Source organism: Dermochelys coriacea, chromosome 11, assembly GCF_009764565.3.
Source record: "Dermochelys coriacea isolate rDerCor1 chromosome 11, rDerCor1.pri.v4, whole genome shotgun sequence".
Taxonomy (NCBI): Eukaryota; Metazoa; Chordata; order Testudines; family Dermochelyidae; genus Dermochelys; species Dermochelys coriacea.
In genome coordinates, this window is record NC_050078.2 from 73761661 (window position 1) to 73818810 (window position 57150).

The 57150-nt window shown below is 48.9% G+C and overlaps 1 protein-coding gene and 1 long non-coding RNA gene across 2 annotated transcripts; both read right to left on the bottom strand.

Annotated features, from left to right (window-relative positions):
• Positions 1-12548: 12548 nt before the first annotated feature.
• Positions 12549-29439, bottom strand: LOC119863645. Its single transcript, XR_005295689.2, has 3 exons — positions 29314-29439; positions 15021-15081; positions 12549-13414 (listed from the first exon to the last, which is right to left on the bottom strand). It is a non-coding gene; the product is annotated as an uncharacterized LOC119863645 (long non-coding RNA).
• Positions 29440-45117: 15678 nt separating this feature from the next.
• LOC119863647 (phospholipase A2 inhibitor beta-like) lies at positions 45118-46279 on the bottom strand. The gene has a single exon (XM_038422363.2). It carries the CDS (start codon positions 46277-46279, stop codon positions 45215-45217), a length of 1065 nt encoding a protein of 354 aa, XP_038278291.1. The 3' UTR covers positions 45118-45214.
• Between the last annotated feature and the right edge of the window lie 10871 nt (positions 46280-57150).

Below are 57150 nucleotides of genomic sequence, written 5' to 3' on the forward strand. Positions count from 1 at the left end.
TTTTCTGGGTTTTCTGAATGACCAGCTCACGGTCATTCGGATGGATCTTGAACATCAGGCATGGCCCTCTGCCCTTACAGCCACAGCGGGAGTACTACTGGATCTGTGGCCAGGAAGACATACTTAAAGATTCTTTGGGTGAAAATGCAGACGTTCGCAGTGTTCCTTCCAAGCATATGTTCCGGTTGGAGAGATGTGGGCTTCCACATACCGAATCCTGCTGGGTCCGTGGAAAGGATGCATGTAAAATTGGGAAATTCACCAAGACGTTTGGAAAATTAAACCACCTGGTATGCCTAACAGATTTATAGTCAGTGCTTCTGAAATGACACCTGATATCTGAATAAAAATAGGAAATCAATGGACACTCTGGCCACTAGACCACCAGTCAATAACAGGAAAAGCTTGTTTTGCTATATTCCAAATAAGGCAATTAAGACAAAAGTATGTGTAATTTGTCTGTGGTTTTAAGCTTTAAAAAGCTGTGTGTGTGCTTTGCATCGGGGGCAGTTACTTAGAGCTGTAATCCCCCTGCGCTTGTAATAAATAAAGGAGCCTTAGGCTTGGTTCTGATCCAAACACAATGCGTGGTTAATTTTTCCACCACGGTCTGTATCAGCAAAAAGAACGAGGAGTACTTGTGGCATCTTAGAGACTAACAAATTTATTTGAGCATGAGCTTTCGTGGGCTAAAGCCCATTTCATCAGAAGCATGCAGTGGAAAATACAGTAGGAAGATATATAGATATATCACACACACATGCAAGGATAGGTTCCTGGGTTAGTGTTTTTGTTGTGTGGTTGCTGGTGAGTATTTGCTTCAGGTTGGGGGGCTGTCTGTAAGCAAGGACTGGCCTATCTCCCAAGATAGAGTGTGAGGGATCTTCCTTCAGGATAGGCGTGTATCCATAGCAATGTCACTGACTTGAAGGTATACATTGTCCCCAAATGTGAAATAGTTGTGGGTGAGGACAAAGTTTAGCCATCAGGTTTGCCATGACATTATTGGAAATATTGTTCCTGACAGCTTGTAGTCCATCTTTGTGTGGAATGTTGGTATAGAGGGCTTCTACATCCATAGTGGCCAGGATGGTGTTTTCTGGAAGATCACCAATGGAAACTACAATCGTTCACCTGCACATCTACCAATGCGATATATGCCATCGTGTGCCAGCAATGCCCCCCGCCATGTACATTGGCCAAATCTGACACTCTCTACGAAGAAGAGTAAATGGACACATATCAGACATCAAGAATTATAACAGTCAAAAACCAGTCAGAGAACACTTCAACCTCCCTGGACACTCAATTACAATTAACTCAATTACAGACCTAAGAGTTGCAATTATTCAATAGGTTTCAGAGTAGCAGCCGTGTTAGTCTGTATTCGCAAAAAGAAAAGGAGTACTTGTGGCACATTAGAGACTAACAAATTTATTAGAGCATAAGCTTTCATGAGCAACAGCTCACTTCGTCGGATGCATTTCCGACGAATGCATCCGATGAAGTGAGCTGTAGCTCACGAAAGCTTATGCTCTAATAAATTTGTTAGTCTCTAAGGTGCCACAAGTACTCCTTTTCTTTTTGCGAATTATTCAATAAAAACACTTCAAAAAGAGACTCCAACTGCAGAACTGGAATTAATTTGCAACGTGGACACCATTAAATTAGGCTTGAATAAAAGACTGGGAGTGGATGAGTCATTACACAAACTAAAAACTATTTCCCCATGCTAATTTCCCCCCTACAAAAAGAAAAGGAGTACTTGTGGCACCTTAGAGACTAAAATTTATTTGAGCATAAGCTTTCATGAGCTACAGTTCACTTCATCGGATGCATTTGGTGAAAAATACAGAGGGGAGATCACACACACACACACACACACACACACACACACAATGAAACAATGGATTTTATGATACACACTATAAGGAGACCTTCTTGTCAATGGTTTCATCCTGATTATCACTACATAAGTTTTTTTTCTCCTGTTGATAATAGCCCACCTTAATAGATTACTCTCATTAGAGTTGGTATGGAAACCCCCCATTTTTTCATGTTCTCTGTGTCCACTGCTAAAGGACTCCCCGCCCCCCAGCCTAAGAGGGGCTCCACAGGACCTGGAAAGCCAAATAATTACAGAGGACAACTAATGAACAGGGACAGGAGTGCGGTCAAAAGTCAAACGAAGGGAACAGGACAGGGTCATGGAGCAGAGAACCCCGGACAGCCCCCACTGCTCCTTGAAGGCGTCAAGGGAGTCAGCGGACACTGCCCAGAGGAACTCTGCCTGGAGACGTGAACGGACAGAGGATCAGAAATAGGCCCCACAGTCACAGGAGACTCCATCAGCCAACTTCCTCACCCTGGTTTTATAGATGGCCACTTTAGCCAGGGCCAGGAGGAGGTTGACCAGGAGGTCCCGTGACTTGGTGGGGCCACAGACAGGGAGTGCATAGATAAGAAGGTGAGGGGAAAAGTGCAACCAAAATCTTAAAATATTTGTGAGGAGCCGGAATACGGGCTGCAGACCGGTGCACTCTTGCGGCGTGAAGGGAAACCCTGGCGCACGTCTACCTAAAGGGGCAGTACGCCCTGGGGGCTGAGGGAGGGACACCCACAGAGCTGGTGGAGGGAGCAGTGGGTAAGGATGCTGCAGCCGGTGGTGGGGCTGCAGCAGTGGGGGCAGCCCCTGCCATGGAGGGCCTGGTCTTTCTGGCAGGGCCCTTCCCCTTCTTCCCCGGCCCTTCCCGCCAGCTGGGGGGGCTCCCCCAGAATCTGAGGGGGCGAGGGACATGGCAGCAGCAGAGGTCACCCCGGTGCCCACTGCTGCCGGCGCCCCAGCGGGGGCAGGTGGTTTGGCAGTGGAGGTTGAAGTAGAGGCTTGGGGGGGGTGACGGAGGAGCAGGCGAGGGTGGGGTATCTGGGGCTGCTGGAGGGACCCCACCTGTCACATCCCCCACCATAATAAGCGGGGAGGGAGGGGAAAACACCAAAGAGAGGAGGGGAAAGGGGAGGGAGGTTGACCACTCCTCCCCGCTAGGCTGCAGGCAGGGGAGGAGGGCGCCAAAAGAGGTGGGCTGGACAGGGGGGGTGTATCAAGGGCTCGTAGGGGCAGTCACCGACTCAGGATAGGAATCCGGCTCCTCTAGCTGCACTAGGGGAGGGAGGTCACAACAACATTAGGGGGGTGCAGTGAGATGGGGGGCAAACTCAAACAGGAGAAGGGCACAAGCGCGGGGGCAGGGGCATGGGCGCACTGAGTAAGGGGCCAATCAGGGAGGGGGGGTACCCCGTGGGGTGGGGGGAGAAACAGGCTGGAGGCAGGACAGGGAACCGAGGAGCTAGCTTCAGAGGCCGGGGCTGGGCAAACAAACAAAAGCTGCAGAGGGAAAAGGGCAGGGCAGGCAAACAAACTGAAGCCAGCGAGGTCAAGGGAAGGGGTAAAGGGGAGGGCAAAAAGGCTGCAAGGGGCAAATGGGACAGGTAGCAAGGGACAAAGCTGGGGGCTTGCTAAAGGGGGGTCCAGTCCAGGGGATGGGGGGGGCACATGCGCTTGCAAAGAGTCAGTGCGGGCTGGCTGCTGCATCAGGCCCAAAAGGTGGTGAAAGGGCGCAGCCAGCCCAGCAAACAGCAGAGTCCCAGAGGCAGGAGCTGGAGGCAGATGGGAAGCGTCCACTGGGGGTGGTGGAGGGGGCAGCGACGACGGTGGTGGTTGCGGGGGGGGGGAACACAGATGGACTGGGGGGCAGGCCCTACACCACACCCCTGGTGTCCCCACAAACAGTCAAGACCCCCACCACAAGAGCACAGTTGAAAAGTTACTCAGCCTTAGGCCCCCTCCACAGCAGTCTGCAGAGTCCCCATGCGCTTCCCCCAGCAGCAGACGGCCTCGTCCCCTCCTCCATCGGGGTCCAGCAGCTCCCAGGCAGCAAAGGCAGCAGCAGCTCGGTGGCCAGGCCGACAGAAAGGACCCTCACAGGTAGTGGTGTCCACAGCAGCAGTAGCGACAGCTGGGGTAGGGGTCTCTCACTCTCCCCCTTCCCAGGGCCTGCAGCTAGAGCAGCAGCACCCAAGGGGGTGGGTGGAGAGTCCAGCAGCTAGTCAGCAACCAGGTAGCAGAGAAGGGGGGTGGGTGGTGTCTGGCCCAGCCCAGCCAGGGAAGTAGCTGGAGCGATGGTAGCACCAAGAGCCCAAGGCCCAGCAGCAGCAGTCTCCCTCCTTCCTCTGGGCCAGTTGGGTTCAGCAGAGAAGTCGGAGGCAGCTCTACTGGCCACTGGATGAACAGGTTTCTGTTCCCTGAGTGACCAGGGCAGGGGCTGCCCTAGAGCACTCAGGAACCTGCCAGAACCAATTAAGACAGGCAAGCTAATTGAGACACCTGGAGCCAATTAAGTGCTTACTTGAATCAATTATGGCAGGCAAGCTAATCAGGACACCTGGTTTAAAAAGGACCTTCCATCAGTTGGAGAGGGCATGCAAGGAGCAGGGAGTTAGAAGGCATGTTGCTGGAGGATTGATGAGTACAACTATGATCAGGCTTCAGGAGGAAGATCCTGCGGTGAGGACAAAGAAGGTGCTGGGGAGAAGGCCATGGGGAAGTAGCCCAGGGAGTTGTAGCTGTCACGCAGCTGATATAGGGGACATTGTAGACAGCTGCTATCCACAGGGCCCTGGGCTGGAACCCAGTGTAGAGGGTTCCTCCATCCCCCCAACTCCTGATTGGGCACAGGAGGAGTTGACCTGGTCTGTGAGCAACACCAGAAGGGAAGGTCTAATTTGGAAAGGGCTCTGGCCTGTCCCCAACGCACTAGGTGGGACACAGAGACTGCGGGGATCGTTCTCCATTTCCCCCATGCTGGCCAGTGATGAGGTTAGCTGAGTGAACGGCAGGTTTGAGCCTCTAGCAGAAGTGGCCAAACTGAGGGCTGCCATGAACCTCTGAGGTGAGCAAATCCGCCAAAAGACGCAGGACCCACCAAGGCAGAGGAGGAACTTTGTTACAATATCTTCCTACTGTATTTTCCACTGCATGCATCTGATGAAGTGGGCTTTAGCCCACGGAAGCTTATGCTCAATAAATTTGTTAGTCTAAGGTGCCACAAGTACTCCCCGTTCTAAAGACTGTATGGTAGAACATAGAATTATTCTTTATTCCTCATGACAGCAGCAAAACAAAATGTTTGCTGACAAATCAACACAAAGATAGTGCTACTCCAAAACTTTGAATTGCTGAGCTACAGCAGGACCTGGGGACAGATCCTGCAACCTTCATGAGTTCAATAGGATTAAGTGTCTGAGTAAGGACTCCTTGCTGTGTAAAGGTTTCAGGATCAAACCTTTGGCTCCTGCTGATAGGTTTCTGCATGCTCCCAAGAATAAAGTAAAGGAAGGCAAGAACTCAGGCAGATGGAGTGGGAGTTAGACCCATATTAAACTAGTGCAGAGAAGCTGAGAGATGGTAGGCACTGTTGACCATGATTTCAGGCATCTAATCTGAAATGTACGTGCAATTATTTGTAAAATACACAACAATAATCATGAATAACCCCCTGCTGCACCTCTTCTCCACAACTCCTCCTGCTGTTACCCCAAAATTCAGCCATACAGCACTCCTGCACAGGGGTCTTCCTGTCCTAATAACCTAATTGTACAGTTTTGTTCGTTTTGTTATGTAACAGGAGGTGGCCTGCCCTAGATGAATTGCCTGACTTTAACCAGGAAGTTTGTCTCTGACCTGCAGAGGACTCCCCATAACAGACTAGCTCTGTTAACCCTTGGGAGAACACTGATACAGCCTTCCATTCAAAGGATTAACACACAGGCAGTAATTTCTTTGAAAACAAAATAGGGAATATTTTGTGTTAAATAAAATAAGTCTAATGCATATACTAACCATAAACCTTTTTTAATGTAACAAGCATATGTTAGAATACAAACAAATTCTAATAGCCTATATGCATATCCAAATACCCAATATTATGCTACTATACAAGTAAACACAGTTTTAAGTTATTACACTCTGCATACAATGGCCAGTCAGATGCAGAATGCTGACAGCAATGCTTTAAAACATAATAAACAACGAATGCACACAGACATCCAGCTTTATGAACTCTCATACAAATACATGTTTCAATTGCAGTCTGCTGCTAAAATCGTCATGCTTACTTTCTCTGATGTCTTCTTTCCCTTTGCTCTGTCTAGGTCTTTCTGTTTGGCCTCCTGCAGCTGGTATCAGCTTTGCTTCTTCAAGTGTTCTAGCTCATTTAGATATTATTCTTCTTAATCTTCTCTTCCAACGACTCCTCTGCTGTTCTTCTCACTCAGTACAGAACCCTCCCCTTGTGTGACACAGAGGGTCTGAAGCCTGTCAGCTCTCTGCCTTATATATAGTTAACCCACTAATCAGCTTCAAGCCTTTTAGAAGCTGGACCTGATTGAAAATCTGCATCTTTAGAGCTGGATCTATTTGAAGACCTGTGTTCCGCCTGACTGACCCCTCCCTTCAGGTGTTGAAGTGACCTTTATTTCACCCCAATCTACCCGATTGCCATTGGTCAAACCATTCTAAGGCCTCTATTTTGGTTTTCACAGCTCTGATTCCTTGCAGCCATCATTTTGTTTTCCCTAATTCTGACTGCATAAAACTATATTAATGATTAACATCTTTCTAATTGTTTTAGACATATTACAAACATATTACATATTTATAAGCACCTTATCATGCTATTTCACTGTCACCACTCCAATTTCACTAGTTTACATAAGCCCAAATCTCGATCTCTCCCTGTATCAGCTCATGGTGACAGATCAGTGACACTGATACTGGACAGCACCTAGTGCTGAATAGCATTTTAAGCACAGAGGAGCTGAAAAATGCTCTGAATCACTGCGCCCCTTCTCCCAAACCCTTTCTAGTGCCCCTTCTCCACCAATCCCTTCTGCACCCTATTCTGTGCCCATGTGGGGAAACTGAACTGGCACCCTGAGCACCCGGCGTTGCTGCTCAGCTCCCCTCGAACATTCCTCCATGCCCCTCGAGGGGGCTGGGAGGGGAGGAGCAAGCTGCAATTCCGGGCACTCCTGTACATACAAGTCAGTTTCTCCAGGTGGGCTGCATAAGGGGAGAGCAGGAGGGCAGCACAGCCCAAGTGGGGAAAGTGACTGGATGCCCAGAGCACTTGGTTCTCTGTGTTTTTAACCCTCACCTCCCCCGTCACTGAACATTCCTTCACAGGCAGGCAGCAGGGAGAAATCTGGGTGTCCCCCCATGTATTGCCTCTGTGACTTTAGGGGGGCAATGACCCCATGTCCCCCAACTCTGTCTATATGCAGTACTCACTGCTGTCACTCATTGTGCTAGCCTCTCCCCTGCCTGCCGGCAGCACACACCTCTGCGCTGCACATGGCACCTCCCCCCGCCCCACCACGACCAGGTTCCCTGGGCAGTTGCCCACATTGCCCACCCCTAAGGCCAACCCTGCCTATGGGACAGTAATGGCACCCTTCTCAGACATTCACATGTCAGTCATGGAGACTGCACAAGGACCCAAGTCCCTAGAGATACAATCCTGCATTAACTCACCCTCCCAGGGATTCTTTTTACGCCTAGCAGCAGTGAACCCATGCACCACATAAACCTCAGCCATTAGTGAGACTCCAATCCGGGCCCCTCAGTACCTCCCTCCAGAGCTAAAGGAGGAACTACACAAGCTGGGAATAAGTAGCAGATTCTTGTCCTGGATCTAGGATGCAGTTGCTGCAGGGAGCTCCTGTGCTGAGCTCATGCAATTCCCTGGCTAAGTGCCCTCAATTGCCCCACCTTGACCATGTTCATGTAGGCAGAACCAGCTCTGCTGGGGCCTGTCCTGGCTCCACAGCTCTCTGGCCTCTTAGATGCTCAACCCTGGGGAATAGAGAGACATGGGTCCAATTTGTCATTCCAGTTTTGGTGCCCGTTTCCTTCTATTCCCATTGGTGGCAGTACAGTGATCGAGTCCTTTGCTGCATCCATGGCCCAATGGAAGAGCAGGGCTCCTTCCAGGGGTGGAGTGTCCAGGGGGTCCATCACAGGAATCATGTGACCCCTACAGTCTTTAGGCTCTGGGATTGGCTCCCTATAATGATGGGGCCAAATGCTGAACCCTCCCGCTCCCACTGAGATCAGGCTCTGGCCCTCGCTACCAACTGGCACCACCTCCAGCCTAGTGTCCCTACTCTGTGGCCCATGCTACTGCCTCCTCCCTTCACTTTGGCTCCTTTCCCTGCATGTCTCCCAGCAGCTCCTCTCCTGCGCCCTGCCCAGTTGGCAGACCCAAGCGGGGGCATTTCCCCAGGGTGGGGGGACAGAGCTGGGCTCTGGGGTAAGAGACCTGGTTTCATTAGCACATTTCCTCACATTCGCTCCTAATGGCAGAGGGAAGAGATGAACTCATCATCTAGCTGGGGTCAGTCTCAGATCAGGGGGCTCATGTCTATAGGGTCCCAATGCACCGCTGGGATTGCTTGCTGCTCCAGGGCAGCAGCAGCTGGTACAGCCAGTAGATCTCATCCCTGGCCTGCTGGCTGATATCCTTTGCTGGGTCCGTGATGTAGAGTCCCAGCTGTGCCATGAGGCGCCACATCTGAGGGAACTCGGACAGTTCTAGTGGAAGGAAGAGGAGAGGGGAATCCATGAGCATTTCACCTTCAGCTCCCAGTCTCTTCTAGGCCAGGAGTCTCCCTCCTCCCGTGCCCTGTGCAGGGGCACATGGGAGAGGAGCTAGAGCCCTAATTCCCTCTGCCTTCAAAGGGAACCTGGAGCAGAGACACTAGGGCAGGGCTCTGCATGAGGACTCATTCCCCCAGCTGCTCCAGGATGACAAGAAGAGCCCAAGGCCAGGCACAAGCAGGCTGGAGCAGCTGTGGAACACAGTCCTCTACAGACCCAGGGGAAGAGGAGCTTGCCTCAAGTGTATCTGATTCCCAGCTCTGACTGCATCCCCACAGGGCCCAGCCCAGCCTACAGCCCCTGCAGTTGCAGATCCCATAGCCTGTTGGAGCCAGCACTACCTATGCCTGGGGTCAGGAGCCCTGGGGGTCAAAGGTCATACTTATAGCTCAAATTGTGATAATATATGTTAAAGTCTAATTCTATTAAAATCATTTAAATTAGTTACAAAAAGTTGCACAGTAATGTGGTACTTTGTTGCACAATTTCAAAGAAAGTCAAACCACTGAACTGGTGGAAATCATTGGCTAAACACCTGGACCAGAGTTTTTTAAGTGCCAAAACAGTTTTTTGTCAGCAGTTCTCTCTTCCACAAGCACAGAGAGAATATTTTATTTTGGTTTATTCAGCTAGTTCAGTTTAATACCTGGGTCATTCAAATAAAAATCTAACAGGGTGATGAAAAAGCAGGAAAATTTGTTTTTCTCTTGTTTGTCTTAGCGATTGGCTGAACAAGAAGTATGACTGACTGGACTTGTAGGCTGTAAAGCCTGTTTTGTTTTTGAGTGCAGTTATGTGAAAAAAATTATTCTACATTGTGACAAAACTCCTCCTCTGCGCTTATTGGCGGATTTGCTCGCCTCAGAGATTCACGGCAGCCCTCAGTTTGGCCACTTTTGTGGCTCAAATCTGCTGTACTCAGATAACCTCATCACTGGCCAGCATGGGGAAAAAGAGAAGAACAACCCCTGCAGTCTGTGCTGATCCACCATGTAGATCGGGGAACAGCCCAGAGACCTCCCCTCTGGTGGAACCCACAGTCCAGGACAACTCCTCCTGTGTCTGATCAGGAGTTGGGAGGTTTGGGGGGAACCTGGGTCCGCCCTCTACTCTGGGTTCCAGCCCAGGGCCCTGTGGTCTGTAGCTGTCTAGAGTGCCTCCTGGAACAGCTGCACGACAGCTACAATTCCCTGGGCTACTTCCCCTTGGCCTCCTCCCAACCCCTTCTTTGTCCTCACCACAGACCTTCCTCCTGATGTCTGTTAACACTTGTACTCCTCAGTCCTCCAGCAACACGTCCTCTCACTCCCAGCTCTTTACACACCTGTCTTAATTGGTTCTAGTAGGTTCCTGATTGCTCTAGGGCAGCCCCTGCTCTGGTCACTCAGGGAACAGAAAACTATTCATCCAGTGGCCAGTATATTTGCTTTCTACCAGACTCCTGTACCCCACTGGTCTGGGTCTGTCACAACATTTGTAAGTTGCACTTTCACAATAAAGAGATTGCACTACAGTAGTTGTATTAGGTGAACTAAAAAATGCTGTTTCTTTTGTTTATCTTTTTACAGTGCAAATATTCCACCGATAGATGGAGCAGACCAAACAGGAGAGGTCTGTTTTTGAGGATACTCTCGCCTGCCAAACAGGAGAGGTCTGTTTTCTATCATAGACAATAGCCGGAAGGGAGAAAGCTCCAAAGAGGTTCTTTCCTTGTGCCAGATAAGAATCCTCAAATACTCCAACAAGAAACCTGAGAAGGAGATTTGCTGCAGCTAGGCCATAAGCATCTCCCAGATTCCCCCTGTCCGTCACAGAAGATATCAGGATTCTGGGGATCAAGCAGGCTACACAATAAACAAACAGATGCTGCTCCCCATGCCAGACTAAGTTTTACAGATTCATGGCTTTTAAGGCCAGAAGGGGCCATTAGATCATAGAATCATAGAATATCAGGGTTGAAAGGGTTCTAGACCTCAGGAGATCATCTAGTCCAACCCCCTGCTCAAAACAGGACCAATCCCCAATTTTTGCCCCAGATCCCTAAATGGCCCCCTCAGGAACTGAACTCACAAACCTGGGTTTAGCAGGTCAATGCTCAAACCATTGAGCTATCCCTCCCCCCTAGTCTGAGCGCCTATATCACACAGGCCATTAAATATCACCCCTCTACTGCGCCTAGTAGCATGTGTTTGACTAAAGCATACTTTTTCAACATGCATCCAGAATTGATTTGGAGACATCAAGACATGGAGAATTCACCAACCACCACTTGGGAGTGTCTGACCGTGTGCCTGATTTCTAATTTGAATTTGTTTGACTTTGCTTTCCAGGCATTTGTTCATGTTCTGCTTCTCTCCACTAGATTAGAGAGCCCATTAGTACCTACTATTTTCTCTCCATGAAGGTATTTACACATTGTAATCAAGTCACCTCTCAATCTTCTTTCTTATAAGATAAACAGTTTGAACTCTTTAATTCTCTCACCATAAGGAATTTTCTTGAGCCCTCAAATCATGTTTGTAGCCATTTTCTGTACCCTCCCAAATTTTTCAAACACCCTTTTAAAAATGTGGACCCCATAACTGTGTGGCAGTATTCTAGTGTCGTCTCACAAATTCCATATACGCAGGTAAGATCACCCTACTCACTGCTCCCTTCTACCCTCACCAATTTTTTGGTTTGACGTGTGAGCAAGAAAAAGTGAAAAAAATGTAGTTTGGGGTAAATCTAAAATGACAGAGTTTGGGTTTTTTTTGGATTTTTCTGTTTGACCCCTGTTCTATATTTAGGATGAGGAACTCCTTTACAGTGCATTAGTAACTAAGAAAGATAGCATATAGGACCTAGTAGGGATAAATTTGTCTAAATCAGCAGGCCTGGATAACTTGCATATCAGAGTCCTAAAAGCCCTGTCTGGCGGTTTCTGCCTCTCCTCCCACGTTAACTGTTAATACATCTTGGAATACCGTTAAATGCCAGAAGAATGCTAATGTGGCAATATTCAAAAAGGGCAAGCAGGATGACCCAGTTAACTATCAGCCAGTTAACCAGTTAATCAGTCCTGAGCAAAATAATGGAAAAGCTGATAGAAGATTCAGTTGATAAAGAATGGAAGGATGTGAATAAAAGTAATGCCAGTCAAGAAGGTTTTATGGAAAACAAACCTTCTCTTCACATTTTTGGCCACCTTGGAGTTTGAACTGCACCCTCCCGCTGCACTGTTAGTTAAATGCTCCCCAGGTCTTGGAAGCTCCAGCTAAAGTCCAGCGTACAATTCCCCTACTTCCCAGACACAGACCCCCCCCTTCCCCTAGAATGGATCACTACAGCACTAGGCTGCCATGGCAACCAGGAGCCAGTCAGCGTCCCACCCCTCCCTAGCCTGTGGTGGAGGAACCCAATCCTTGGGAGTTCCCTTGTGTGGGGTAAGATGGATCACCACATGCAGAATCCACCCTGAAAGGAATTCTAATAGAGTAACACTATTGAATGATATTTGTTCATGAGCACAAGCCACTACTGCTAATAGCAGAGTTCTCTCCCTGCAGAATTAGAGCATTGTGCAAGACACTACAGCACTGCACTGTGCAGAGATCTGCTACTGTATGTAGCCCCTCCCGCAAGCAGTGGCTCAAGCCTTCTCCCTGTTGCCTGCAGTTTTGAGTGGCTTCTCCCCTCAGGGGTCTCGGCCCTTACTCTTGGTGTCTGGTTGCTCCAGCAAGTAGAAAACTAGGAGTGTAGTCACAGACCCTCAGGACAAAATAACTATCACAGTCCCCAAAGTAGCAATACAACAGGGGGAGCTTTATTAGGTACAGGGAACAACAGACAGGGACTAGGGAACAACAGGAGTCACTCGAATAACAAACCATCAACAATACTTTAAACCTTCCGCCCTAGAGCATTTACAGGGGGCCAAACCCCACCCTCAAACTCCTTCCCAGCCCCTGCCTAGGAAGAATGGGAGTTGGGTATCAGGTCTCATTGGGGTGCTGCTGCACTGTAATCGTTGGCTGGCTTAAAACTCATAAGCAGAAACAAACATGTCTTGTCTTACAAGGTCTTCACCCTAAGAGGGTAGGGTGGTGCTAAGACTCCTTGTCTGGAATCCGATGAACAATTCGACTGGCTCTCAGTAGCCTGACCAGAAATTGCTCTTCAGTCTCCCGGGTTGCTGATCTCTGCTGCACTGACACATGTCAATGGCCTAGTAGTCACCGACACAGTTCAAAGTCTCCCATTATGTCTCAGTAAGAAGTTCAATGGGCACCTCCCAAGCTGTGAAGCTTCTCGCTCTGCTTCACTCCACCAACAACTGAATGTAAACCAAACCCTTTGTCTCCAAGTCCTGGCTTCTGATTGGTTCTAGTGGTAGCTCCCCTGCATATTCTGTCCTGGCATTCTAGGCCTTCTGGGAAGCAGGATCCTGAGCTCTGCAGCCATCCCTGCTGTAGCCCAGGTGCAAGTGCCCCCCAGGCTTAGTCAGGAACCACCAGCTCCAGAGGGGTTACTTGTTGCATGAGTTATTTGTTACCCAGTGAGAAACTCCAATCCAAGGTGTAGATTCTTGCCCCCATTGGAAGGTGTAGGGGAAGAAAGGCAATGTCTCTGAAGCTGTAGCTACATGTGATGGCTTTGCAGCCTACTCTCCAGAACCTTCGAGCCTCCCATCTCAGTTCTGCATCATTCAAAGGGCAGAATCTGGATTAGAACAGAAGAACACCTGTAGATCACCAAATCCTCCCCTCAGCTCCTGAGGATTTCCTGAGAGAAATCCATGTGCGAATTAATGTTGCTCCAAACAGAGCTGTCAAGTGATGTGCAGCTTCTTGCCCCACTAGACAAAATGATCAGCCTGCAAATATGCATAGAACCATAAACCAATTAGGCTGTGGGGGTCCCCTGAACTGTTGTGGGGAGGTGGGACCTCACTCCTTCCCTCACCCACTCCTGAGTAGTGAGAGAGCTAGAAGAGAGCCAGAGGCAGCTTTGTAGATGGGGAACTTGTGTCAACCCCAGGAACCTAAGGGGTGTGGCTTATGGCAGGGAAACACCAGGTGGTTGTTGGAGTGAATCTAGGGGGAATATTATGGGATGGATGGCTGTTCCCCTCATAACTGCCTCACCCCAAGATGGGTGTAGGAAAAGTACATCCTTGTCCATCACCCCACTGCTGCTCTGTGGGTTGAAATCCATCCTGGGGCCTTGTAGTTGATGCTTAACAGAACCATGAAGAAGACTGGGTTGGAGTCGCAGCTCCCTTGGCCATGGTGGCCCAATGGGAGCCCTGCTAGAAAGACAGTCAGGAAATGTGGATCTTTCAAGCAGAATTCCCCTTGTCTCCCACATCACACTCAACTACAAGATGTGCCAGAGCAGCTCTACGTTGGGGATCAATGCCAGCAGGCTCCCCAGCATTATATCCAGGTTCTCAACAAAGTCAATAGGCAGAGCCTGCGTGGGGAGGGAGAGCCATGGCTCAGTGACATGGAATTTTCCACAGGATGGATAGGCAGGGCCGGTACAACCACTAGGCGAACTAGGCGGTCGCCTAGGGCGCCACGTCGTTGGGGGCACCAAAAAGCGGTGCCCGGCTCGGCAGGGAGGAGCCGCCTTCCGGAGGCACTGGAGAGCCAGAGCGGCGGCTTGCGGCGGCAGTGAGCCCCAGCCATGGAGGCGCCGGCACAGCACAGGGGGGCAGCAGCCCTGCAAAGGCAGCGGTGCCACTAGCAGGGCGCAGCCGCACCCCTGCCTCTCCTGCCCAGGCTGCGGCCTGGCACTCCTCCCCCGGGGGCTCCTTGCAGGCGGTGGCCCCCATGGGCCACCTGGCTCCCCCCCTCACCGCACTCAGGCTCTGCAGCTCCCGGGCATGTGAGCCGGGCTCTGCAGTTCCCAGGGCCCTGAGCCTGCTCCGGGAGAGGCAGCGGGGCTCACACACCCTGGAGCTGCAGAGTCCAAGCACGGCAAGGAGGGAGTTGGGGGGGTGCACGGCACCGGGGAGTTCTAGAGGAAGCCCAGACACAGCTGGGCCCTCATCCTCTCAATTCACTTCCTCCTTCAAACTTGGCCCCCATTAAGTCCCTCGTGGCCACCCCACACCTCTTTACCTCCAGCTTCCTTCCAGGCCCATGATTTCCACCTGTCCTCTACTGATGACACCCTGAATTTTCCCTTGCTGCGGTCCAGTCCTCAGTCCCAGGAGTTCCTGCTCTCTGCTGCTCCCTCCAGCCCCACTGATCCATCCTCTGGCCCGGGGAGGCCCCTCTCCTGCCCTCCTCTAAGGTGCCCAGAGCCATGTCTCACTCACCATAATCCTCTCTACCAGGACCACTTTGGAGCAGCATACTCAAGGACTATTAAGATCAGGCCTGGTAAACAACAGGGTGAGACAAAAAAAAATATCAATGAACCAAAATTAATAAGTCAGATATTAGGCCTAATTTGTGGACAAAATAATGAGGAGATGGGCTATTCCACTCCTTTTGGGGATCCTCAAAGCAAGACTTTGCAGGGGGAAATTGGCTACTGGAGGAAGGTTCCCCATCATTGCTGCTATCCTCACCATCTCGTGGGATACCAGGCCTTCATCATCCTGATCCTGAGATATCGCCCGACCAGACCTGGAGGAATCTAGATGGCACTGCCCACTCCAATGTCTCCAGCTAAATCCAAAACATCACCTGGGTGCGGGGACTGCCACAACCCACTGTCCGCTCTTTGTGTGTCCTTTTCCTTCCCCACCTTATTTCTTCTCTTTCCTATCCCTCTCCTGTTTCCTTCTGTCTAGTAAGAGTCTTGTCTTGCCAAGCAAGATGGTGCATTTTGCAGAACTGCTGTAAGCCTGTGGCCAGACAGAGGGAGCTAAAAGCAATGCCCAACAGTCCGATGATTGGATCAGTTTATGAGGTCTTGGTGTGGCTGATAAAAGTGTGTGCTGTGCCTGTGTATCTCCGCAGGCAAGTGGAGGTTGCAAGAGAATGTCAGCACCAGAGACAGAAGTTGCATTTTCTATTGTTGCTATTCTTTCTCTCCCCCTTTTGTGTTTGTGTTTTGTCTTCTAAGAAACATGATTCAACTTTAACAATAGCTGTAGCCTAAGATACCACCTAAAAGACTAACAAAAAAGGAGACTTTCTTCTATAAATATTTTTCAGTGCAAGGGAAAGGGAATAAGGGATGCTGTTACAATGAAATCCTCACTAAACACTTTACATTTCAAATGCTTTAACTTTTTTCCTGTATCTTTTTTTCTGTATCTTTAATAAAAGGATTTTTAATGGTGCATTTGCCATGGCATTAAGCAGTCTGAGGTCTCTATAAACCAAATCCCGAGCCTTGTTTAACACTGTTTAATGTTGGATAGTGACTAAGTCATGTTAACGTCTTCAGTCCATATCCTCTATATACATTAATACAACAGACCCCCAACTCAGCATTTGTACCCTTATAGAAATGAGCCACCGCATTGAGATTGACTCCAGCTAGCCAATGGGCCCTTACAAGAAACATACGATAGGTTATTGTTCTAGCTAGTATATTATCGTTCAGGTGAAAAGTTGCTTGAAGAAACTACCATTTCTGAAGTTCAGTGAACTCCCTTGGAGAATCCCACAAGGAATATCTGGGAAATCCTTTTTTGTTGCAAATTCTTTTAATCTCCCTGTGATAAATGAAAGGGAGGTAGCTCCCTTTTATGGACCCCAGCCAGCCAGTTAGCTGTAAAATCCCTCTTGGTAGCTGTTCTCTACTTGCTTTACCTATAAAGGGTTAAAAATCCTCCCTGCATAGGTACAAAAAAAAAAAAGGGGGAGTGGGCACCTGACCAAAAGAGCCAGTGGGAGAGCTAGAACTTTTTAAAATTGGGAGAAAACTTCCCTTTGTTGTCTTTTGTTCTCTCTGGGTTGCAGGGAAACAGAACAACAATGCTAGAAGCAGGAATGCTGTGTAAGGTTTGAACCAGGTATGAAAAATTATCTTCCATACCTAGAAGGAATCACTGGGACAGGGAATGTTTAGATAGATACAATCAGGTTTATTTCTTTATTTTGGCTTATGGATCTCCTCTGTGCTAATCCCAGATGCTTTTGTTTGCTTGTAAGAAAGCTATTTTGGGTGCTTAATTTTTGGAATTGCTCCTTTAAAATCTAGCAAAAGCCTTAGTTCCAGATGTATTTTCTTCCTTTTTGTTTTTAATAAAATTTACTTTTTTTAAGAACAGGATTGGATTTTTGGTGTCCTAAGAAGTTTGTACATATGTTGTTTAATTAGCTGGTGGCAACAGCTAATTTCCTTTGTTTTCTTTCTCAGCTTTTCCCCAGAGAGGGGTGAAAGGGTACCCCACAGGAAGGAATTCCCAAGTGCGTCTTCCTGGGTTCCAAAAGGGGTTTGCATTTGGGTGGTGGCAGCGTTTACCAAGCCAAGGTCAGAGAAAAGCTGTAACCTTGGAGTGGCCAGTATTAATTTTTAGAATCCTTGCAGGCCCCCACCTTCTGCATTTGAAGTGCCAGAATTGGGATTCAGCCTTGACACGCCCCTTTGGGTAGTAATCTGATTGATGAATCCTGAGGATGGAGGCTTTGCACTGACCTCCAGTGGAAGAATGGTGGATTTTTCACTTCCTCTTTGTAACGCTGCAGTACCTGTTAAGATGGTTGATCCTGTTATGCAAAAGTAATTTGCTTAGAATGTTTTTGTTTCTTTTACCACAATTTTTTGAGGAGGGTTAAAGCCCTTTTAAGCATAACTGTTGGATCTGGAGTATCTATATTAACAATGATCTTAATAATAATAATTGCATTCATGTAACAATTTTTGCAATAATTCCAAAGTGCTTTACATACGTTAATTAATGAAACCTCACAACACTCGGTTAAAATAAATAGGAACATACATGTTTTATAGCCAAGGAAACCGAGTCACAGAGATTCTGCTCCTGCAGTGAATCGGTGGCAGAACTGGGAATGGGCCCAACTCTCCTAAGTGTCCACTACCCACCACTCACACTAGATATATATAGGAAGCAAAGTGCAGAAGAACTATATTACAACAGGAATATTACCACCTGGACAAGGGGCACTCTCATGCCCCTCCATGCCAGACACTCTTCACAGTGAGGTGTTTCCCATCTCTATGACAACTGGAGGAAGGCCAGCCCTTTGCTCTGAGACTGGGCTTAATGCCATCCCTCAGGAAGGACCCCCCCCAGACTCATCTGCCTCCAGGCAGTGAGCACAGTAGACTCCAGGGTTTCATGGGATTTTCCTTTGGGGTTGAAGGACAGTGTCTTTCTTCCCCTCCCCACTCAGAAATGGCAGACAGCGGCAACAATCCTCCCACACACTCACCAAGCAGGCTGCAGGGGCAAAGGCAAAGCAACCCGCTGGGGCGTGGGTGAGGACCATGCTGAGATGGTTGAACAGGCTTGCAGCAAAGCTGCATTCTCAGCTAGCATGCGAGCATCCTTTTGGTATGAAGCAAGCAGCAGAACATTCTAAGAAGGCAAGCAATTGTCATCAGTGACTCCATATTAAGGAGAATGGACAGCAAATTCAGCGAATGACAAAAGGGCAACAGAACTGTGTACAGTCTCCCTGGAGCAAAAATGAGACAATTGGATGGAATTATGATTTGCCGAACATTAGCTTACTTCTCCTAGGATAAAATCTCTGACTCAGCTCTTGGGCTAGTGGGTCTCATGTGTGGATACAAAGCAAGAACTGTGCTGGCTATGGGATATATGAGACCGCTATGCTTTGAATGATTTCTTCTGGCCCTCAAAAATTAGAAAGCTGTCCACCTCTCTCTCACCCAAAATAGGATCCACCCATGAAAACAAGAAAATGGTTCACCTCAGGTGAGACACTTTGTCTAAGGACAAAGACCAGGTGTTCCTCTTCCCAAGAATAGAAACTAAAATGGAAAAAATGAAAGTGTTGTTAATCACCGTGGCAAGAATCTCTCATATTTTCCTTCCTATCCTATTTAAAAAGAACTTCAAGTTACCAAGCCAGGGTCAGACCCTGCTTTCCTATGCAAATTGCACATTGAGTGGATAGAAATATGTGGGGAAGCTGAAAGTCAATCAAACTAGAAATGTGGATGTAAGATTGAAGGTCAAATTGGGCTAACTGCCAGTTTGCCCAGGAAACCCAAACCTTGTTTTCACCACAACAATACATTGTTTTCCTTGTAAATCAAGTATACCATGGATAATCTTTCACCCCAAATTAGAAGCTTCACATTTATTTGCCTTGAGTCAGACCTATATCCTTCTACAGGTGAATGATGTCTCTTGTTCTTTGTAAGTCCTAAATAAATGTGAAATGCTTATGTACAATCAAAGAATGTATGGAGTATGTCCTCCAAATTTAGGCAATAAGGATTTTGTTGTTTTTATTGTAAATAATTGTTGCATTCTAGAAGAGATAGGAATTGTCTAGCCTAAGGAAGAAGAAATATAAAAAGATATGAACATGGGGATAGCTTTGGGATATTTAGAGAAATTGCTTAAAAGGGAGGATCCCAATTGCTAGGAGGGGCCAATAATGAATTACAGACCTTGAAATAAAAAAAGGAGTACTTGTGGCATCCGATGAAGTGAAGTATAGCTCACGAAAGCTTATGCTCAAATAAATTTGTTAGTCTCTAAGGTGCCACAAGTACTCCTTTTCTTTTTGCGAATACCGACTAACATGGCTGCTACTCTGAAACCAGTCCTTGAAAATAATTGAACTTAAAAAGCCTCTCATAAGAAAAGGTTTGAAGACATTTGTTATACAGTACCACTATCTACTGGATACCAATGAAAGCAGCAAAGAAAGAGCTCAAACTAAAGCACTCACTTGGCATGTGTCCAATAGGAATAAGAGGGTGGTCCCCCATTATGAGACCTGAAACAAAGGAATATAAACTGAACTCATCATGCTCAAGAGAGTTGACTGAAGCCAACACAAGAAGATGCAGAATCCTAAGCACGACCAACGCCTAGACCAGCCATGTGGAAAGGAGTCCCTCACATCTGAGGTGTGATGGGGTGCACAAACCCCACAGTGGTACCGAAGGGCTTAAGGAGCATCTCTGAGACAAGGCAGGCCACCCAGCCCCACCTGTAGAACATGCTCCAGCTAGACACGGAGCTTCAAAGAGAGCCAGACAGCTCAGAAGAGGGCTGACAATGCAGAGAGAGAAACCTACCCTGAGAGCTTCTGAGGAAAGACACTACAGAAGCCTTTCCTGGGAAGAAACAGTCTGCCTGCTGCACCCAGAGGGGCTGAAGGTTGTTATTCCCCTTTTCTTCTGTTACTGTGTCAAACTTTAAGACTTTGGAGGGGTAGGAAGTGGCCCAGGGAGGCTGCCTTAAGGCACCCCGGGGTGTTGGACGCTGTTGCTTCTCACAGGGCTCTGGGCTCAGTGGAGTGGCAGATCCCAGGCTGCCCTGCCATCTTCTAGTGACTTGCCTTAACTCCAACACCTTAAGAACATAACATTTAAGGAGTCATGTATCTATACTGAAAATTATTTGTACATACATTTCACAATGATTATGACAACCAGAGGGCTACTGGTTCTTGGTAGAGACTTCACATGCCACTGAACTATTAAGTATATATTTGACCCTGTAAAACCCTAGGCTGTGCCCTTTGCCAGTTGGCACCAAGGGGTACCTAGGTCATAGCTTGATACTACAGAGCCTTCTATTGATATCCTAACTCATGCTGATGCAGTGTTTGCTAGGAGGGTTTTACAGAATGCGCTGTCCCAGTAACCCTTAAATTCCTTTTCAACCCTACACGGTTAAGTTGAACCCTTCCTCCGTAAGGATGGTTTACTGCTTTGTACATCCCACTGCAATAACAGGCTGACACGGAACACCAAAACATTTAGTGAATTCATGTCAAATTTGCTTCAGTCAATCCCCACCCTCCCCAAAAGAAATTAGAAAAAAACTCTAAAATGTTTCATTTTCAAAAATGAAATGTTTTTGACTTTTCAGTTTGAAACACCTTTTTGTTTAGAAATTTTGTGCAATTTCATTAAAAAAAATTAAAAGCTCAAAAATGAAATGGTGTTTTGTTCAATCCAAAATGTTTTTTAAAATATTTTGGTTCACCAAAAAAAATTAGAAAAAAATCAACTTTGATTTGACCAAAAACATTTTATTTGAAAAATCAGTTATTCTCACAGCTCTATTTCCCCATCAGATTTATCATCTTCAGCATCTCAGAGAGAAGGAATCCTCCCCTTACATAAAAGAACTCAAGAAAGAATTAAAACTCCTTATAAGTAAGGTGCATTCATTAGCTATGTCTAGCAGATTAGATAAGACTTGGAGGGGCCAAAAGTGTCACTCCATTAGGAGATACCAGCTGATACTGCAGGTGTCATTTTTTGTTCTTTATTCATAGCTTCACTAGGGTTGACACAATCCCTGAACTGGAGTAGCAGAAAATGCAGGGGACAAGACTGAAATACATTGGCAGAGCATTGTAGTGACATGGGAGCGGAGTAGCATAGGGTGCTACAGATCAGGTCTGTACTCTGTTGAAAGCACTTTCTGGAGACAAAAAGCTGGACTAATAGGGAGCACTGAAAATCAGGACTGTAGTGCATTGGGAGAGTTCTGTGGAAATCAGTCACTGGAAGAGCAGCAGCCACTTTAGATTGCGATTGAATTGTGTTGACAGAACGCATCGGGGCTCCTGGATTGAAATACCAGGGGTTTAGTAAGCCAAGAGCATGTTGGGAGAATCTTCCAGAGGGCCAGTTAATAATATTCTTGGCTGTATGCAACGCTCCCAACAAAGTAAAAGACTCCCCATCCCCAAAATAAGCAATATGAAGAAAAGCAGCCCATGGTGCACACAAAATAGAAAATGTGATTAAATGCCTGACATCTATTTAGGAGTACATCTGTTTGTTGTACTTGCATTTAAATGATTAAAATATGAAGGGAAGGAAGGGAGTTTATAAGAATCAGTGTGTAGTCATTGATAATTTATGCAATAGCAACACAGCTGTGGCTCATTTAAACTAAGGGAAATGAGGTTCAGCTTAGGTTGCACTGATTGAAAATTCCATGGCTGAAAGCTAAGCATGAATCAAATCAACATTTAAATTACAATGTCTTAAGGTATTACATAAAGCTCTCTATACTGAAAAGCCGAAAGGGGGTCTTATTTCCAGGTGCTGGATTTTCTGTTATGACTAAATCCATATTTATCCTCTAGTATCAGTGCTGAAGAACGCAAAAGGGATTTTTCCTTGCAATGACCTTAGAATGACTTGAATGGATAGAATGTCTAAAGCTACAATGAATAAATAATAAGTTGAGATGCAATATATCCAAGTAGGGTAGGGGTGTCCAAGCTTCTACACAACTTTACTCATAGTACCATATACATTAAAATTAAATGGAGTCCCAGAACACACAGCCAATAATGTGAGGTGAATAGATAAAAAGGCGAGAAGAGTGAGTTGGTCAAAGGTGAGCTATGGACTTATAGGATCCTGTAACAGGGCATCCTTCCCCTTTCAGGGCCAGAAGACGTGGGGCCAGTCACCTCTGTTCAGTTAGCTCCACCTTGCTACGCCTGGATAGAGTGGTTGACATCAGAAGCCGTAACTAGGCTTTTTACCACCTGGGGCAAGGAAGCATATTTGTGCACCCGAGCCCAACTGTAATGCTTAAATACTATAATAATGGGAAAGCAATAAAAGTACCTTAGATAGATTTATGACATATCTTATAGCCACTTCCAATTTTTAAGTCTATTACAAATAGAAAATAAGCTTGCCTGGTGAGATTTGTTCTTTAAAAACCTGTGCTAGTTATTGCTCATGGTCCCCATGCCCTTCAGGGTTTGGTGAATTTTCTCTCATTTTTTACATTATTTTACTATGGATTGAAGCTAAACCTGCAAGACAGTGTTTGCCAGGGCCAGCTTTTCCCTGTTCATGTCTCAGGGTTAATTTTACTAATCAGTGACTGTTACAAACACAAAAAGATAAATGGTTTGTAAAGTGATGAAGTGAGCTGTAGCTAACAAAAGCTTATGCTCAAATAAATTTGTTAGTCTCTAAGGTGCCACAAGTACTCCTTTTCTTTTTGCGGTTTGTAAACTGTATCTTCTGAGAACATTGTAAATTATCTTTAGTTTGTTAACATGCATTTATTATCCTCATGTTAAATAAAACAATACAATATTATTCAGTTTTAGGAGAAATTACAACCATTAGAGAGAGATTCAATCACGTAAAATATAGTGGCTGCAAACTAGTGTAATTGAAGCAAACTCATTTTTTAGTCACCTTTGAGGTGTTTTTTAGACTGAAAATTATTCTGGAAGATAGTATTGCAAGATGCAGGAATCTAGTTGCTTGTTCTCATTATATGATTGAAACTATACCTTCAGGGAACTACTGTGTACCCTTCTTTCAAATCTTGTAGTCTCACTATTCTCTTCTTCTTGTTTTTTAACCGCACATTCTAAACGAAACATGTCTTCTACTTTTTTTGCATTATTTTCTGCTTTAGTCTATTCTGCAAACTTGTTGCTCTTGTTAGGATTTCACAGTAGGGAGTGAGAACTCCTCCAGTCCCAGGGCTGCAGCGGGGATCCAAGTGCTGGGACTGTCCCACACCCCTCCGCACTTCTGCAGGGGACCAGGGTTGGGGTACTGGGGCTTCTCCCACCCCTCCCACCCTGCGCTTCTGCCAGACAGTGGGGTTGGATGTGGGGACTTCCCCTGCCATCCCGTGGCTTCTGCCGGGGATGGGGTTGGGGTCAGGGGCCACTACTGCAAGTGGCTCCCACCAGCTACTGGCCCATGGGTTCCTGGGGCAGGAGGTGACAGTTTTCAAACAGTGGGGGTGCACCCCTAGTGGGGCTTGTCCCACAGTTTGAATACCTCTGTGCTAAATGGAAGGCAGAAATTGGGGGGACAATATGACCCTGACTCCAGCCCCCAGTTTTCTGCCCCCACAGTTTTGCACCCTGGATGCCTGCCCCACCCACCCTGGTTATGACCGCGGTGGACATCAGAGGAGGAAAGACCAGCAATGGAGGTAGGCTGGGGAGGAGAGCAGACATGCTGCTCCTTTGGGGAGCTGTCTGACAGCCTGGGCCTGTCTCTGTGTGAAGACTTTGGCCTGCCAGAGGTCCTAGTGGGAGGGTAGACCTGGCCTGGAGCTTGTTTGAAAAACTGGCTCTATAGTGCCATGCTTTTTTGTTATAAATATCATACCAATATAGGGACTGAGAAGTCAACAAGTCCAGCTTCCTGCGCTGCAGCAGGATCAAGTAAACCTAGAACATCCCTGACCGGTGTTTGTCCAACCTGTTCTAAAAAGCCTCCAATGAGGGGGGAATTCCATAACCCCGCTTGGAAGCCTAGTCCAGAGATTAACTAGCCTTCTAGTTAGAAAGTTTGTCTAATATCTAACCTAAATCTTCCTTGCTGCAAATTAAGCCCTTTTTTTCTTGTGTTACCTTCAGTGGACATGGATAACAATTGATCCCTGCCCTCCTTAACACAGCCCTGAACTTATTTGAAGACTATCAGGCCCCCCTCAGTCTTCTTTTCTCAAAACTAAACATGCTCAGTTTTTTTAATGTCTTCTCACAGGGAGGTTTTTAAAATCTTTTATCATTCTTGAGCACTATTAACCCTTTTAAAGAAGGCAAGCAAAATAGGCATTAAACACCTCAGCCTTTTTGATGTCATCAGTTATTAGCTCTCCTTCTCTGCTAAGTTGAGGACCTACACTGTCTTTGTCTTTCTCTCGCTCCTAATATATTTAGAGAACCTCTGCTTATTGCCTTTTATATCCCTCACTAATGTGTAACTCATTTTGTGCCTTAGCATTTTTCATTTTGTCCCTATATGCTTGTGCTATTGTACTCCTCCTTAGCAAGTTGTCCATGTTTCCACTCTCTGTAGGATTCCCTTTGCATTTTCAGGTTATTAAAGAGCTTCTGATGGAGCCACATTGACCTCTTACTATTCTTCCAATCTTCCCTTTGCTTTGGGATAGTTTGGAGTTTTACCTTTAGTAGTGTCTCCTTGAAAAACTGACGGTTCTCCTGACCTCCTTTATGCCTTAATTGACCTACCAGCTCTGAGTTTGTCAAAATCCACATTTTTGAAGTCCATTGTCCTTATTCTGCTGCTTTCACTCTTTTATTTCCTTTGAATCCTCAAATCTATCATTTTATGATCACTCTCACTCAAATCCCTTTTCATCTTTAGATTCAAGGCCAATTCCTCCCTAGTGGTCAGAATCTAGTGTAAAATAGCTGACTGCCTGATTAGACAGGGGGACTTTCTGAAACAAAAAAATTTCCCCAATGCACTCCAAGGACATACTGAAAATGTTGTGTTTAGCCATATTACTTTTCCATCAGATATTGGGATAGTAAATTCCCCCGTTACTGCCAGGTCTTGTGTTTTGGGTATTTTTATTGTTTGTTCTAGAAATGCCTCATCCACCTCCTCTTTCTGATTTAGCTGTCTATACTAGACTCTACCATGACATCAGCCCTGTTTCCCCCCCTTCGTCTTCACCCAGAGACTTTCAAATGGTTTACCTCTCACCTTCTTCTAGATCTCAGAATGAATATATCTATTGATGTATAATACCATATTCTTCCTTTCTGCTCTGAGTGTCCTTCCTGAATGAGCCATACACTTCTGAACCACTATTACAGTCATGAGATTTATACTACCAAGTTTCTCTGATGACAATTAAGTCATAATTTAGCTGATGTACTAATGCTGCCTCTTCTTCCTGTTTATTCTCTGTTCTTGTATGCCTTTGTATATGGACATCTAAGATGCTAAGCTTGGGGAAAACTAATTATGCAGCATCAGGCATATCTGGACTCCTTATCCACAATCATTACATACACACACAGCAATCAGTCTGTTATAGTTATTTCAAAATAGTTATGGTGGTCAGTTTCCCTCTGTAGACAAGCCTTAGTTTGATTGCCGCTATGAATCATATTAATATCATTTTGCATATGTAGAATGCTGTCTATCCAAGAGTCTCAAAGCACTTGCAAACATTTAAGCTTTAAGCCTCAGCACCCGCTGGATTTGATGTCTGGGGAAACAAAGGAGAAAAATAGGGTCGGGGGGAACTTTGTGGCTTAATATGCAGGATGTGATCTAACAGAGTTTCATGGTTTTGAGAAAAGAATCCCCTAGAAAATGCAATTACCTGGATTTAGGGCTTGCAGAGTTAACATGAATTATAACACAAGGGCTGTCCTTAACTTGAGTCCCATCCACACACACAAATTCAGTGTGAGTTAGCTGAGGGGGTATAGGTTAAAAAGCTGAGTGAGCGTAGCTTATCAACTGTTGACATCTGTACTATGGATGCACGCTAGCATCAGCTGAGTAATTCTAGTCCTTTTCTGCCTTCCCACAATTCCCCTCCATGCCAAGAAAGGACAGACGAGCAAGAATTCATACAGATGCTCAGTTTGGTGCAGGGCTAAGACCAGGGGATGAGCCCCCATAAATCTTAATGCTGCACAAGACAGACAACAGTGCCAGTATGGACACAGCAGCTGAAGTTTTATTTTACGGTGTGGCTGCTCTCACTTGTGCTAGGCTAAGACAAGAGGAGTAACTCCAGTGTAGATAATTCAGGTTAACTCTGCCGGGAAGAAATGCTCTTAGAGTACTGGGGTCAGATCCGCAGCTAGTGTCAGTGAGCTACCTCCACTGAAGTCATTGTGTAATGCCCAGCGGTCAGATGCGTCACATGGCAGTCCAGATCCATGGTCAGAGTTCATGTAAGAGGTCTGACAGCCAGAAGATCTTTGAGACCAAGGGATGATACAACAAGCCAGCTGCCGGGGTCAGGTGAGGCATCAAAGCAGGCTCCAAGTAACAGCTAGCCCGCGGTGGCTTGTTGCTCAGACAAGGCCAGAAAAGAAGCAGGAAGTCTATATATGGTCACCAGCCAATGAGGGTCAAGACTGTCAAGAAGCAGGTCTTGAGACCCGGAAAGTTGGCCCACCCAAGTCTGTGAATTCTGTCAGTCTGATGAACTGGTGTGGAGCAGCAGTCAACACTGCTTCTCAAGCACCCCGTAGAGCAGGGTTCGAGATTAGGATCCTGAGGCACTGCTGTTAACAGTGCTAAGAAGGTGGATTAGTTACAAGGCCCAATAGGAAGAGGAATGTTTTCAGGAATTTAAAAACAATAAAATCAGGAACAGGTATTTATATTGAATAAATGATAATCAAATATCTAAGTGTCTACTTGTACTCTGTCTATTTTTCCGGGTACACAATGGGTGTGTTAATTTTTTCAAAACAACCTCCCATATTTTTGAGCTGTTCCTTTAGAGTTGGACTATTTATCTTTTTCCAGTCAGATGCTGACTAGCAGATGAGCGACTAATTCTTAATTTCCTTCTGTGTGACCATTTTAGCTAGGAAGCCCCAGGAGGACTGCCAAAGAATTATTTGGTAATAAATACCCAACAATTTGTGATACTTAGTTCTGAATTACAGTTCAAATATCCTCTGATGTCTGGACATACAAGGATTTTTAGGGGGCCTATCTGACCAGAAGACTTCAGGGAGCCTTACAGTATACCTCCCACTGGATCCCCCCTTAAGCCCATCTATCAGAGCTGGAAAAAAAGAACCCACCCCACGGATGTAAACTCACAACAACACTTTATTCACTAAAGGAGAGGGAAGGAAGGGGGGGGGAATGGATTAAGACTCTAGAGATTTGAAATAGAAACACACATGCACACACACTCGATAAGGCAAAGGTGCTGCTGATGGAGAGGCTGCAGAATCCAGATCAGCGAGGTCAGGGATGGACACCAACGGTGGATTACAGGTGTAGAATACAGGTATGTAACCCTATCTCAGACTCCCGCATCCCTCACTGCGTCATCTATGGTTGTAGGTCTGAACTAAGTAATTGGACTGAGTCCATGCATGCAGATCTGCTTCCCAAAAGAAAACAACAAACAAATCCCAAAATGACAGTTCTGTTTAGGGAGTGGCTACTGCAAGCCAGTAACCAGTGTGAAAGGCTGTATCACACCAGAGAGAGAGCGTTGGATACCTGAGCCCCCAAAGACTCAAGAGTCCTTAGCCCCTCCTCATCTGCCTTTATAGGAACCTGTTGCTTAGCAAAAACAGATTCCCGCTCTCTCTACTTTCCCACCTTTTGCTCAGCGTAAGGGACCAAGAACCTGTCACAACATGGAGGTCACCTTGTTCTTATCCCAGACCAAGATGGGCATCTAATAAACAATACCTTAAAACCCAGCTTGGTGTGTGCACCTTTCCCAGTAATTTGGCTTGGGCAAAACTGTGACTAACTGACACAGTCACCATATCTGCATAAAAAAAAATCTTCTTTTACCCCAATTTCTCTAACACTTATCCCCCTTCAATCTCTGCATTTTTTAATGTGACTGGTTTTAACCTGGCAGTTACCCTTGATATAGTATCTTAAAGAAATTTTATTTTATTGTGCTACAGACTTAGGTTGCTAGTCCTCTTTTCCAGATCAAACCCCACTCCTCAGGTGTAATTTATCTGTCCAGATCCTTTTTCCAGAGCATCATTGTGAAGGGGGACATTCACCGCCAGTGTCACCTAGCAGTCAGGCAGGGATGTGGCAGGTTGTATTCCACTAGGGCAGAGGTGGGCAAACTATGGACCACATCCGGCCCGTGGGACCGTCCTGCCTGGCCCCTGAGCTCCTGGCACGGGAAGCTAACCCCCAGCTCCTCCCCTGCAGCCTCAGCACACCGGCGCTCTGGCCCACTGCTCTGGCTGGTCAGTGCAGCGGCCTAGCTGTGAGCTCCTGCCACTCTGAGCGGTATGGTAAGGGGGCGGGGAGGGGTTGGATAAGGGGCAGGGGTCCCAGGGGGCAGTCAGGGGACAGGAGGTGGTTGGATGGGGCAGAGGTTCAGGGTGAGGCAGTCAGGGGACAGGGAGCAAGGGGGTTGGATAGGGGGTGGGATCCTGGGGGGAGAGTTAGGGTCAGGGGTCCTGGGAGGGACCGGTCAGGGGACAAGGAGTGCGGGGGGTTGGATGGGTCGGGAGTGGAAAGTGGCAGATAGGGGGCAGGGTCCAGGCTCTTTGGGGGGCACAGCCTTCCCTACCAGGCCCTCCATAAAGTTTCGCAACCCTGATGTGGCCCTCGGGCCAAAAAGTTTGCCCACCCTTGCACTAGGGAGTTCCCCTTTCTCACTATATCTCCACCCTATGGTGGAGATATCCTTTCAGTGACAGGCCTCTGGCCAGGTCATGCATGGCAAGGTCTTTAGAAGTCAGCAAGGGCTTGACAGCATCCCCTTTGGGTCACATCTTGGCATCGGGACCCTTCTACCTTCAGATTGGTCCTTGCCAAGGGATAGATTTGTTGTTGTCCCCTCTTTAGGGGTTGGTCGGGAAGCCCAGGCCCAATCTCTCCCCCATGTTGCCATCCAGGGACCCAGTGGCAAGCAGCTGAGTGCTGCACCTTGGTGCACTATGCAGCTGCTTCCTTGGATCACTTCCTCTCTTCCCGAGGGGTAGATTAAATAACTGAACACATACAAAGTTTTTGACCTTGCAAATGTCACCGGTCCTTCCTTTGCAGGTTTGGTCAGGTCAGTAGCACCACACTTCAGGCAACAAGAGCCCCTCTTGTGCTCCTTCCCAGTAGTTCAGCACACAAGTCAAGTCAAGTCAAGTCAGGTCAGGTCCCCTGTCTGCCTGCCACAGAGCTGCTCTGCCTCTTCCTTTTTAAGATCCTCCTCCAGCTTGTTCAGGCTTTGCAATGGGGTGGGGCCACTTGTGCCACAGCAGCTCCTTAACCCCTTCTTCTCCAGTGTGGGGTCTGGATACCCCATCCCAGTCATATACAAACATTTTTTTGTTAGGAAGGTTGTCTGCAGAGATGGATACATTCATGTGCAAAAAATAAAAATTTTAAAAAATGCAGCACACCAATTTGTGAGTATTAACATCTGATTGATGTTCCTGGTTTATCGGTTATCTGTAATCAGAGCTTTCACTCATTTTAACAAAATCACCAGAAACAAATGTCATGGGTGGTGAAAAGAAGTTTACTCTGTAAATGCTAACATTCGGTTAAGTACAGAGATCTGATGTTAAAATTAGTGCAGAATGGTTCTCTAAACAAATTCCTCACCCTTGTAATGATTCTCTTGTCTCTGATACTTACATGGCAAGGAACTGTAAACCTGCTACCCTGAAAAGTGAGTTTTGGGGCATGGCTACACTAACCTGCCTATTGCCCCCTTAATCTGTTTCTGGATCCCAATACAGCCCCCTTAATGTGTTCTTCCCAAGGTTAAAGTTCCTGGAGTTGCTAAGGAAATGCTAAAAGACCCGGATATAACCTTCCAATAAAGTAATTGACACAGGCAGTAATCTTTCCAAAACAAGGTATCTTTTTATTAAAGTAACTAATAATCCCTGATATAGTGTATCCTAAAAATCCTAAATAAGGCACAAAATTCCTGTGACACAAATCCCTTATTGCATATTAAAGAACACTTATACTACAATAGCATGAAGTTCAAATGATATTAAGCGAAGCAATTTGTTGCAAGTGGCCAGTTTGCCACAAATTGCTGACAGAAGATCTTAAATTGCTTTAAAGTTTACATTGTGTTTTTATCTATTAAAACACACACACACATTTCATGCACACCCATATTAAATACTATAGAAAAATAACCTAAACTATACTTATACTAAAACGATAACTAAAAGAATATTAAGCTTACTCTATAAATTTGTTGCTACTTTCTTTTAAAAAATCAAATTACTGCTGCTGCTATTCACCACCTGGTCAGTCAGTTCTGCTCCACGCCAGCTTTCTTTTCTCTCTCTACAGCCATTTTTCCTTGGCTTCTCTTGCTGGCTTACCAGCTCTCCCTGCACAGCTCTCTGTCTCTCAGGTGCAGCTTCTGGACCCCGAAATTGCTGTTGGCAGCTAGCCGTTTATGCTACATTGTAGCTCTTTCTTTATATAACTTCCTATTCTTGACTAGTTACCTCACTAGCATGTGCTTGGTCTTGATCATTATGTCAGAATTCTGATTGACAGGTCTGACCTTTAAAACAAGCTGTGATCAGTCTGAGTGGGTTCTGACCCGCTAGAGGCTTAGCTGACTGACCTCTTTGTCACCCCTTACTGCACATGCTCACTAATGTCCTTCATCTCAGAGCTGTGGTTCTGCTGAGCCACACCCATTTGGGTCTTTGCTGGGGCACTTTTAAAAAAAAAAAAAAAAAAAAAAAAAAAAAAAAGAAATCCTAAATTCTTACTAAGCATGCTCAATGGTTCACAGCATCCATCTCAGAGTGGAGTGATTTCTGCTCATTCAGAGTAGAGATCAGAGATACAGAGTAGAGACGGGAGAGTTTTCTCTGGTAATAAACCTATTGAAACTTCCGGAATAAATAAATAAGTTAAAAATAATAAGCAGCAGCATTTGTAACCAACTATTCTCCTGCAGTGTCGGAAACTGAAACAGAGCAGCATTGGGCTGGTATATGATCACTGGAAAGTGAGACTAATTAAAGAAAGTTGCCAAATCCTGCCTTGTTTTAAGGCAAGTTTGCAAAGCTCTTGTGTCCCAAAGCTTCCCCAAAGCTTGCATACCTGGTGCCTAGACAGAGGGTCTCCACTGCAGAGAGCCTATGTAGTGGCTTTGACATCATCCCTTCCCTACAGATAGTGTAGGGGCGTGGCTGGAGGAAGGGGTTATAATTGGGGTGCCTTCGTATCCTGGTGACCCTGTGCTACCAGAACAAGGCCTGGAGGCTGTGGGTAGCCAGTGAACAAAACTGCTCTAATGCGCACCAGTGGAGCGGTCTGGCACTGAGTGATTCCAGTGTTGGGAGGTTCCAAGGTGGCCTTTCTGTCCTCCTGCCAAACTGTGCCTAGGTCTCAGCCCCAGATAAGAACCTGGACCTGAAAATGGAAGCGGAGAAACACGCCAGCCTGCTTTCAGTGTCGGCTGAGTCAAATGCAGCAGGGAAACAGCAGAACTGGTGAAAATGAAAGCGGAGAAACACACCAGCCTGCTTTCAGTGTCGGCTGAGTCAAATGCAGCAGGGAAACAGCAGAACCGGTGAAAACAATCAACAAGATTTTCAAATCCATCCTGGTAGGGTTTTTTATGATTATGATTAATTTTCTTAGAGAACCAGACAATGAAAAGTACAAATGTACAGCTTGTGTAAATTCCCAAATACTGCACGCTTCACAGGACCACCAAGAGAATTACACATCTATGCAATTTTACAACTTGCTGAAGTTGAAAGACCAGACAACACAAAACCAGACAATCCTACATAGGCATAACGTGCTAGGGTGGCAATAACAGTAACAAAATAGGGGAATGCATCCGATGAAGTGAGCTGTAGCTCACGTAAGCTTATTCTCAAATAAATCCGTTAGTCTCTAAGGTGCCACAAGTCCTCCCGTACTTTTTAAAATAGGGGAAGACATACATGAATAGGCAGAGGAGGGAAGGAGGGAAATGCATTGGGGGGGCATTCTTTGAAATATCTCAATTTTTTTTATGCAAATGTATCTAAAAACAGGAACCCTTTACAGTCCAGGAAATAAAAGTGAGATTCAGGTCCATTTGATTGTGATAAGAATTTTTTCCCCAGCATTGTTACAGCTATGTTGGTCCCAGGATATCAGAGAAGAAGAGCTCTGTGTAGCTTGAAAGATATTCCCTTCCCCATCTGGTCCCTCTAAGAATTATTGTTGTCATAAGTGGTCTTACAAATGAGGGTGATGAAAGTTGTGTCATCTGCTCAATAGTTACTCACCACACAGAATCCCATGAGGGAGAGAGAGTCTCAGAATGGCCCGATTATCACTACAAAAGGTTTTTTTTTTCCTCCCGCTGATAATAGCTCACCTTAACTGATCACTCTCATTATAGTGGGTGTGGCAACACACATTTTTTCCATGTTCTTTGTGTATATATTGTGATAGACCCAGGCCAGTTGGGTACAGCTGAGTAGCCCTGTTGGGATCCAGGAAGTGGGTGGGTGAAGCCCACCCACTGCTAAAGGATCCCCCACCCCCACAGCCTAAGAGGGGGGTTCACAGGACCTGGAAACCAAATAATTACAGGGGACAACTAATGAAATAACAGGGACAGGAGTGCGGTCAAAGGGTCAAACAAAGAGAACCAGATGGGGACACTGAGCAGAGAACCCCGGAGAGCTCCCACTGCTCCTCGAAGGCATAAAGAGAGTCAGTGGATGCCGCCCAGAGGAACTCTGCCCGGAGGCGTGAACACACGGAGGATTGGAAATAGGCCCCACAGTCACAGGAGACTCCATCGGCCAACCTCATCACCCTGGTTTTACAGATGGCCACTTTAGCCAGGGCCAGGAGGAGGTTGACCAGGAGGCACAGTGACTTTGTGGGGCCACGGACAGGGAGTGCATAGATAAAGAGGTGAGGGGAAAACTGTAACCAAAAACATAACAAAATATCCTTGAGGAACCAGAATAGGAGCTGCAACCTGGCGCACTCCAGGTAAACATGTGCCAGGGTCTCCCTCATGCCGCAAAAGGAGCAGGTGTCTGGGATAGGGGTGAACCATGCCAAGTACATGCCCGTGCTCATGGCTCCGTGAAGAAGCCGCCAACTGACATCCCTGGCGGGCCTTGGGACTAAGGTGGAATATAGGCTGACCCACCGGGGCTCTTCACCCTCCAAAGGTGACAGGAGGTCCCGCCATTTTGTATCGGGGCAGGACACAAGGGTGAGGGCGTGGAGCACGAGTGTGTATAGGTGTTTCTTTAGCATGGTCTGGAAGCAGACCAGCTGCAGATAGTGCAGCCAGTCATGGTGAAGGGATCGGGGGGGTCAGTCAGATCCACGGGGAAGGGGCCCGTGAAAACGTCCAGAGGGTCTGGGGTGGAGGGTGGGCAGGGCATGCCCTCTCTTAGGACCCGGTCGAGGTAAACCCGAGCAGCGGGTGGCAAAGCGGCCCTCACCTCCTTAAGTATACGCTGGGGAGTACGAGGCCTGGAGAGCCCCATGTGCTGAGCGAGCATCAGGGGATCCAGCCAGTCTCCCCAGTAATAATCCAGGAGGTCTCCAATACTTGTGACTTCTGCCAGGAACAACCTCTGGTGCACTGTGGGGGACTCCATCACCTGCACACAGAGCTGGGGGTTGTGTTGCAGGGGCTCCGCAAGGAGATCTTCCCCCATGGAGGCCGCCACGGACCTGGTCACTGAGAAAAGTTTCCAGGTCCAGAGGAGGTCCTGGTAGAAGACCAGCAGCCCAGAGAGGTCTCACAGAAGACCTCTCAGATGGGGCTAAAGGAGTTGCCAGTCGTATCGGAGCCCTCAGAAGCGGCGCAGGAAGGTGTGCACTAGTACACTCCTCGCCAGAATACCTGCACCATAAAGGAGCTTCTGCAGGGCCTGGAGGCAGAAGACATGGACCTGAGTGTGTAGACACTTCACACCCTTCCCTCCCTCCTCCAGGGGTACATGGAGAACCCCTGCAGAGACCCAGTGCAGTCCTGACCAGAAGAACTCCAGAATCGATGTCCAGAGGTGGGCCAGGAAACCCAGGGCTGGGACCAATGGGTGTTGTGCCAGTACCAGAACATGGAAAGGACTAATTGATTAAGCACCAGTGCTCTCCCTCGAAGGGAGAGGCACCGGAGTAGTCCTGTCCATTTCCAGAGCCGCTCTATCACCCCACCCTCTAAATCATGCCAATTCTCCAGCAGAGAGGGATGCGTGGCAAAAAGGTCAACGCCGAGATAGAGCAGCGGACCCGCACTCCACCGGATGCCCTGAAGCGCAGGTAGGAGGGAGCTCGCCTGTCACCGATCCCCGACCACCAGCTCTTGACCCAGTTGACCCGGACGGAGGAGGCTGCCGAGTAGACGGCCTGGCAAGCCTCCACCCTCACCAAGTCACCCGGGTCCTGGACCACGAGGAGCATGTCGTTGGTGTACGCTGACAGGACCAGCCGCAGCTCCGGCTCCCATAGCACCAACCCCGTCAACCTTCTGTGGAGGAGACAGAAGAAGGGCTCGATCGCCAGAGCATACAGCTGGCCCGAGAGGGGGCTCCCCTGCCGTACTCCTCGCCCGAAGCTGACCTGTTCGGTCAGGGTCCAGTTGAGCCTGACCAGACACTCTGCGGAGGCATAAAGCATCTGGAGAAAACCCACAACCTGGGATCCGAAGCCAAATGCTTGCAGAGTGCTCAGGAGATACACACGGTCCACCCTGTTGAACGCCTTCTCCTGATCCAGGGACAGGAGGGTGAATGAAAGACCATCCCTACACCCGAATTCCAAGAGGTCCCGGACCAGATACAGGTTATCGAAGATGGTGCGGCCCGGGACGGTGTAGGTCTGGTCTGGATGGACCACGTCCACCAGGACGGACCCTAGCTGCAGCAAGATGGCTTTCGCTACGACTTTGTAGTCCGTGCTGAGGAGCGAGATGGGACGCCAATTTTGTAAATCGGCAATAAGGCAAGTACAGCTCTCCTGCATGAAAGAGGGAGGACGCCACTCTGCAAAGACTCGGCCCAGACAGTGTCTAGGTCTGGGCTGAGGACGTCCCAGAACACACGGTAGAACTCCATGGTCAGCCCGTCCATGCCCGGAGATTTATTGGTGGGCATGCGACGGAGGGCTTCCGAGAATTCGTCCAGAGTGAAAGGCAGCTCTAGCCAGTCCCGGTTGCCCGCACTGACCGTCAGGAGTTCGTCCCAGAGCACTCTGCAAGCGTTAGGATCAGTGAGATCCGGGGAGAAAAGGCTTGCATTGAAGGCTCTCGCCCTCCTGCACATCTCCGCCGGATCCTTGAGGGGGGGGTGCCGTTCTCTGCTAGGAGGCAGGTGACGTGCTTCTTGGCCCCCCTTTCTCCAGAGCATAGAAGAAGCGGGAGCTGTGATCCATCTCCCGAAGAAGGTGGATGTGGGATCGAACAAAGTTACCCTGGGCCCGATGGTTCTCGAGGGCCCAGAGCTCTTCCCGCTTCTCCCGGCACACCCCACAGAGGGATGGATCCTCGGGGCTGGCGGCCAGACGCCTCTCCAGCTCTAAGACCTCCCGTTCCAACTGCCCTATCGCCGCATCCCTCCGTTGGCTGGCACCCTGGGTGAAGTCATGGCAGAAGAGCCAGGTGCACACCTTCCCCAGGTCCCACCACCTCTGCGCCAAGGGAAAGGCATGCCGCTGCCCTCGCCAGACCAGTCAGAACTCCCCAAAGGATGCCACGAAGCCCACATCCTCCAACAAGCTGTTGTTGAAATGCCAATAGGCCGGCCCCGGCCTCTCTGTGCAGAGAAAGGCCATCATGGTAGCTAAATGATGATCAGAGAGCAGAGCCAGCCGGATGCTGGAGAAATGGGCCCTTGAAAGGTGGAAACGTGATAAATAGAGACAGTCCAAGCAGGAGTGGCAAGATCGATGGGCCTCCTCCCGGACAAAGGTGAATGTGAAAATGTCATCCGGGTGGTGGTCTCACCAGACGTCCACCAGGGACTGGTGTTCAACTATCTCCCAGAGGATGTCGGCGGTGGCCGGGAACTGCTCGGTTCCAGAGCGGTCCCACTCCTCGAGGGTGATGTTAAAGTCCCCGCCCAGGACCAGGCACTCATGAGGATCCAAGGTGCTGAGGAAGGCAGATGCCTGCTGATAGAATTGCAGCCGATCTGGGCCTGATGTCAGGACATAGACATTAACAAGGCTGACCACGAACCCCTCCATGCGGACCCAGAGCTGCAGCAGGCAGCCTGGAACAGCCTCGGCAACACCCAGCACCTCGGACCGTAGGTCGGGGGAGAACAGGGTCGCCACTCCAGCCATATGAACTGTGAAATGGCTAAAGTAGACCCTGTCCCCCCATTCCAGCAACCAGCTGTCTTCGGCAGCCGGATCCATATGGGTCTCCTGCAGGAAAACCACAGAGTACCCCCGCTCCTGAAGGAAGGAGAGCACCTGGCACCTGTGGAGTCCCATCCTACAGTCCCGGGTGTTCAATGTTGCGATGATGAGAGGTGCCATGAGGAGGGCTGGGGGGGGATCCTTGCCGGCAGGGTCGCTTGCAGCTCCCGTCGGGCCACGCAACAAACCATGACCTACCCCGTAGGTGAGCAATGAGTCTTGGAAGCCACAGACCCTCTGGTAGGCCGCAGCGGCCTGCTTCCTGGTCCTTTTACCCTCCCCCATAAGGGCCCTCACAGCTTGGAGGATCTGATGAAAGTCCCCCCATCGCTGGAGAGCAAGCTGTACCTTGTTACAGGAGCCATGAACATCCTCAAGGAACTCCCACAGCTCCTCTCGCAGCACATGGGAGGTGGGTGGAATTACTGACTCCTGACCATCCTCTGGCAGGGCCCCTGGCATAGCCCCGTGGCCCACCGAGACAGGCAGACAAGGTGCGGACCCCTGACGTGGCGCCCGACGGTCCACGTCGAACCCTGCGTCAATGGGGTGGTGGAGGGAAGATAGTAGCCCCTAGTGGGTCAGGACAAGGAAACACAAAGGCTGCTCCCTGGGGGTCATCTGCTGGAAAGGGAAAGGAGACAGCCCCAGGGGCGGCAATAACATCATGGGAGGTGGAGGGGATAGGGACAGGGTCAGCATCAGGGGCAGGGGCAGGGGTGAGATTCTGGGCTCCAGAAGCCAAGCAACTGGGCTGTGGCATCTCCCAGTCAGGCTCAAAGGGTTGGAGGGGGGGTTTCACCGATGCCAGGAGCAGGCTCTATGGTGGATTTGGCAGCCATGGCATCAGGAGTTGGACTGTCTTCTATAGGGCCCCCGCCCAGGAGGGAGGTCAGTTGCTCCACACTAACAAGGGATGCCCCTGGTGGCTCAGGTCCCGGCCACGTGGCACTGGCTGTCGCCTCAACAGGCTCGGTGGCTGTCAGTGGGGTACCTTCTGCGGCCGGGTTGATGGAGGAGTCCCGGGGCTCCTTGGAGGTGGGAGCAAGCATGGGGAAAGGGGGGGCCGGAATGAGGTCACCCAGATTGAGTCCCACTGGCAAAGGGTCGTCCTCCCCCTGGGTGACCGGGGTCAGACCCAGGGCCTCTATCTCCTCATATGTGGAGGAGAGATCACCTTCCACGACCTCGGGGTTCTCCCCACCGGCACCCGAAGCGACGGTCGCCTCGGGGCTCACAGGGGCTTCAGATGATACCGGGGCAGGGGGGGCACCCTCGGGGGCCTTGGAGGGGCGGGTCTCCAGTGGAGGGGCGATATGACCTTCCGGTGCTGCCACGTCTTCCCTAGCCGGCACCGGTGGATGGAACACACCCGTGGGTAGAGCAGAAGGCTCTGCATCGGTGCCCCCCTTCCTGGTCTTCCGGGGGGCCTCCGCATTGGATGAAAGGAGTGGAGCTTGAGCTTTTCGCTTGCCCCGCTTCCCCGTACTAGGACCCAGCCCTCCGTGGCATCATCTGGGGGCTGGCTACCATGGGTCAGGGCAAGGGCGATGGCTCAGGGACTCGGGGGGGTAACGGTGGGGCGGTATGGGGGGGGAAGATTCCCCCTGGGGCAGGCCCTCTCCCATGCTCGGCAATATCCCTGCTGCACCCTCTTCTAGGGGCCCTGCTGGATTGCAGGCAGCAGAAGCGGGGCTCTCCCACTCATCTGGGCAAGCTGGAGGAAGTACCCCTTGGGCCTGAGTGGGAGCAGTGGTAGACTGAGGAGGAGGAGGGGCGGCTCTGGGCTCCAGGCAGCAGGGGCACCAGCGATGACGGGGCCTGAGCCCTGCCGGGGCTCAGGGGTCTCGGATGCCCCTCCTTGCCAGGCCAAGGGGCAGTCCCTCCGGACATGTCCCGTCGCCCGGCTAAGGTAGCACCGGGCCTCCCCCATGCAGTAGTGCACCCGGTAACAGGCCCCCTAGTAGGGGACCAGGAATGACCCCTTGTGCGCCTCTCCATTATGCGCCGCTGGTAGCAGTTGAAGCTGCACTTGGTGGCAGAACAAGAGGACGTGACGGAGGGTGGGGTCTTTGCAGCCCAGTGGGAGAGGGCTGACCATGGAGATGGGTTTCCCCAGGGTGGAGAGAGTGGGTAATAGGGCAACATTGGGAAGAAAGGGAGGGACAGAGGTCAGGACCAGATGGACGCCCATGCTCAAATAAATTTGTTAGTCTCTAGTACAAGGTGGTACAAGTACTCTTTTTCTTTTTGCGAATACAGACTAAGACGGCTGCTACTCTGAAACTAGCTCCTCTAGCGGCTCCAGGGGAATGAACACACACCCCCCACTGCCAGGCTCTTCTCCACCGCCTCCTGGGTGGCGCCTCCGATGCTAAGAAGAAGATGATCTTGCCATACATTTTGGAGGCTGCCACAATGGCCGTGGGCCCCACCACCCTCACCAACTGCTGCACGTAGGTCTCCACATGGGGCGAGGCGGGCACCAGGAGGCAACGGATGCCGTGCTTCCTGGTCATGGTGGGAAAGGGGCCCCAGCCGCTATAGATGGTAGCGGAGGTTGTGGGCGGGAGAGATGATGTATTGGCAGGTGGGGGGCTGCTGTCACCTAGGCGTATGCTCTGGAGGCCGGGGGAGGGACACCCGCAGAGCTGGTGGAGGGAACAGCGGGGAGGGACACCGCGGCCGTTGGTGGGGCCATGGCAGTGGGGGCAGCCCCTGCCATAGAGGGCCTGGTCTTTTTAGCAGGGCCCTTCCCCTTCTTCTTATCCTGGCCCTTCCCGCCGGCTGGGGGGGGCTTCCCCAGAGTAGGAGGGGGTGAGGGACATGGCAGCAGCGGAGGTCACGCCGGTGTCCACCACTGCCAGTGCCCCAGTGGGGCAGTGGCAGGTGGTTCGGCCATGGAGGTAGAGGCTTGGGGGGGGGGGTGACGGGGCAGCAGGTGGGGGAGGGGCAGCTGGGTCTTCTGGAGGGGTCCCACCTGCCTTGTCCCCCGCCATAATGATCGGGGGGGGACACACCAGAGAGAGGAGGGGAAAGGGGAAGCAGATTGACCATTCCTCCCTGCTAGGCTGCAGGCAGGGGAGGTGCCAAAAAAGGGGTGGGCTGGATGGGGGGGCAAATCAGGGGCTAGGGGTCAGTTGCTGACACAGGGTGGGATTCCAGCTCATCTAGTTGTACTAAGGGAGGGGGGGATACAACAGCATTGGGGGTGCAGTGAGGAGGGTTTAAACTAAAATGAGGAGGGGCACGAGTGCATGGGAGGGGGCATGGGCGCACGGAAGGGGGCATAGGCGCACGGAGCTAGGGGCTAAGCAGGCTAGAGGTAGGACAGGGAAACCAAGGGGCTAGCTTCAGAGGCTGGGGCAGGGCAAACAAACAAAGGCTGCAGGGGTGAATGGGCAATGAGCAGGGCAGGAAAACAAACTGAAGCTAATAAGGGGGAGCTGGGGCAAAAAGGGGGGGCAAAAGGCTGCAAGGGGCAAATGGGGCAGGTAGCAAGGGGCAAAGCTGTGGGGTGGGCAGTCCGGGGTGGGGGCACATGTGCCCATGTGCGCTTGCACAAAAAGTCAGTGTGGGCTGGCTGCTGCTTCAGGCACAAATGGTGGAATCAGGGCGTGGCAAGCCAAGCAAGCCACGGAGTCCAGAGGCAGGAGCTGAGGCAGATGGTATACAGCCAGTGGGGGTGGTGGAGGGGGCAGTGGTGGTGGTGGGGGGAGGGTTGAGGTGGACATAGATGGATCAGGGGGCAGCTCCATGCCACACCCCCTGTATCCCTACAAACACAGTCAAAATCCCCACCACAAGAGCACAGTTTGAAAGTTACTCAGTCCGAAAAGTCCCCTCCACGGTGGTCTGCAGCAGCTCCAGAAACTCCAGGTGGTGGTCCAGGCAGGCAGAAAGGACCACACTCAGGTGGTGGTGGTGTCCACAGCAGCAACGGCTGGGGCTGGGGTCCCTCACTCCCCTCCTTTGGGGAGCAGGCCAGCAGGCCCGCCCCAAGGGGCTGCAGTTGGAGCAGTAGCAGCACTCAAAGGTGGGAGGTCCAGCAGCCGGCCAGCAACCAGGTAGCAGAGAAGGGGGTCGTGTCTGTCCCAGCCAGGGGAGCAGCTGGAGTGGTGGTGGCAGCAGCAGCAGCAGCAGCAGCAAGAGCCCAAGGCCCAGCAGCAGGAGCAGGAATCTCCCTCCAGGCCAGTTGGGTTCAGCCTTATTGGGATCCAGGAAGTGGGTGCTAAAGGATCCCCCCCACTGCTAAAGGATCCCCCCAGGAGAATGGGGGGATCCACAGGACCTGGAACACCAAATAATTATGGGGGACAACTAATGAACAACAGGGACAGGAGTGCGGTGAAAGGGTCAAACAAAAGGAACCGGACGGGGACACCAAGCAGAGAACCCTGGACAGCGCCCACTGCTCCTCGAAGGCGTCAAGGGAGTCAGTGGATGCCACCCAGAGGAACTCTGCCAGGATATGTGAACGGACAGAGGATCGGAAATAGGCTCCACAGTCACAGGAGACTCCATCGGCAAACCTCCTCACCCTGGTTTTATAGATGGCCACTTTAGCCAGGGCCAGGAGGAGGCTGACCAGGAGGTCCCATGACTTAGTGGGGCCACAGACAGGGAGTACATAGATAAGGAGGTGAGGGGAAAAGTGAAACCAAAATCTTAACAAAATATTTGTGAGGAGCTGGAATAGGGGCTGCAGCCTGGTGCACTCCAGGTATACATGCGCCAGGGTTTCCCTCACACCGCAAAAGGAGCAAGTGTCCGGATTGGGGTGAACTGCGCCAAGTACATGCCCGTGCTCATGGGCCCATGAAGGAGCCGCCAACTGATATCGCTGGCGGGCCTCAGGATGAGGATAGAATATAGGCTGGCCCACCAGGGCTCCTCACTCTCTAAAGGTGGCAGGCAGTCCCACCACTTTGTGTCGGGGTGGGACGCGAGGGTGAGGATGTGAAGGGTGTGGAGCACGAGCATGTAGAGATGTTTCCTTGGCACGGTCTAGAAATGGACCAGCTGCAGCTCATGTAGCCAGCTCACGGTGAAGGGGCGGGGGGGCCAGTCAGGTCCACGGAGCAGGGGCCCGATGAAAAGGGCCAGAGGGCCTGGCATGGAGGTTGGGTGGGGCATGCCCTCTCTTAGGACTCGGTCAAGGTAAATCCGAGCAGTGGGCAGCAAAACGGCCCTCACCTCCTGAAGTACATGCAGGGAAGTAAGAGGTCTGGAGAGCCCCATGCTCTGAGCGAGTGTCAGGGGATCCAGCCAGTCTCCCACTTGTCTGGGCTAGTTGGGGGAAGTACCCCTTGGGCCTGAGCGGGAGCACTGGTGGACTGAGGAGAAGGAGGGGTGGCTCCGGGCACCAGGGGCACTGGCGATGACAGGGCCGGCACCCTGCCGGGGCTCGGGGGTCCCGGATGACCCCCTTGCTGGGCCAAGGGGCAGTTCCTCCAGACACGCCCCATTGCCCAGCAAAGGTAACACTGGGCCTCACCTGTGGAATAATGCACCCAGTAATGGGCCCCCTGGTAGGAGACAGGAAAGACCCCTCTAGCGCCTCTCCATCACACACCACCGGTGGCAGTTGAAGCTGCACTTGCCGGAGGAATGAGAGGACGTGACAGAGGGCAAGGTCTTTGCAGCCCAACGGTGGAGGGCTGATGACAGAGGTGGGTTACCCCAGGGTAGAGAGGGCGGGTAACAAGGCAGCATTGGGAAGAAAGGGAGGGACGGAGATCAGGACAAGGCAGATGCCCAGGTCCTCTAGCGGCTCCAGGGGGACAAACACGCCCCCCACTGCCAGGCCCTTCTCCACAGCCTCCTGGGCGGCGGCCTCTGATGCTAAGAAGAAGACGGCCTTGCCATACATTTTGGAGGCCGCCACAGCCACCGTAGGCCCCACCACCCTCGCCAACGCCCGCACATAGGTCTCCACGTGGGGTGAGGTGGGCACCAGGAGGCAACGGATGCCGTGTTGCCTGGTCATGGTGGGAAAGGGGCCCCGGCCACTATAGATGGTAGCGGAGGCGGTGGGCAGGAGAGATGACGTAGCAGCAGGCGGGGGGGCTGCCGCCACCTGGGCATACAAGCTGGGGGCCGAGGGAGGGACACCCACAGAGTTAGTGGAGTGAATAGTGGGGAGGGATGTTCTAGCCAGTGGTGGCGCCGCGGCAGTGGGGGCAGCCCCTGACATGGAGGGCATGGTCTTTTCAGCGGGGCCTTTCCCCTCTTCTTACCCTGGCCCTTCCCGCCAGTTGGGGGAGCTCCCCCAGAATCTGAGGGTGCAAGGGACATGGCAGCAGTGGAGGTCACCCCTGTGCCTGCCGCTGCTGGCACACCAGTGGGGGCGGTGGCAGGTGGTTTGTCAGCGGTGATTGAGGTAGAGGGTGGAAGGGTGATGGAGGGGCAGGTGGGGCTGCTGGAGGGGCCCCACCCGCTGTGTCCCCCGCCATAATAAGCAGGGAGGGAGGGGAAAACATCAGAGAGAGGAGGGGAAAGGGGAGGCAGGTCGACCACTCCTCTCTGCTAGGCTGCAGGCAGGGGAAGAGGGCACCAAAAGGGGTGGGCTGGACGGGGGGGGGGGTATCAAGGGCTCGTGGGGGACAGTCACCGGCTCAGGATAGGAATCTGGCTCCTCTAGCTGCACTAGGGGAGAGGGGGTCATAACGTTGGGGGGGGTGCAGTGAGATGGGACAAACTCAAACAGGGGAAAGGCACAAGCACATGGGAGGGGCATGGGCACACTGAGTAAGGGACCAATCAGGGCAGGGGTACCACGCCGGGAGGGGGGAGAACCAAGCTGGAGGCAGGACAGGGAACCAAGGAGCTAGCTTCAGAGGCCGGGGCAGGGCAAACAAACAAAAGCTTCAGAGAGAAGAGGGCGGGGCAGCAAACAAACTGAAGCTAACGAGGTGCTAGGGTAAAAGGGGGCAAAAAGCTGCAAGGGGCAAATAACAAGGGAGAAAGCTGGGGACTTTTTGTAGGGGGCCAGTTCAGGATGGGCGGGGGGGGGCACGTGTGCTTGCAAAGAGTAAGTACGGGCTGGCTACTGCTTCAGGCCCAAATAGTGGTGAAAGGACATTGCTGCTCACCTGCCTTGCCGAGTCCCAGAGGCAGGAGCTTGAAGCAGATGATAAGTGTCCACTGGGAGTGGTGGAGGGGGCAGCGACAACAGTGGTGGTGGGGGTTGGGGGACATGCAGATGGACTGGAGGGCAGGCTCCACACTACACCCCCTGTGTCCCCACAAACACAGTCAAAACCCCCACTACAAGAGTACAGTTCAAAAGTTACTCAGCCTAAAGGCCCCCTCCACAGCGGTCTGCAGAGTCCCTGTGCGCAGATGGCCTCATCTCCTCCTCTTTCGGGATCCAGCAGCTCCCAGGCAGCAGCAGCTCCAGGCGGCAGCCTGGTAGCCAGACAGGCAGAGAGGACCCCTCACAGGTGGTGGTGGTAGTGTCCAGAGCAGTAGCAACGGCTGGTGTAGGAGTCTCTCACTCCCCCCATCTAGGGAGCGGGCCAGCAGCCGCCCCCAAGGGGCTGTAGTTGGAACAGTAGCAGCACCCAAGGATGGAGGAAGGGGGTCCAGCAGCCGGCCAGCAAACAGGTAGTAGAGAAGGGGGGGGGGGGGTGTCTGGCCCAGCCAGAGGAGCAGCTGGAGTAGTGGCAGCAGCAAGAGCCCAAGGCCCAGCAGCAGTAGTCTTCCTCCTCTCTCCAGGCCAGTAGGGTTCAGCAGAGGAGACAAAGGCAGATCTACTAGCCACTGAATGAACAGGTTTCTGTTCCTTGACTGACCAGAGCAGGGGCTGCTCCAGGCTAATGAGAACACCTGACTCCAATTAACCTATAAAGAGTCAGGTGAGGCCATTAAGGTAATGTGAACACCTGACTCTAATTAAGGCCCTTCTGATACTATAAAAGGGCTCACTCTAGTCAGGCAGAGGAGAGCGGAAGTGCGGCTGAAGGGCTGGTTAATGAAGACATCCTCAAGTCATAGGAAAAGGAGCCCTAAGGTAAGGGTGAAGAAGGGAGAAGCAGGAGAGCTGTGGGGAAGTGGTCTAGGGAAATGTAGTAACTCTGGCAGTGAAAGGTTGGCTGCCAACGGCTACTACCATTAGGGCCCCTGGGCCAGAACCTGGAGTAGAGGGTGGGCCCAGGTTCCCCCAACCCACCACTATAGAAACACTTCCTGGGAAGGGAAAACAGGCCCCTGTCAGGACAGGAAACTAAAGTGTTTTGGTATGAGGCCATAGGAGCAACAGAAACCGTGGGAGTTCTCACCAACTTTCTTGCTAGCTTATGATGAAAAGGGCTCAGTAGACTGTACCCCTGGCCCTAGAGAGAGAGAAGGGCTACATGGAGGGTTGCAGTGAGCCTCTGAAGCTAGCATAAACCACCTGGAAGCTTGGGACCCACAGGGACAAGGTTGGAGCTCTGCCAAAATATATATCTTCCTACTGTATTTTCCACTGCATGCATCCAATGAAGTGGGTTTTAGCCCATGAAAGCTTATTCTCAAACTTGTTAGTCTCTAAACTCAGTCTTGTGATTCATAAGAGATGTCACTGTCCTCACTCCAGTGCTTGCCTGTCCTTTTCTTCCTGTTCCTCTCAGCCATCACAATGGCTGCCACCACAGTAATGAAGACTGTGAAGGTAATGATGAGAACCGTCACAGTTTCTGCAATGCAGAGCTGGGTGTCAACCGATGACAGGGACAGGTTTCTCAGGACTTGTGGCTCCATGCATGTCAAGTTGTCATAGTCATCCAAGATCAGCCGCTTGACACTGTGCAGCTTAGCAAAGACTCTCTGCAGATCGCAGTTGCAGAACCACGAGTTGTAGGAGAGCAAGATGTGTGTCCCAGGGGTCTGGATTGTTAGGAAGGTTTTGAAACGGATATGTTCAATTTCATTGCGCACCAAGTTAAGTACCGTAAGGCGATTCAAGGAGGTAAAGACCCCAGGAGCAATCATCTTTATCCTGTTGCCCTCCAAGTTCAGAACCTCTAGATGCTGCAGCATGGAGAAGACCCCATTGTGGAGGTTCAAGAGGTGATTGTTTTGAAGATGAAGCTGCCTCAAGCGGGTCAGACTCCGGAATGCTCCCATTTCTATGGAGGAGATGTTGTTATTTTGGAAGTTGAGCTTCTGAAGGTTCTCAAAATGCTGGAAGTTCCTGTAATATAATTTCTGGAGCCTATTATAGGACAAGTTCAGCTCTCTGAGAGAACTGAGCCCTGTGGAAAAACTGCTCCCAAGCACTGTTATCTCATTTCTATGAATATCAAGCTTCTGGAGTCTCTCTAGAGAGCTAAATGCACTCTCGCCGACTTTGGTGATGTAGTTTCCACTCAGAAGTAGAACTTGTAACTTCCACAGGGATCTCAGAGCTTTGCTTGGAACAGAATACAGGTTACTGATGGACAAATCCAAGTGCTTGGTCTCAGGAGGGAAGATGAAGTTGTCAGTCACATTGACTGCAGAGCAGTTCACAAACTTGGCCCCTTCTTTGCAAAGGCAGATTTTCTGACATAGGTAATGAAATTCAGAGTCACCAAAGGACAAATTAATCCAAATCCAGATTAAATAGTGGGCATGCATCTTCTGCCTCCTTGCATGTACTCCACTGTATCTGTACAATAGGAATAAGAGATGTAAGCATATTTTACAACTATATGTAGTATATTGGGCATAATATAGGAAGGAAAACACATATTTCAATGTTACAGGCTTTCACGTGGTTTCCATTGCCTTTACTAAAATAAAAATTTACACCTCTGTCAGGGGTGCAGAGACCTTGTTCGACCGTGGCCATGCAGGGGTTATCAGGTTAGCTGGCTATCGCCTCAGCTGCAGTTAATTTCTGGGCCAGCAACAGCTGCAGCTCAGGCGAGGGACAACGCGGGACTGAGGGAGGAGGAGAGAAGACTCCTTCAGCAGTAGACTGACAGGAAGTTGTCCAGGATGTTGGACTTCCAGTAAGAGAGAATCAGATAATGTGAGTCTGGAAAAGGCCTACAAGGGAGCCCCCCCCACCCCCATCGCTTGCTGTCCCTCACCCTCACTCACTTTCACTGGGCTGAGGTGTGGGGGGTTGGGATCTGGGGTGGGGCCAGAAATAAGGCATTCAGGGTGCGGAGCTTGAGGTGCAGGAGCGGGTACGGGCTCCAGGAGGAAGTTTGGGTGCAGGACGTGGTTCAGGGCTGGGGCAGGGGGCTAGGCTGGGGGGGTGCAGGCTCCAGGCAGCGCTTACCTGTCCATGGAACAGAGGGGCTAAGGCAGGCTCCTTGCCTGCCGTGGCTCTGTGTGGCTTCTGGAGGCAGCCGGCATGTCCAGTTCCAAGGTGCATCGGGAAGCCAATGGGACCTGTGGAGCCGGTACTCGGGGCGGAGGAGCAATGCACAGTGGCACATGCTGGCCGCTTCCAGGTTCCTTGCATAGCCAGAGAAGACAGGGAGCCTGCCTTAGCTCCACTGCACCATCGACCAGACTTTTAACTGCCAGGCAACCTTTTTGACCTGAATTTTCAGTCACAAAACGGGACACCTGGCAACCCTAACAACTTTGGTGTAAGAATCAGCAGGCCTAATGGGGTTAACTGCAGTGTAACAAAAAAGGCTACAATGTTGTGGACCAGGAATTCTCAAATTTCATTAGAATTCCAAGTTACCGTCCCACAGAACGCCTTTCCTCACATAACATTTCTCTGGGAACTGCAGCAACTAGTGACATGGACAACATCAGAAAAATGGTTCATTTTATATATCATATATTTGTAGGTATGTCTTAACTAATGCAGTTCATCGGCTGGAAACAAGCAGCACCCTGTAAACAGCTGGCTTCTAGTTTGAGGGGAAAAATGTCCTAGCCAATTATGTATTAGCTCCCTGAAAAAGCTCCAAGCTAGGGCCAGTACCTAGTACTAGTACTTGGTAGTCAGAGCTCTAAGTTTACACTACAAAATTAGGTCAATTTAATAAAAGTTGATTTTTAGAATTCGATTTTATACAGTTGATTGCGTATGTCTACAGTAAACGTGTTACGTCGGTAGAGTGCGTCCCCACTATGGTAGCTAGCATCAATTTACAGAGTGGTGCTATTCCACAGTTCCTGCAGTCGCTGCTGCCCATTGGAATTCTGGGTTAAGCTCCCAATGCCTGATGGGACAAAAACTTTGTTGTGTGTGGTTTGGAGTACATGTCGTCGGGACCCCCTCCCTCCATGAAAGCAGCAACAATCATTTGACGCCTTTTTTCCTGGGTCCCGTCTGCCGGCCCCGCTCAGCCCGCTACCTGCCTCGATGATCGGAAACCCAAGCAGGCCGCAGGCTGAGTGGAGCCGGCCCATGGAACCGGGAGGGGGCTCAGTGGGTTAGCCTGCTGCCGGTCTGGGACTCTGTCCGCCAGCTCCTGCAAGCCAGGGTCGGCAAGAATGGAGCCCACTCAGCTCACCGTCACTGTACATCTCCTGGGTGCTGCTGGCAGACATGGTACTGCATTGCTACACAGCAGCAGCTCCTTGCCTTCACGGCAGACAGTGCAGTAGGACTGATAGCCATCATAAGTCTCCTCGTTGCTCCTGGCAGACCTCGGTGAGGTCGATTAGGGGCACCTGGACACATATGGCTATCCTCCTGTACAAGCACCGAATGGGAGTGACTCCAGATCATTCTCTCCTTTTAAGTTTCGTCTCATGGAGATTGAATCCTATCTGGAATATCATGCAAGTTGGAGGCTTCTGCCTCAGGCTGCTCTCCCAGCCAGCAGCACCGCGCGGTCGCACCTACCCGAGCCTGCCCCTTGCTCCCATTGTTCACGAAGTCTGGGCAGTAGTAAGGAGCAGTTCAACTTGTGGAATCACAAATCCAGAATGAAGGATTACACTCTATGGGCCATGTTAGGATTATTTCAGAGTCCTAGATAGCATTTAGTCCCTAAAAAAGTCTTAGGGACTTAACAATTAACAAAAATGTTAATTTATCAGAGCAGCTGAAAGGATAAGGAACCTGGGACTACAACTAATTTAGAGAGAGCTTCCATATTATTTAAATCAGAATTTCTATAATTCAATGTAAAATTTCACAGTGCAGTCTGTTCTAAGACTAAAAATGCCAGAAAAAGGAATCTGTTTCCACCCAGTCTCAAACAAGAGGCCTTTCACATGTTAGGTGAACATGATAACCACTATGCTGCAGAAACCTGACTTAAACATATCCCTCATGTGTTTCTTATTATACTTTATGTAATGTGTATTATTAATACTTTGGTGTGTCACAGGGCTTTCTTTTTTTGCCGCAGACTTTGTTGACTGCACAGGAACGTTTTCTCTAGCTACAGAATTCAGAGTAGCAGCCGTGTTAGTCTGTATTCGCAAAAAGAAAAGGAGGACTTGTGGCAACTTAGAGACTAACAAATTTATTAGAGCATAAGCTTTCGTGAGCTACAGCTCACTTCATGAGGATGCATTTGGTGGAAAAAACAGAGGAGAGATTTATATATATACACACACACACACACACACACACACACACACACACACACACACACACACACACACACACACACACAGAGAACATGAAACAATGGGTTTATCATACACACTGTAAGGAGAGTGATCACTTAAGATGAGCTATTACCAGCAGCACGGGGGCGAGGGGAAAGGAGGAAAACCTTTCATGGTGACAAGCAAGGTAGGCTAATTCCAGCAGTTAACAAGAATATCAGAGGAACAGTGGGGGGTGGGGTCGGAGGGAGAAATACCATGGGGAAATAGTTTTACTTTGTGTAATGACTCATCCATTCCCAGTCTCTATTCAAGCCTAAATTAATTGTATCCAGTTTGCAAATTAATTCCAATTCAGCAGTCTCTCGTTGGAGTCTGTTTTTGAAGCTTTTTTGCTGAAGGATAGCCACTCTTAGGTCTGTGATCGAGTGACCAGAGAGATTGAAGTGTTCTCCAACTGGTTTTTGAATGTTATAATTCTTGACGTCTGATTTGTGTCCATTCATTCTTTTACGTAGAGACTGTCCAGTTTGGCCAATGTACATGGCAGAGGGGCATTGCTGGCACATGATGGCATATATCACATTGGTAGATGCGCAGGTGAACGAGCCTCTGATAGTGTGGCTGATGTGATTAGGCCCTCTGATGGTATACCCTGAATAGATATGTGGACAGAGTTGGCAACGGGCTTTGTTGCAAGGATAGGTTCCTGGGTTAGTGGTTCTGTTGTGTGGTGTGTGGTTGCTGGTGAGTATTTGCTTCAGATTGGGGGGGCTGTCTGTAAGCAAGGACTGGTCTGTCTCCCAAGATCTGTGAGAGTGATGGGTCGTCCTTCAGGATAAGTTGTAGATCCTTGATGATGCGTTGGAGAGGTTTTATTTGGGGGCTGAAGGTGATGGCTAGTGGCGTTCTGTTATTTTCTTTGTTGGGCCTGTCCTGCAGTAGGTGACTTTTGGGGACTCTTCTGGCTCTGTCAATCTGTCTCTTCACTTAAGCAGGTGGGTATTGTAGTTGTAGGAATGCATGATAGAGATCTTGTAGGTGTTTGTCTCTGTCTGAGGGGTTGGAGCAAAAGCGGTTATATCGTAGCGCTTGGCTGTAGACAATGGATCGAGTGGTATGATCTGGATGAAAGCTAGAGGCATGTAGGTAGGAATAGCGGTCAGTAGGTTTCCGATATAGGGTGGTGTTTATGTGACCATCGCTTATTAGCACTGTAGTGTCCAGGAAGTGGATCTCTTGTGTGGACTGGTCCAGGCTGAGGTTGATGGTGGGATGGAAATTGTTGAAATCATGGTGGAATTCCTCAAGAGCTTCTTTTCCATGGGTCCAGATAATGAAGATGTCATCAATGTAGCGCAAGTAGAGTAGGGACATTAGGGGACAAGAGCTGAGGAGGCGTTGTTCTAAGTCAGCCATAAAAATGTTGGCATACTGTGGGGCCATGCGGGTACCCATCGCAGTGCCACTGATTTGAAGGTATACATTGTCCCCAAATGTGAAATAAGAAAAGGAGTACTTGTGGCACCTTAGAGACTAACAAATTTATTAGACCATAAGCTTTCGTGAGCTACAGCTCACTTCATCGGATGCATCCGATGAAGTGAGCTGTAGCTCACGAAAGCTTATGCTCTAATAAATTTGTTAGTCTCTAAGGTGCCACAAGTACTCCTTTTCTTTTTGCGAATACAGACTAACACGGCTGCTACTCTGAAATGTGAAATAGTTATGGGTGAGGACAAAGTCACAAAGTTCAGCCACCAGGTTAGCCGTGACGGTATCGGGGATACTGATGGACACTACGGTGCTAATAAGCGATGGTCACATAAACACCACCCTATATTGGAAACCTACTGACCGCTATTCCTACCCACATGCCTCTAGCTTTCCTCCAGATCATACCACTCGATCCATTGTCTACAGCCAAGCGCTACGGTATAACCGCTTTTGCTCCAATCCCTCAGACAGAGACAAACATCTACAAGATCTCTATCATGCATTCCTACAACTACAATACCCACCTGCTGAAGTGAAGAAACAGATTGACAGAGCAAGAAGAGTCCCCAGAAGTCACCTACTACAGGACAGGCCCAACAAAGAAAACAACAGAACGCCACTAGCCATCACCTTCAGCCCCCCAACTAAAACCTCTCCAACGCATCATCAAGGATCTACAACCTATCCTGAAGGACCACTCATCACTCTCACAGATCTTGGGAGACAGGCCAGTCCTTGCTTACAGACAGCCCCCCAACCTGAAGCAAACACTCACCAGCAACCACACACCACGCAACAGAACCACTAACCCAGGAACCTATCCTTGCAACAAAGCCCGTTGCCAACTCTGTCCACAAATCTATTCAGGGGATACCATCATAGGGCCTAATCCCATCAGCCACACTATCAGAGGCTCGTTCACCTGCGCATCTACCAGTGTGATATATGCCATCATGTGCCAGCAATGCCCCTCTGCCATGTACATTGGCCAAACTGGACAGTCTCTACGTAAAAGAATGAATGGACACAAATCAGACGTCAAGAATTATAACATTCAAAAACCAGTTGGAGAACACTTCAATCTCTCTGGTCACTCGATCACAGACCTAAGAGTGGCTATACTTCAACAAAAAAGCTTCAAAAACAGACTCCAACGAGAGACTGCTGAATTGGAATTAATTTGCAAACTGGATACAATTAACTTAGGCTTGAATAGAGACTGGGAATGGATGAGTCATTACACAAAGTAAAACTATTTCCCCATGGTATTTCTCCCCCCCCACCCCACCCCCCACTGTTCCTCTGATATTCTTGTTAACTGCTGGAATTAGCCTACCTTGCTTGTCACCATGGAAGGTTTTCCTCCTTTTTCCCCCCCCCCTGCTGCTGGTGATGACTTATCTTAAGTGATCACTCTCCTTACAGTGTGTATGATAAACCCATTTTTTCATGTTCTCTGTGTGTGTCTATATAAATCTCTCCTCTGTTTTTTCCACCAAATGCCTCCGATGAAGTGAGCTGTAGCTCACGAAAGCTTATGCTCTAATAAATTTGTTAGTCTCTAAGGTGCCACAAGTACTCCTTTTCTTCTAGCTACAGAAGTTACCTAATTCAATGTCTATATCTATGGCCTTCCTGCTCACAAAGCAGTCATGCCCCTGCCCATGGCTGACAGCGCGAAGTGCATGTGACTCAATGACCTGGCTCAGGCAGGATCGCTAGTGAGGCGTGATACTTTTGCTGTTCAACAAACACAGTAATTATTTCCTGGCCTCTACCACTGAATGCTTCCATGCATTAAGCTGTGCCCTATCAGTGCAGGAGGACTGCATAAGCTCAGAAAACATGTCATCGCGAGTGCTTTTTTCCCCCCACCTTCTAATCTGTGATAAACTCAGGGACAGAGCTGATGGGGGAGCATAGAAACATTCGGGGCGGGGGAACTTCCAGGGTCACGTGTGCTGCTGAGTTCGCCACGCTGGCCGAACAGGAAATGAAATTGAGAAGTTCCCGGGGCTTTTCCTGTGTACCTGGCTAGTGCATCTGAGTTCAAAGTGCTGTCTAGAGCAGTCACAATAGAGCACTCTGGGATAGCTCCCGGAGGCTAATACCATCGAATTGCACACTACCCCAAATTCGACCTGGCAATGTTGATTTCAGTGCTAATTCCCTCATCGGGGAGGAATACAGAAATCGATTTTAAGAGCCCTTTAAATTGAGGAAAAAATGGCTTCATGTGTGGATGGGTGCACGGTCAAATCGATCTAACGCTGTTAAATTCGACCTAAAGTTGTAGTGTAGTAGTAGTGTAGACCAGAGCTAACCTGCAGATCATACGTCGTCAGCACGTGAGCCCTGCGGATCAGTGCTGACTTAGAGAACTGTGAGTCCCAATCCCATGGCTTCTCACCCACCTGGCTAGAAGGCTCTGGGGAATGCTGCTCTGGCAGTGTTTAACCCCTGGCAAGGATGCCTTCCGTCTCTCAACCATGACACCCTTGAGCTAATTGGAGCTCAGCATAGCCAAGCTCCAACAGTCACCTCCCCTTGTACCATGCTGTATTTACTGTCTATGGAATCCGAATCACTGGAGTGCTCAGGTCAGAAACACTTTTCTAAGTAAGTCATGTTGAGATCACCAAGGTTTAATTACAGAAATAAGTTTCTGAGCAGGAACCATCACTACCTAAACAATTACTGGCAGTCTCTTACCTACTTATTGGAAAGCATTTACATTGTGGTCTTCTGCTTGCTAACATCAACAGAGTTTATCAGCCAAACTACAGCTTCATCTACATGAAGAGGAAATAGCTTACTCAGCAGTTAGCAAAGACATAATGGTTAAATTTAAATATTAAATGAAAAATTATCTGAACACCAAAGAATAATCACGGAAGTCCATCTTTGCACAAGCAGTTAAACCTACAAGATCTCTCCATACCTCAGGAAACCTGTTTTTATTTTCCCTCATCTCTCCTAGATTAGAGGTGGGAGAACCCAAAGCTGGTTGGAGTTTTTGCAGAAGATGGGATTCAGAGAGGTTTTGGGAGGCCTTTCTTCCTAGTTGTGGAGATGTATTGTTTTCAGTAACAGCTCCGATATCTCCGTACCTTCCTGACAGCTAATGTTGGTGTTTACAATTTGTTTACAGTTATGCCCACAGTGTGGGAAGTCTTTTCAATGCAAGAGATGCATTGAAAATAATACAGTCACTGCCCAGAAGTGTTCCCAATCTGGGGGGGTCATTACAATGCAGAATAGTCCTCCAAATGAAATAGCAGAAACCTCATTCGTTCAGCTATTTAGCACTTCACTGGACAAGTCACCAAAAATGTACTGAAGGATACAAGGCCCAGGAACATAGATTCCTATGTTCCTATGCCTATGGGCATGGTACACTTATAGAAAATAGGAATTGTCCCATTTGCTGATTATGGAAAAACAGAAGGCTTAAGGATGCTGCTCTTCTATTTCCATAACGAGGCTAAAAAGAAGAGAAAGGGAAGCGGGATCTGTCTTCCTCATAATCAAATGTTGTTCCCAATTCCATAAAATAAATATTTCACAGGCTTGTTTCCACTAGCATTCTTGCTTTTTTTTTTTTAACTCTTAGACTCAGTTACAGTTGTTCTTTCCCCATCTATATGATAGTTCTTCTGCAACCTTCACTCTCTTCCACAAGAAAAGTCCTACCAATCCAAAGCTACTATAATCTGGAAGGCCCCCATTTTGTGCAGTTGAAACTGCGATGCTTGCTAACACAGTGTCAGCTTGAGCTATATTTTAAAAGAAAAGCACAATTATTGTCTGGGATCCGAAAGAAAGATGCGTGCTGTGGGTATACTTATACCACAAACTTTGAGTCTGCAAGTGACAGTCTCTGGTCCTTTCAACATCTAGCTCAAGGGGCCCGAGGTAAATCGGCGTCTCTATGTGTTCTGTAATGCAAATGAGCGTTGTCCCCTACTAAATGTTCTTGATGCCACCCTAATTGGATCACAGTTTAAAGTTTACAGGAACCCAACCAAATATTTCACACGTATATGAATGAATAAATCTATGTTGGTACACATGTCTCCCAGCCAACATGAATGGCTAGACATTACAAATAATTGTTATAAACAAAAATACAGACCCACTCCTTTTGCTTTTCCAATGCCTTCGGAGGATTATGGCATCTAGTAACACCAATTAAATTACCTCCTGATGGGTACAATAATAAATTATCCCATTAGAGATAATAATCAGGATCTTTGCCTTGTAAACCACATACTTCACACTTATATGCAATGTGCTTTTACCCCACCTTCGTGCATTCTAGAATTAATTTGCAAACTGGACACCATTAATTTAGGCTTCAATAAGAATGTTTATTGCCTCCAGCCGCACCTTGATTATCACTACAAAAGCCTTGGGTTTGTCCCCCCCCCCCCCAAGGGTAATAGCTCACCTTACCTAATTACTCTTGTTACAGTGTGTATGGAAACACCCATTGTTTCATGTTCTCTGTATATATAAAATCTCCCGACTGTATGCATCCCATGACGTGAGCTGTAGCTCACAAAAGCTTATGCTCAAATAAATTTGTTATTCTCTCTAAAGGGCCACAAGTCCTCCATTTCTTCTTACCTTTCTAGTTGCTTACTGTGCCTCTGTCAGATGTCTTTCATCCAGGAGATGATGGAAAAAACAGGTGAATGGTGGAAGTATTGAGTGGTGCTGTACTCAGAAACCTGTTGAAGTGTATGTGTGAGAGAAATAGTTGGCTAGAAAGGAAACTGTTAATAATTCAGACAGCTGGAACCAGGAACCAGACAAAAAGACGTATGCCACCTGCCGCTCCCTGAAAACAGCTTTCCTCTCCTCACCAAACAGGTGAGACTTGAATATACACAGAGCTTTCAGAAATTTCCTGTCATCTTCTCTGGTTCTTCAGTGTGTTTCCTCATAACTTGGCTCATGCAAGTAGCTTCTAGACAATCGAATTGAAAAATATACATATATCTTTCTTTCTCTAGGGTATACCTGCCACAAGAGGATTTTAAGCTTCACCGCCAGGTTAAAAAAAAAAAGACTCTCTGAGCCTTTTAAGTGTACAGATAACACCTCTATGTTATATACCATGGCAATGATCCGAAGCTACTGACTTCATTGGCACTTGGCTCAGCACATAAGGCTGGAGGAGTGTATTAGGACATCAGTTAGAAGAGACATAGCAAAAGACTAGCGTTGAATACAGATTTGTGGCTAAATCCTGTCCTACAGCAAAATAACTGAGTGCAATTACTGCATTAATATATTGTAAACGTCTTATACAGTGAAAATTTTGCTTTGGAAATATACCAACTATGAGAAAATGGTACGTTGTAGCTTTGGTTTCATTGTGAACCTTTAGAGTGGATTCGACGATTGGCTTTGCAAAATAAAGGTACGTGATAGTGGTAAGTTAAGCACATATCGGAGGAAATCGTGTCCACTCTAGCTCAGCAGTAAATTTGTTTGTAGTTTGTGGAGCAGGCTCTTTCAGTAAGTTTGAGAATGAAAAGTCCTCTTTTCAGAACCCATGTAAGCTAAATGTTGAGGCTCTGCCATACGCCTGATATGTGGGGTATTGCAACTAACTGATGATTTGCTTCTGAATCAGCGTCTGCCTTTCATTTTCCCCTTGCTCCAAGGAGAGCTGCACTGTGGAAACCTTATACCCAGCTAGTATAATAGCCTTTGATGGACCTAACCTCCATGAATTTATCTTGTTCTTTTTTGAACCTTGTTATAGTCTTGGCCTTCACAACATCCTCTGCCAAGGAGTTCCACAGGTTGACTGTGCATTGTGTGAAGAAATACTTCCCTTTGTTTGTTTTAAATCTGCTTAGTTTAATTTCATTTGGTGGCCCCTAGTTCTTGTGTTATGAGAAGGAGTAAATAACACTTCTTTATTTACTTTCTCCACACCAGTCATGATTTTATAGACCCCTATCATATCCCCCCCCTTAGCCATCTCTTTTCCAAGACTTATTAACGTTATTATTAATGTTCCATACCCCTAATAATTTTTGTTGCCCTTTTCTGAACCTTTTCCAAGGCCAATATATCTTTTTTGAGATGGGGTAACCATATCTGCACATTGTATTCAAGATATGGGCGTACCATGGATTTATATAGATATTTTCTGTCTTATTATCTATCCCTTTCTTAAGGATTCCCAACATTCTGTTCGGTTTTTTGACTGCCGCTGCACATTGAGTGGATGTTTCAGAGAACTGTCCACAATGACTCCAAGATCTCTTTCTTGAGTGGTAACAGCTAATTTAAACTCCATCATTTTACATCTATAGTTTGGAAAACATAATCCCATGTGCATTCCTTTGCATTTATCCACATTGAATTTCATCTGCCATTTTGTTGCTTCGTCATCCAGTTTTGAGAGAGCCTCCTGTAGCACTTCGCAGTCTGTCTGGGACTTAACTATCTTG

Bases quoted from the DNA above. Each gene is read 5' to 3' on its own strand.
- LOC119863647 (XM_038422363.2), bottom strand. From the start codon at position 46,279: ATGCATGCCCACTATTTAATCTGGATTTGGATTAATTTGTCCTTTGGT.